Here is a 71,313-nt window from a genome sequence, read left to right as displayed (position 1 = left end):
ATGTGGTCGAAAAAAGTGTACAAGCAAGAGAGATAACCGCACCCTGGAGAGGATTGTGAAACAAAACCCATTCAAAAATGTGGGGGAGATTCACAAAGAGTGGACTGCAGCTGGAGTGAGTGCTTCAAGAACCACCACACACAGACGTATGAAAGACATGGGTTTCTGCTGTCGCATTCCTTGTGTCAAGCCACTCTTGAACCACAGACAGCGTCAGAAGCGTCTTGCCTGGGCTAAAGAGAAACAGGACTGGACTGCTGGTGAGTGGTTCAAAGTCATGTTCTCTGATGAAAGTAAATTTTGCATTTCCTTTGGAAATCAAGGTCCCAGAGTCTGGAGGAAAAGAAGAGAGGCACTTCATCCACGTTGCTTGAAGTCCAGTGTAAAGTTTCCACAGTCAGTGATGGTTTGGGGTGCCATGTCATCTGCTGGTGTTGGTCCATTGTGTTTTCTGAGGTCCAGGGTCAACGCAGCCACATACCAGGAAGTTTTAGAGCACTTCATGCTTCCTGCAGCTGACCAACTTTTTGGAGATGCAGATTTCATTTTCCAACAGGACTTGGCACCTGCACACAGTGCCAAAGCTACCAGTACCTGGTTGAAGGACCATGGTATCCCTGTTCTTAATTGGCCAGCAAACTCTCCTGACCTTAACCCCATAGAAAATCTATGGGGTATTGTGAAGAAGAAGATGCAATACACCAGACCCAACAATTCAGAAGAGCTAAAAGCCACTATTAGAGCAACCTGGGCTATCATAACACCTGAGCAGTGCCACAGACTGATCGACTCCATGCCACGCCGCATTGCTGCAGTAATACAGGCCAAAGGAGGCCCAACTAAATACTGAGTGCTGTACATGCTCATACTTTTCATGTTCATACTTTTCAGTTGGCCAACATTTCTATAAATCCTTTGTTTTTATTGGTCTTCAGTAATATTCTAATTTTCTGATATGATGAATTTTAGATTTTCATTTGTTGTCATTTGTAATCATCAAAATTAAACAAAATAAACATCTGAAATATATGAGTTTGTATGTAATGTATGAATATAATATACAAGTTTCACTTTTTAAATGGAATTACTGAAATCAATCTACTTTTTCATGATATTCTAATTTTATGACCAGCACCTGTATCTTGGATCTCAAAGAGAAAACCTGTATAAAATCAAGACGAAAATGAAAAACAAATTATTTTAAAGGTGGGAAAAAGCAGACATGCAGAGACAAAATCAGGTCTTAAGAGGTCTAATGCATACATTTTTTTGATAGATTTTCTTTTTTACTCTTAATATCTTCAACAGGGGAGGAGGTTAACTGATCTTACCACTGGCACACTAAACAAAAGCTCCAGCCGGCGGAAGTTCTGGCCACATTTCCATACATTGACTTGTGAGTTGTGAGAACCTGCACAGAAAAAAAAAAAGTTGTTACATGAAACGCATCCATCCATAAAACCAACCACATTATTTAAAAGTTATGGGGTCATATGAGACGTCCCAATAAACACTCTATTCCTCCTAATTAAACATCTGCATAAAGATTTGAATTTCTATTTACTCCTTGTTTTAGAAAAAAACATTTATTACAGCTTATGGCTTAAAAACACTCTAGCTAAGAATAAAATATCCTTAATACTTAAGCTTAACCTGTTAAATAAAGATATTCTCATTGAAATGGGTATTAGTCTTCAAACCTGATGCCTGACATTGTGAGGAAAGCTTCCCTTCCTACTGACTTCATTACTTTAACACATGCTCTAAGAATTTCTTGGCCTCTAAATTTTGTTCCGAGGCATCTTGTGATACGTGGAAAAGGAATTGCGTTTGTTTCGTTGATTGGGACCTGGCCAGGTCCAAACCATGACAGTTCTACACCCATGTTTCACAGTGGGTACGTTTTATAATGTTATTTAGGCCAAACATGGTCAAATAATTGTCAATATAAGAACATCATTCAATCATTTTAGACTAACACCTTGTTCTCTGCCATAAGGGTCACCTTATTTGCTTCTGCAACCTTCCTACTAAAAGTCAAAGACAGATGTTTTAAACTCATTATCTTCACTTTAATTTTAACACTTGGGAGTAACACAAAGTTAAATATTTCAGGTTTGAACAAGGTATCTCTCCTTTATGATGATGGATAAAGATTTACTTATTGTGTACTTTGTGCTTAATGTGCAATATACCCCTCTGTGGTTCTAGTCATTGTGAGAATACATGTGGGGATGTTCAAACTTACTACCAGAACATGTATTACATGTTTCTTAAGTTTTTATTAATTTAAAACATCTGATTATTTCTAGTTTGTAAATATTTAAATTAAATATTCACATGTTAGAAATACAAATACCTTTATTGGTGGCCCAATGTTTTTTTCATGACTATACATTTTAAATGGATCTGTTTGTAGAGCACCACTGTAGTGAGGTAAAAGCATATTGTTTGGCTATTAGGAAAGATTGTGGAGAGGACTCTCACAGCCAGAGGCACCTGAGGCTACAGTGTCCGAGTTCTGAAGAGCTGCTACTGAGGCCACCCAATGAGGCTGCTCCATCCCTGCATCACCATGGCAGCCGTGAGCCTGCTTCACCGTGCTGAGGGGCTTCTTCTTGTTGACACTCCAAAGAGAAACTGAGCTGAGGTTGTTTAGAAAAGGTAAAGAGATCATAAAAGAGGAACAAATTATTCTGGTACAAACCTAACAATGGCTGGGTGAGAGCATGAATGAGAGGATGAAATCTCTTACCCATCATCTGCTCCTGTTATCATGTGCTCCTCATTTATGAGCTGAACACAGTCAATTGAACCTCTAAAGGACAAACAGATGGAGACAATAACATCATTTCAATAAGTTACTTGAGATACGGAATAAAATAAAAACTACACAACATAAAATTAAAAGCAATGTTTTATGTACATCTAACAGACAGACAGCATTGTTTTTGTTTTGTTTTTTGGCATGTTGTCAACCACTTTACTCTGGTGATAGATTAAATGATGTTAGCATATTTTAATTTGCTGATGTTTTACGTTCTGGTACAAAATGACTGAACTGAAATTTTTAAAATAAGGCTTGTTATTTTATTTATTTTTTATAAATAAAAGTGTTGCTTTTTTTGATCAGATTATCTTTTCATTTTTGCTGTTGGAACCTGAGGGTTTATAAAATGTTTTCCAAACAGACCTGCCACAGTTTACCATAATCACAAAAGAATATGGCTTTACAAAAGGATTTACAGCATGCGTTTCGTGCAAACCTCCATTTCAAATGTAAACTAAGGTTCATGCCGTTTTTAGCTCCAAGCTGTTTCCAGTTCAGTCTGAACTCTGACCATAAAACAATGCAGCTGGTTTGGCAACATTGCTGCTAACTAAATATTTCTGCTTTTAGAAAGTACAAAATGTTCACCCTCCCTCTATTTTGAGGACTTCTGCTATCAGAGTAAGAATAGTAAGTCTCACACTAACAAAAATAAATTCTCTTACTTTTCCTGTCAAAGTACTAGTAGTAGTGGTTTTAATCTTTTTTTTAATTTTTTACCTGTTTGTAATGGAACAAGCTGGACTTTAAAAAGAACTATTGCAAGTATGAGCAAAAGTAAGAATCTTCACACTCTAGAGTAGGGGTCTTCAATGTTTTCCAGGCCAAGGACCCCCCAAACTGAAGGCAAGATGGAGCGAGGACCTCCTAATTATATATATTGTGTTATATCAAACTGGTCCTATAGTCACTCTATTACAGATGAAGTAATGTAATGCAAGTCATTTCTCCATGGGATTATTAAAGTATTTCTGATTCCTGGTTGATGGGACAGGTGTGAATGAAACAGTGTCCAGCTTGAAAGAGCTCCTGTGTGTCACTGAATGAGTGCATTGATGGGGCGACAGTGGCGTTGGATGTAGGAGTTTGCCCTGAAATCGAAGGGTTAACAGTTCAAGCCCCGGCTCTGACTTTCATTGTTGTTGTGTCCTTGGGCAAGACACTGTCTACTGATGGTGGTCAGAGTGGCGCCCACTTCTGTAGGTGAGCCCCAGGGCAGCTGTGGCTACAATGTAGCTTGACACCATCAGTGTGTGAGTGAATGTAGTGTAAAGAGCTTTGGTCAAGTCTCCTGACTTGAAAAAAGGCCCTATATAAGTACATGCCATTTACCATTATGTGTATTTAAAGACAAATAGTGGAAAAAATTGCCGGGGGGGAATATATATATATATATATAAAAAAAAAGTCAAATCAACCCAAATTTTCGCGACCCCTATGCTGTACCTCCGAGGACCCCCTGTTGAAGACCTCCACTCCGGAGCAGTGATTCCCACCTGGGGTTTACACTTACCCCTAGTGGTCTGAATGAAATATTTCATTTTTTAGGTAGTAAAATAAATAGGGTCAGGATCTGTGTTGCTTTGTGAGGACTCAGGTGGAAAAATTAAACAAAAGCAAGTTTTTCTTTGAGTTCACCTTCAGCTTTGACACACACCAAAACCAAGCAGAGGAACAGACTGGATGTACAGAACAGAGGAGCTCATCAAAGCAAGCTCAGGTGTCTTGATGAAAACAAAGTAAAACCAAGTTATTCTGACTACAATTTTTTTCTGTATTTTGTTCCCAATTCATCAAGTTTAACTGAGTATAAGGGATTTACTCAAAGGAACATCAGTTATACAAATAATGTATTTATTTTGATTCCTTACCAACTGCCAGACAACCTATTTATGTTTTTCTTATTTGACATGGAAAGCATAAAATGTCTAAGAATGAAATGCTAAAGTTGAAATATTAAGTAAAATAGTTTTTATTCTATAATCAGTTATTGTACATTAAACTTTTGGACAATCTTTAATACTTTTGACTGAGAGGGGTACTCATGGTAAGAAAAAATGCCCAAAGGGGTTCGGACGTCAAAAAAGGTTGGGAAACAATGCTCTAGAGCAGCGACTCCTGAAATTTTTGTTGGTTTGAGTAATAGAGAGAAACAAATGTTTAGACCAGAGAACTAAAGAAACCCACTCGTGTCCGTGGAAGACCAGTTGAGACTCTTCAGCTATCTTCCACACTCTCACTGTGCCGTCCCGCCCACCTGCTGTGACGCAGCGTTCACGGCTCAGACTGTCCAGTCCTGTGATTGCATCCTGATGGCCGAAGCTACAAACATTCACAAACACAATTAAATCTATCCCAAAGTACTAACAGGGAATCCAAGTCTATTGACGATCGACTTACAGAGTTTCCACGTATGCGTTCTCGTCTACATTCCACACCTTCACTGAGCGGTCATGAGAAGCGCTGTACAGATCATGAGTTCCCTTCCTGAATGAAAGACCCTGAGAACAAAGCAAAGATAAACATATTTCACATGAAACATATCTGGTAATCCTAAAAGTTTTTCCAAAGTTCTCAGGAAAACAAAGAACGTACCGAAACAGGCCCTTTGTGTCCTGTAAATTTATACAGATGTTTACATGTTTCTGCCTCCCAAATCATTATCAGCTTGTTCATGTCTCCTGTTGCCTAATGTGGACAATAAATTCAAATGTTACACCTCATATGACAAAATATACCATAAAAGATGCCCGACAGTCTATAAAAAGACAGTTTCTTACCAGATATTTCCCATCTGATGAAAGGCTCATACACAGGATGTGAGCCGTGTGTCCAACATGGCGGTCTTCTGTACCTTTTCTTCCACCATGTATTGTATGGAGCTTCTTCCCACTTTCAATGTCCCCTGAAGACATTGTTGAGTAGTATTTATTAACATATTTACGGCCCCGTTTACTTCATCATAGTCAAAACAACCAAACACTGACATTTAATAATGGAGCAGTCCTTAGCAGCTGAAAAGATGCATCTGTCATCAGGAGTGACAGCCAGACAAGTAATCGCTAATTTGTGACCTCTTAACACCCGGATCTCCGAGACATCTGGTGGCATGAGCTAAAAAAATAAGTAAAATAATTAAACATGTTTTTTTCAAAATGTATATTATCCTAGGTAAGTAGCAGGATTCAGGGAAAGAACATTTTCACACTTACATCTTTGGCTATAAGACGCTGGAGCTTTCCTTTCTGCTCAAGCTGAAATCAAGAGACAAGATCAGTCAGACAGGAGGACAATAATCACAAACAAATAGTCCAAAAGAGCTGAAAAATAAGTTAAGAGGACACCATGGAGTCCACTTATTTTAACATCAAAGAACATACTTCTACAGAACATTTAAATTCCAAGGAATTTTAATGTTGCAAAAAAATGACTTGTATCTGCTTCACATCTTCACAAAAAGATACTTCTTACCACTTCTTCTTGAAGTCGTCCAGCTATATGATCCGTCTCAAACGACTCACCTTCAGCTTTTCTTTCTTCTATTAAGAACAAATCAACTTACTTTAAACTCTGAAAGGCCACACGTTACTGACATAAAGTACACAAGCCTACCTTCTTCTTTCAATTGGTCAAGGTATAGTTTGGCTAATCTGAGCTTCTTCTCCTGAGGAGTTTCCTCAAACTCAATCTCCTCTTTGGCCTGCCTCTTCTTGGGTAATGCAGGGCTGCAAAAAATATACATATATGCACTTTTTCCATTCCTAGTTTTTAATCAGAATCTTTGAGTTATGAGTTTGTTTATGCAGTTGCTGTCCACATACTGTAAATGACTTGAAATGGTAGTCTGTTTGATTTCAGAACAAAGCTCTAAAGCTCAGATTAAAAAGAATGCCAACTGATTTCTGTTGTTGTATATAAAGCAAAACTCTTAAAAAATATGTTTTTTTTTCTTTCTGAAGATGTCTGTTATAAAGGCAATTTAGCAATTATTTCCCTATTCAAAAATAACCTATCAAAAAATATGCCTATCAAAATCCTGTGATTAATGTGCCAAGCAAATATCAGTGTAGTTGTTTTTACAAGTTTTTGAAATTTAGTGTTACGACCTTATGCAGTTTTCAGAGCATGTTTACGGACATATTTACCCAAGACTTTCTGCTTAGCAGAGTGACTTAATTTCTAATTTACACATATGATTTGGGTATTATTTAAACATATACTTATTTTCTTTTTTTTTGTGAAATCTTGTGAAACTTTTGTAAATTTTCGCAAAAAGTAACATCCTCACAAACCTCTCCACCTCCGAGTCACTGGAAATCTCCTCATTATATTTGCTGGACTTCTTTGCTCTTATTTTATTCTTCCCGCTCGCGTCTCCATCTGCCTACAGAAAAGGTACAAAATAAAAATAACACGAATATACAGTTGCTAACATGATTTAGCTGGACTGCTAACTCCAGCACACACTCCACTTACCTTCCGTTTAACCGCTGAAGTATCTTTTCCTTTTTTAGTTGCTTTAGGATTCCCTTTCGACTTTATAAAAAATGACGAAGACATTGTTACAAATTAAACAAATGTTTTCAAATAACCTTTATCGCTGTTCCACTGTCTTTAAGCAGCAACATTGAAGCCACATGTGTAGATCAAAACCAATGTGGAAGCCCACACCCGGCTCGAAGGAAGCCTTGGAAACTGATTGGCTCGCAGCCTTGTCAGTTTTCAAAAGTTCCGCCTTTTCTCATAATAGCGAATTTCCATTGGTCAAATCGTTGGAAGAAGGCGAAACAGGAAGTTGTACAGATTTGAAATTCTTCCCTCGGGAACTACGTATCTACTGCAATGTTCCACAGGTATGTTTGAAAAAATACGGATTTTAAAATATGTCAGTCCCAAAGACATAATTCCCAAGCAGTTTTAAACATAAATATAAACTTGATATTTCAAGCATATGGGCGTGGAAATCTTCTATGAAAGTATCCAAAATTTGAAGCGACTACACCAGGACCCTTATACTGTAATACTGGAGTAGTACTACTACTTCCTCTACTACACAGTATTTCCATGTACTCCGCTGCCTTTGTCCTCAGTGACTGTGTTCAGAATCGCTTTCTGAAGGCTGTCTGAACGATCAGGTGAGAGTCTGACAATAAATCATGATTTCACAACACGATGATGGATACTTTGTGTTGTGCATCCAGCTGCGTTAGTGGGAGGGGTTGAAGAGGAGACAGGGGCCAGCGGAACCGATCAAAAAAAAAAAAAAACTCTCCATCTTGTGTGGCATTCAGGAATGTATATATAAGCAAAGACAGATCGTGATATGATTGAAAACAAAGTTTGCCTGATCCCATGTCTGTGCAGGGAAGCCTAACTTGGAATGTGTGTCCGTGTGTCCAGATTTACTTCAGTAATGCCTCCAAAGAGAAGCTGTGGATCTAGTCCAACACAGCCGCAAGTGAAGATGATAAAGATCGGCAGTCCTTTACACCTTCAGGAGTTCGGTGCTGGCTCAGTGGAGGACAGATACAGGATGGCAGAGGAGTCTAGCCACTCACCTCTTCGCACCAATGATGTGAGCAAATCCCAGCTGAATTGAACCATTAAAACACAAATGGTTTTTGTTTATTTTTGCACATTCTTATCATCCTGTCCACGAGGTAGTACCCTGACCTGGTTCTCCAACAGTCTTGGAAGATGTTCCTAGAGGTAGACTGTTACTCTAATATCTCACATTGAATATATTTATTTTTATATTTACACTTTTACTTCTTATATGTAGAATATGCAAAAAAATCTACCCTAAAATAAACATATATGATAGTGTAAAAAAATACTTTGATTATTAGAAATGCAAATATGTATGTGTGTTGATGTATGTATTCATGCATCTGTGGAAAAAATAAAATAAAATGTATTTTTAGCAAATACACATAATTTATGTGAACAGAGAGTAGAAGTAAATAAGTTATTTGTCTCACTCCATTTTGAGCTTGTTTGTCTCGTTTCATTGTGAGACTCTAAATGTATATTGTTATTAATATGTATTGTGCACACTGGAAATAACGACCTTATTTAACAGTTTTTTTTCTTGTGATTATATATTGTGTGTTTTATAGTTCAGAAAAAACCTACTAAATTTAACTTATTTCAAAGAAGAAATGGATTAAAACGCAACAAATGGATCAAATCAGGGTTAAAACTGGCAAAATATTAATTTGATTTTAAACCATATGCTAATAATAGCCTGCAAACTGTAGTTTAAAAAAAGAATTTGTTAAATGAGGGTGATAGATAGCACTCCTTTCATGTCTATGCTTTGACCAGTTTTTTTTTTGTTTTTTCCCTAACAGCTAATTTTGTTTTTCTTTTCATCCAAATACACAGTAGGAGCATTATTTTGTTCATTTGAATGAAAATGTGGAGGAACTGGTAGAGGAGAGACAGCGTTATTATTGTCTCGGCAAATCTCCAGAGTTCCGTCTTTTGGCAAATAATACGGTATATAGTCAAGATGAAATGAGCAGTTAGAACCTTGCTTTGGTGTTGTAACTTCCCCTTCTGTTTTGGCATCTTGAAAAGATCAGATGAAAACAATAATGAAAAAAACACTTTCCATGATCTACTAAAAAGCAAAAGTTTTTTTCAGCACTCGATAAAAACTGTTGCTTTAAAAGATTAAAGGTTTTTACATTTTTTTTTAGCTTTACTGCGTGCAAATTTAAGTAAGCAGCTAAACTGTTCTGGCTTCAAAGTAAAGCTAAACTGCAGGAGTCTTGCAGTGAGCGGCATCAGATTAGAGAGCAGCAGCACTGCTTTACTCTAATCTCCATTAGGGATGTACGGATCCAGTGCTGGAAAATCACCCTAAAGACGAATATTGGAATATATTGGCCTGCAACAAATATCTTTAATATGAGCAAGCACAAAGAAAAACTTCCACTTTGTTTAAAGTTTAACAATAAAGGGAATAATATCAGTAGATCAAGTTTTTCCAAAAGTCCACACTACAAAATATGTAATAAAAGTATCTATGATTTGGGCTGATCTGGTATTGGTTCGATATTAGTATTGGTTCATAGTTAGAGCTGCAAAAATCAGTATTGTTTAGGAAATAAAAAGTGACACACTTAATCTATACAGCTTAAGAATACACCTCTTTCTTGAGGAATTTATGTTAAATCTAACAAATAAACTTTAAGCAGTAAGTTCAGTATGATGGGAACTCTATATTTTGTTGAATATTGGACACATGTACCCAGACGCAGAGTTATTTTTCTTAAGCTCTTTGAATTTATTTATTCTGTTTTTTCCTCATTGGCAGCCTGAAACGTTTGACTGTGATGAGGAACATCTTGCAAGCCAAGGCATCAGAACAGACACCATCAGCCTCCTTATGAAAATAGAACAGCTTCAGGCACAGCTAAAATATGAGCGCAGATGCAGGATTTTGGCTGAGAGAGAGCTGAGGGAACTGAAAGGTGGGTGGAATCTACTAACACTTCCTGCCATTAGCACGTCAGGCTCTTATTTGCCTTAAGGCAGATTACTGTTGAAGTCACCTTACATATCGTAGTTTAGCTGGTTTGGCTATCTCCTCCACTCTATTAGCAAAATATGTGGTACACCTTGGAAAGGTCACCATTCTATCACAGGGCAGAGACATACAAAAATGCAAACACACACTAGCGCCTAAGAGCAACTTAGAGAAACCACCAATCAACCTAGCTTTCATGTTTTTGGACTGTGGGAGGAAGCAGGAGTACCCTCAGAGAACCCACCCATTCACAGGGAGAACATACACATACAGAAAGACCTTAGGGTAAGAACTGAACCTCTTGTTACAAGACAATAGTGCTGCATTTGCACCACTGTGCAGCCTAAACGAAGAACATAACTTCAGAGATTTTCGGGTGCAATTGTATCTTCTTTGTATAAAAGCAATAAAGAAAAACATATTTGAGAAAAACAGTAGGCTATGTTCAGAACACTGGCAATAATTTATAGAATAAAGGAAAACACAAAATAACAGCTAGAGTTTGATAATAATCTCTTGATTTCCTTTCCAAAATAATCAGTAGATTAAAAGCATATTTAGAACATGGGCCTGTTGCATAATCAGCATGAAGCTATAAAGCACAGAGGAGAAAGCAGTATAAAAAGGAGGTTACCAAGCTTTCCCAGGGCATGAACATATACTTCAAATATAGGGAACAATAAACGAAGAGCATCACTGCTTTATTTGGTTTAACACGAAAATGCTCTGAAAACTCCAGCTGATCCACCAAACCTTTCTTGCAGCTGTATATTTTTGTATAGAGTGCATACTTCCCGTATAAAATGTGTTTTACAAGTGTAATTGTCTGTTTGCAGAGATGAACACACTCATGATGCAGATGAGGCACACAGCAAATGAACTTCGAGTAACTCTGGATCACGTTCTCCATGGAGGTGAGGCAGTAGTTGAGCCACAAAACCACAACGAACCTGTGACTTTCCTGGGGGAGTCCCAAGTTCATGTTGGAGGAGTTCATAATATCCCAGAGGTCAGTGTCTTTTTACCAACACAACTGTTAAAGGATAAATCAAACCAAACCTATATTAGGATATTTGTATGCTTCGTTTCACCAATGTGATAAAGCTTATGTACTCTTCAAAATCGATCTAGAAAGAAGTAAAAATGTATTAAATTAGGTGTATTTAACTGTAATTTGAGTAGATAGATAAGATGATTTGCAAATGGTATTAGTATTTTTACTCTTAGATTAAGACAATTAGATAATATGCACTTGAAATAAGACGATGCAGTTGGTTTTTCTTATTTTAAATGCAAATTGTCTTGTTCCATTTGCAAAGTGTCTCACTTACGTCCTCAATTCACGAACAAATCCACTTATTTTAAGAAAAAAAGGGCTTATTTAGATTTACATTATTTGCAGTGTATGAATTATTGATCAGTGTAATTAAATTCTCTTTTTTGTTTCAGGATGACCTTAACTTTGTGTATCTTGCTGAGAACATTCGAGTGCCCAAAGATCTCTATGAGCGTGTCGCGGACATGTCTGACTTTAAGAAGTATGTTGGAGCTCTGCTGATGATACTCTTCGACAGAGACACTTTGGCCACACATTGTCTGCAGGGCCGGAAGAACAACTTTACAGGAGAGGAAAGCCACAAGCCTCCTCTGCCACCTGAGATTTTAAAAAGCCTCATGGGTAGGATAAATATCAAAAATGAAAACTTCACTCTTGCAGCATTGCAGCATTACTTTGCAATGTGTTTTCTCCTGTCCCTTTTTTAGATCACGTTGCTGAGAAGTTTGGCGTCGACAGCACCCAGATTAAATACGCTATCCGCACAAAGCTGAACAACGAGGACAAGCTTCTGAAGAAGAGGCTTGGGCTAGCTAAAGCTGAAAACAGGGCAGCTGTTGATCAAACCTTCTGCCAAGATGCTTCACTTCTGTCTGGAAATGATGCAATGGCGAATGACTCTGAGTTTTAGCAGCGCCCATCTGGCATGGTATTACTCTCTGATCTCAAAGTGTTGCCTTTTTTAAACCAAGTGAAACTTTCAGTGTTTGTCATACGTTTTTAGGCTCCTGTATTTTTTTCTTCTTTTTACTCTGACAGCTCTTTGCTGCCTATTGAGTCTGAGGAGTTGATAACACTATAAAGTTTTATGTGTGTATAACCTAGCGTTACTAAGCATAATGGTCTATGATGAGGTGATTTTATATGTGTGGTAGCGTAGAAACAATAATATTCAATCTCTCAACCCAGTGTACCTTGTATGTGCATACACCAGTGCTATGTGTGATCTTTTTAAAAGCTGATGTTGCAGTTTTGACTTTTTCATTCAATTTCAGACTTTGATTTCTGTTATAAACACCCTTTTCTTAAAATAATCAGCTCTCATGTTTTATTTCGTCTATGTACTGTAACTTTCTATAAGTATATCAGTATAATAAAGTTTAGAACGTCCTCTTTGTCGTGCATTTTTCCTGCTGTCAGTCAACAGATGTCAGCACTGAGCCTTGTTAAAACTTCCCTGGAAGTAAATTTGAAACATGAGATTTATGTCCACTGTGTCAAAGGACACGTGTAACAGTTTTCTTTTTTTTTACTGTATGATATAAAATTAACCTTTCCTGTTTTTTGTCATTTAGGATTCTGAAATAAAATATATCTACCAAATGCCAAAATCGTAGATGTTTGAATACATAATCCAGACAGATTTGGAATATGTTCACTTCAAACCATTTAATTTGTTGTCCTGAAGCCACTTGGAGTTATTGGCTATTTGTTAGATCCATTTGGGCTTAAGCCATAACTTAATGACCAAGCTCTTGACTTATTAACTCAATATTCCAATAATGAATTTGATCAGGAAAATGTCCACAAAGCATGAACTTCCCAACCTTAGATTTCACTGATTAGATTGATTGTTCTAAGCTTGGATAGTTTCACTTTTGTTATTCAAAAGCAAAACTAGATATTACAGCCAAATATCCTTGTTTTAGTTTAATGAAATTACAGAAAATATCTGTTTCTAAAGGTTTCTGTCACTAATTCCACATGCAAGCTGACTTCTTTTTTTGTAATGCATCTTTAGAAACAATGTCTTCCTCCCCTCCTAGTGGCCCACTGGCCCTTAAAGCCATGTTAATGGTAATTGACTCCACAAGATAAGAGAATTCAACCTGCAAGGTATTTTTTTTTCCAGAAAGGTACAATTAAGATTTTATTGCTGTTTATACTTGGACATCATTGTTTTAATAGATGAATGCTGAACCTTAAGCATTTGGAAATTACACCTAAACATGAGCAAGGCTTGAGGAGACTTGACAAGACTTTTATATCGTGGCTTATTTGTTAAGGTTTTTTTTTCAATATGTTTCAAATGAGAAAGCAGTGTGTTTGTTTGGAGTGCTGTCTTTGATTTTGTCCACAGGTGTGCCTCAACTTGATTGAAATGTCTTGGATTAACCTGTAAAGCCAACACAGTCTAACATCATCATCTGGGCTTTCAAAAGTTCAGTTAAACATTTTGCATGTTATCAAATTGAAATAATTCTGTCAATCCTAACTGATCTGAAACAAGAAATGTTTAGTCTGATTTAATCTGAGAGCAAGAGAATTAAATTGTCTTTTCACATTGCAGTTTCAACTGAATCATTACCTCAGTAAGGTGCAGAAAATAAAACAACTGCTCACTTATTCTTTAGTTATTTAGTTATTCTATGGTTTATGTCAGCAGAATGTGAGGGTTGCTATTAACATCTTTTGATTTGAGGTGATCACCGGTTTATGGCTCCTCCCTCTTCTGTCCCTGTAGCTATCTGAGTTGCCTGAGTCAGATCTCACAGATCATTCCTCTCACTCTCGTGCAATCAACCCTTCTTCAGGTCATATGTTCCTTTGAAAAAAAAAAAAGGAGTATTCTTTTTATGAAATATTTCATCCCAGCGGACGATTTTTGGACTACTGAAGGGAGTTCAGGAGAGAACCAAGATTGTTGGAAGTGTTCAGCTTTTTAAGAAAATCTCCAAGGACCAAGGGCTACTCTTAAACGTAAGCTTTGTTACAATTTTATATGAATAAGCAAACATTTTTTTTTATAAACATTTTTTAAAAATCAATATACAGGCTTTGAAAAAAGGACTTCAGTTTATCATCAGACCTGCATGGTTGTCAGGTGTCAAAATAAAAATTGTCCTAACTCCTTAGAAATAATGAACAAATGAAAATATGTAAACGATAAAGAAAAAATAGAGCATTTCTTATCAAGCATATTTTATGTTGAATAAGATCAAATAAAATATAATATTTCAACGTTTTATTGTAATCATCTTCTGAATTCAAATCAACCATGTAGTTCTGCAAAACGTTTTAGAAACAGTGGATACATCTAAAAATATCTACATAACCTTTAATGACAGAACATTAATTAATTATTTCATTCAGTTTCCATTATTTTTCCCCCTCCTTGGATTAATCTGGAGTTCCTTACTTCATATCTATAGCTAAAAAATTTGCTCAAAGTAATGATGTGCCCTACGTTTTTAACAGCAAGTTATATTGCAAGCTACTATTTTTAATGGTTGCAACTTATTTAAAAAGTTATAATTCTCAGAAACCTTCTATATTAATAGCTTTTTTTCTTGGTTGTGGTTTTATTTTCCTTTTCTTGAACTTATGCGTTGATAGAGTTTTATTATGCTGAATGTATTTAACTAAAAATAGTCCTGTTGGACACTATTCAAGCATACTGGGATGCATTAACCTTTTCTGAACAAGCAAACTCAAAATTTTATGAACTGTATATTTCTTTTTTTTTATTTTATGCAAATAGAATTTCAATAGATAAATCGCTTTCTATTTAAAAAGGTCAAACAGACCTAAAGCCATCAGCGTATCCAATCTGCAACTAGAACATGACTGAAATGAGAACAACCTTACATAATATGAGGATGTACATTTGTAAGTCCCTTTCCTGTGGATAAACCTCTCTATAAAACTGGCACACCAGTCACTCCCTATCAGAGAAGATTATAGCAGCAGAAAGCATCCGCATTTAGGAAACATTCTCTCAAATATGAATTCTAAATATGATTTTCGAACAATTAGTTCATACATGTTCAGAGAGCCACATACTGTATACTTAAAAATGAAATTCATCTGAATGAGTTAATAGTAGATCGAGCCTCTGCTTCATAACTAGTCCCAGGCATAAGTGTTTTGTAAGTTATGTTGTGATTTGTGTGAAGAGAGGACACTCTTTGATGTTATGATGAAGGGTGACACTGATCAGACACTAATCGCTGCTATGCAAGTGAACATTTCCAGAGATCCTGCTTTCCATCAGCTTTAGTAACACATAACACCTCCTATTTTTTTCTGTTAATATTCATATATCTTTTGCCTATTATAAACATAGTGTTTTTTGTTTCTATACTTTTCATGTGCTTTTTTTATATGAATCTTGTTTGGAATCTGGTATACTGACAGCTTTAAAAAAATGCTTTTGTTCTAGCTTGTATATTTGTTTGATATAGTGTTTTACTGTTAATTGTTACAAGATCATATCCATCAATATGATCAGTGTCCATCATCTAGTCTATGGAAGTTAAGGAAAGGCAATTTAAACTTGAAACTGGGGAAGTAGAAATTATTTCTGCAATTAACTGTTTGGTATAGGTAAAAAAAATCTGTTTCTCCTTTGAAATTTTAATTTCACATGCCCACAATGTTAATTTTCATGGCAAAAACATTGTATTGTCTTAACAATTACAAATTAATAGAAAAAGGAGGCTCTGCTGCAAGGAACGGAGTCGATATATTTGAAATGTTTGTTGTGAACATGTAGATTTATTATTTTTGGAGTAAAAAACATCCCATTTAAATGTTGTAAAATAATCAAAGTACTTTAAAATCAAAGTAAAATAGACTTAGTTAATACAAATAGTGGTTAATAGTTTAGGGTTTTAATAATAAGCTTTAAAAAGCTGTTATTAACTGTTATTAACCACATTATTTGGTTGGTTTCAGTAGAAACACTCTGGCCTTATTACAGCCTGATGTATAGAATCAAGAAATCTCTTAAAAAGAACCTGGATGACGACATGAAAACCAGTGACAGATGAGACACAAATCTTCTCACATCTTTCAGTCTGGAAAGGTTAATGAAGCCATTCTCAGGTCTTTAAAACCCTAGTTAACAAAGGTAATCACCATTATTCACAAATGAGGAAAACATCAGTGATTAACTTTCCCAACAGTGTATTGAAGATTCATCCAGATGGTCACTATATAATAAAGGATCATTTCTAGATCACAGCAATTCTATTGCATCACTTAAGATCCGTGTTCTTGATTTAACAGGAATAACATAAAAAAGAAAAGAATGTGATGACCATTCTTCCATTTACTTTATAACATTTTGATGATCATCTTTGGGATAAAAATTTGCAGTGGCAAATCAAAAGTAGAGTTCTCAACAGAAAAATCTAAAGCATTCCCGAAAAGTTAAATTTGGATGGCCAAAATCTGATTGAAAAGCTGTGGCATGACCTGATAGAGTAATATTTACGCAAATCAAATGGAAAAGTTGGAATATGGGTTCTGTGGGATAAAAAAATCAGAGTAAATTTTACATAAATGAGCAAGCAAAGGATCATATTTTAAACATGAAGAACGTAAGTATGCAAATGTTATATTTACTGTTCGTTCTTATTGTCTGAAAAATTAGTTTTTTACTTTAATCTTTATGTGGAGTATGATGAAAATGTTCAAAATGGGTCTTTTTTCTTTTTACAGAGGTGACAAGATTTTCATTTGGATTCGGAGAGATCCTTTGACTGACAAAGTGATGGAAAACATCGTACAGCAGGCTTCTTCTTTGAAACCTTTATTATGAATTATGGAGGAGTTAGGCACCGTTTCAGCCTCTGAGTATAATGACAGCACCCCAGCATGGGCATCTATGCCCTCTGCTCCCAGCAGACAGCAGGAAACACTTCCCAACCTGCAGACACGATTCAAAGACATGACAGGGATGCTCTTCATGGTGACCCTGAATGTTCTTGCACTCCTGGCCAACACAGCTGTGATGGTGGTTGTCATCAAAGCCCCTCATCTCAGGAAGTTTGCCTTTGTGTGTCACCTCTGTGCAGTGGACCTGCTGTGTGCCATCCTGCTAATGCCTCTTGGCATCGTGTCCAGCTCGCCATACTTTGCTGGTATTGTGTTCACTGTACTGGAGTGCCAGATCTATGTCTTCCTCAATGTAATCCTTATAGCTGCCTCTATCTTCACAATTACAGCCATCAGTGTGGAACGGTATTACTATATTGTTCATCCCATGCACTATGAGGTCAAAATGACTCTGAAGCTGACCTCAACTGTTGTGATATTGGTGTGGGTGGCCTCTGCCATTCTTGGCTTTTCCACAATTTTTGGATGGCCATCTTATGGCCTGAGGTCCATAAGTGCTGCACACTGTTCACTCCACTGGAGCCACAGGGATCACAGGCGTATTTTCTCTGCCCTCTTCAGCGTCATTTGTTTTTGTCTGCCAGCTGTGGTCATTTTTGCTGTCTACTGTAACGTATACAAGGTTGCCCGTGTGGCAGCGCAGCAGAATGGACCCCTGCCCTCATGGACGAACACTCAGGTCAAGCATCGCTCGGACTCCATAAACAGCCAGACAACCATCATTACAACTCACCACGTCCCTCGCAGGATTACACGTGGGCGACCTTTTATTGGAAGCAAAGCTGCTCTCACCCTTGTGATTATTGTTGGTCAGTTTCTAATCTGCTGGCTTCCTTACTTTGCCTTCCACCTCCATCTGATTCAAGATTCAAATCCTCACACCCCTAATGACTTGGAGGAAGTGGTCACCTGGCTTGCATATTCCTCTTTTGCTATGAACCCTTTCTTTTACGGACTCCTAAACAGGCAGATCCGCGAGGAGCTGTATAAGCTCAGGCGCTGCTACTCAGTATACCCAACAGACTTGGCTTGTTCCAGCCATGAGGGCTCAGGCCAGGAAAACTTCTTGCAGTTCCTTCATAGGACTAGTTGCACCATAGAGACACGTGCAAGTTTTGCAATACCTAGTCCCAGAACCACCCTAGACCACGCTCAGCAGACTGGTTTCAGGATACCAGGTCAGATTCCAGAAGAGTTGAATTAGATATAGTGTACTACTTTGACATAATCTTAATAACATTTTGTATTATAAAAAATATTTATTGTCTAACAGGTATGCATAACAGGTTTGCACTGAAAAATAAGAAACAAGATTAGTTGTGTCTTGCTTCAGTACCCAGATTTTAAAAAGTTCTGAAAACTACAATGAAGCCATTAGAGATGTTTCACAAAATTAACTTTACTTTTTTAAAGAATATTTTAGACATAAGTGTCCTTTATTTTGTTATTTTTTCAAGTATGTAGATATGAAACTGGGTTACAAGAGGGGGGAGAGGCGTCTGGCAAAGGTAAGGAGGACCAGTACTCGAAACCTGCAACAGCAGGTGTTTGGGTCATGCACTCTACCTCCACACCATAGCAGCACCCCAAGCTTTACATTTTTAAGCTATTCAAATAATGATACCGTTCGAAGCAATCACTAGTTCTATTTTAATGAAAATGAGGAATATGTATATTATATTATTTATTGAGTAGTCGGAATCAGTCAACAGGTTTTCATACAAATAGTGCAGAATGGTGCAGACGGCCTCATTTAAATATGGATTTTGTGTGCTACTGGCTGCCATCAAGGATAATTGGGAAGAGCAGAGATGGAAAAGACAATGATAACAATAATACTTTCAATTCATACATTCCACTTTACAAATGAGTATCCCAAAGTTCTACAAAACAAGAGTAAAACATTTAAACAAGTTTTTAAAATTATAAATTACAAAATCTCCCAAAGAAAAGTTTCTATTCTTTTTCTTAAATACATAACAACTTTTGTGCACTAAAATGATCAACTGAGGACAACGCCCTTGTCTCTGCCTATACAGACCCTATTATATTCCCATGATCTCTAGTGGCTGTCTGTGTTTAGTTTTGTAGAAGATTACATTTTCATAACCTTCTCTCTGTATTGTGCATGTTTTGATGATCAGCACATGGTCTGCATATTCACAAAGGAAAACTGGACAAAATGTAAGACCTACTGTTCTACTCATTGTAGAGCGGAAAGTCAGCGTGGACCTGGTTGATAGTTCAGTTTTGTGTGGTATTATGTTTGTATAGGTTTTTAGTGGATCCGGCACCGGGCTATCTTAGAGAAGCAATTGTAAAATGAGGAAATAAGAAAAAGAATAGTTTACATTTTTTTTTTTTTATTAAAAACAAAATGTGGCATGTATTTTTTTTAATTGTCTGTAATAATGTTTTCTTTTTTTTTACTCAGAAGTTCAAATTTCCAAGTTCATGCTTTTTTCACCTTCTTTAAAACCCAACATGGCTGCCTCAGTGTTAAAGGTTGAGATACCTCAGTTGCAATTAAAAAAACAAAAATATTATATCTGTACTTGTGACAATGCATATCAATTTAACTCTCTAACAAAAGCAATGTTAATCTCCTTCTGTTAATATGTAGTGTGTGATATAAAAAATGTAAAACATTGTCTTTAGATTTGACTATAAATAACAGATACCTTGAAAACCAAGTATTTCAACCAACATATCAAACATTTGTTTAAATTGTAATATGTTTTGTTTTTGGATGTCATTACCTGAGAAATTAATGATAGTAATATTTCATCTAAGTACCACTAAAGGTGTGCAAGGGACCACCAGTAATAGTTGTACCAAAGTTTAAGGTTATGGATCAAAGCAAATTTCCTGTGTGAGACCAGTCCAGTCAAAGTACAGACTGACATCAAATCAACGATATGAGGAACAACTTGAAAATAGTTTTACACATTACACATTAGTTATTTTGTTGAAAGAGTAAGATACAATTTTAGTCTTGAGAAGTGTAAAGCTGGTAGAAACATAGCCCAATATGAAGATGGACTTTCAGTGAAATGTGTCTTGCAGCATTTGCTTTTCACATTTAAGCTTCAGACTTACAGCATGTATCATTTTCTATCCTCTTCACAATAATGATCTATTTTCTGCTTGTCTATCATCTATAGTAACAATAAAGTGATACTTTTTCTAAATTATTTGTGTGCTTTAATTCCTATTTTTCTGTATTGGCCTCATCTGCTTTAAAAACAACAACTTTGTGAATGGACAAAATGTCCTTTTATCCATTCACTGAAATGTTCTGACTGGTGGAAAAAAATGCTAATGCAAAAACCATTTCAGCTCTGTTTCCACCTGAGTGATTCTCCATAAATTAATCTCTGATCAAATCTGAGTCCACTTTACACATAGTTATATAAATAGAAAAATAATGTCATTTCATAACAGATGATCTGAGTGTTTTCACCCATTTTTCTGCAGTGACATAAGCTCATATCAGAGTCCCTATTTAACTGTTGCATCATATTAATACCTCCCCCATTGTGATTTACCACCGCATTAGGGAGGATTCTTCATGACAACAGATTGCAATCACAGCTGCTGATCCATGTTAAGTAGAAATGTTGACAAAATTTGCCAATGTGTGATGCAGATTGAAGAGATAACATCAGACAGACACACTGCTGAAGGCAGACAAATACAATTTATATGTCTAGTTAACTTTTTTTTAAAGCTGTTACAGGGATGTTCTCAAAACCGCTTAACAAAAATAGTTTAACATATTGTGTTATGTAAAAATAACCTTATGTTTCATGGGACTTTAGAGACAGAAATATAATGTTGTCAATGGTGAAACAAACATGACTGGCACACTGGAAAAGCCCTGCACAAACACACTTTTACAAACAGTAACTGATATGCCTTTTATTGACTTCTGGATATGTTGAAAGTAAATAACATCATGCAATTTTATGGTCACAGGCTGCAGACAAATCCATGTAAGTGCTGGAGAGGAGCTACCAGAACAGCTCTGTTGATAACAATGTAGTAGAGTGCTCTTATCAAAGGCAGTACAATAAAAGGTACACTTATGGTCTATAAATATAACACAATATTCCAATGCAGGTTTGTTCTAGCTTACATTTTCCAAAAGTTTACATATTTTCATCATTGCCATGACAATAATACCCATGTTGGACCTTTAAAACAAAACAAGATTTGAATGAAAACCTTTGAACTCATGGTTATCATGTTTTATATCGGAACAGTGCCAAACGAAGGCAGACTTAATAATGAAAAAGAATTGTGAAAAAAGCAAAACACAGCCACCTACAACTATAGAACAAACGGGTAAAGACATTGAAGAGGATTTAATGTAAAAAAGAAAACTGAGCAACCATGAGCACCAATTAAAATTGAATTCAATTGGTTAATTTCTATAGCACCAATTCACAACATGTCATCTCAAGGAATTTTGCAGAGACAATTTTACTAGATCATAAGTTCAGATTGGTTCAAAGTTTTCTATCTAAAGAAAACCAGCTGATTGCAACGACTCATTGACTCTCTGCATTCCCTCATACCAAGAAAGCATGTAGCGACAGTGGAGAGGAAAACTCCTGTTTAACAGGAAGAAACCTCCTGCAGTTCCAGGCTTAGTGTGACAGGCCATCTGTTGAAGCCGGCTTCAAATGTATAGAAGCAGACCTACAAAGAAAAGCAGAGATACAAAAGCCTGGGAGCTTAATATGGAAGAGGATTAAACAGTAACATTTAAAGCACAAGAGCTTAAATAGATGGATTTTGAACAGCTGTGAAAGACCGAGAGCAGAGAGACATTAATTACTAATTACAACTTTTTTCAGTTTACTCAAAGCGCATTAATCTAGAGCAGTGGTTCTCAAACTTTTTCTGTCATTCCCCACTTTGGACAAGGGGGAATTTTCAAGCCCCGCCTGTCCCCATCGCCCCAACACAATGCTAATGAAATATGCAACAATCTTAAAATGTTCCAATTTTACTGAAGTAACAAGTAGTATCTAAATACAAACTATCTACATCAAATAACAGCAAGCTAAAAAATAAAGAAAATAAAAATGCAGCTGTGTCAAAATTTGTATCAAGCTCAAAGATAGAAAAAATTAAAGTGGCACTCTGCAATCTGTTAATAAAAGAAAAGAAGTGAAATCCATCTGGCAAGACAGTTCTATTTATCCCTGCATTAGTGGCTGCAATGAGCCTGTTTTGCATTGCACAGTTTCTCAAAACGGGGTTGCAGGCTTGATACTGCCACTCTCAAGTCATGCTCAATGTTCAGCTGAGATCTGTATTTTGTTTTCATTGAAGCAACAGCTGAAAAGCCCATCTCACAGAGATATGATGTGGCAAAGGGAAGAAGAATGCACACAGCTCTCTGCCCGATGAGTGGATACTCCCTCTCCACTCCTAACCAGAATTCACTATTAGTCTGAGCATTAAACCTGAGCTTCAGGGTGGAGTCAGACGTCATTTCAATAAACTGGTCCTCCTCAGCAGACCTAAAATCAGCAGGTGCTGCAGACAGAATAGGAAAAAATAGACTTACTTTATTTTTCATTGCATAATAAACTAATAAAATATTTCAAATTCAGTTATTTATGATCAACCTGCGCCGTCAATCCCGGCGCATGTGCGCTTTATTTGCAGTCTGGACGCTAAAGTTAAACATGCTGTGTCTCTGCTCTGACTGCAGCGCTGAGAGGGACTCCTGCGATAGCGGGGGAGAACGGGGTTGGGACGGAGGAGGCGCCCCACGGCAGCACCTGCCGCTGGAGGACAAGAAAAGGAACGATACGTGCTTTCACGTAAGAGTCTCCAAAAGTCGCTAGATTTGTCGCTAGTCGCTTTTTTGAAAAAGAGTCGCTGGAGGGGTCTGAAATATAGCGACAAAGTCGCTGAGTTGGCAACACTGGGGCGCGAAAGTTTATTCCGTTACAAATAATATGCCGACGTCACGTCAATAATTATTTTGGCACTTCAGTTCCAGGTGAAATGTTTCTCATATCTAATGTTCTTTTAATTAGACTGCATGTAGGCTAGTAATGATTACTTTGTGGGTTTGATTGGTCTAAAAAGCGGCAACATACAGCTATAAGGACAGTTTGCTCTCACACGTTCTACATTTATAGTCACACACACACACACACACACACCGGAACTTGGCGCGCCCCACCTGTCACGTCTCAATTCCCCACCAGTGGGTCGCGCCACACACTTTGAGAACCGCGGATCTAGAGCCACATTTATCCAGTCACACCCACAAATGCACACAGAGCGACTGATGGAAACAGCTCTGCGGTGGACCAGGATAGTGGCATTCCTCAAGCAGGCCTTAAAGGTGCTTGCACTGAAACGTGCTGGTGCTAGTTGTGCCGAGAAAACTGCACTGATGTCACTGTGATGTACTGCAGGGGCATTGTGTTGGTTAGGGTTTTCAACATTTGTAGATACTGTCTGCCTGCATGAGAACTGTTGCTGCATCTGCATATGAAACGTAGAGTGCAACAGCAGGTAACAAGGGTGCATAATGTACACTGCATGAAAAGTGAGATTTTCGTCCCCGTAAACCCCCGTAAACTCCCGCAGATCTGCCTGATTTTAGTCAGTTTCCGACAATTTGCAACCCGTGCTTGTCCGCGTTTGTCGTGCCACAAATTGTCGGAAACGTACCGTGACGTATGTGGAGAGCGATCAGCTGTACTAATGGCCCTAATTAGCATATGAATACAGCAAACCCGCGCGGCTGGCCAAGTCTGGCTTGAATAACCTTCTCAGTATTGGCTGAAACCACTATTCTCAAACAAGTAAAATCGCTCGTGATTGGCAGCAAAACCACACGTGGCCACGCCAGGCTTTAATTTTCTTACTGAGTATTGGACGGAACCACTTCTTTTTAAACAAGTAAAGTCGCTCATGATTGGTTGGCATATATATATATTTACATATAAATTTACATATATATATATTTATTCATATATATATATATATATTTATTCATTCATATATTTATTCATTCATATATTTATTCATTCATATGGTGTGTATTTATGTTATCCTACACTACTACACAATTATTATGCTACCATCAAGGACATGAATGAATTTATACAGGAAATGAAGATTTGCCAGGAAGCTGTTTATGCAAAGAAAGAGCTTTATTGAAACACAACTATATACAACGCGTATCCAAACACATGCGTTTCTAAAAATTAAAAATCCGTGAACGGTCCGTTTGCTTCCTCGGGGTTGGAGGTAACTGGCAGCATTCCCTCCGAGGCAGGTCCGATGTGCAGACGCCTAGTGTGCGTGGCCCTGTACTTCGGCATCGCTTCTAACCGGGACTGCAGCTTAACACAGAGTTCAGTGAGATCCGGCCTACGAAATGGTGGCGACCGTACAATCCATCCAGAGACACCGCCGAGGAAGGCGGACTTCCAGAGTTCCACTTCCTCATCTGCTAGCACACTCTGCCTCGCTTTCAGCAGCTGAAAAAAAAAAAAATGAATCAGCGCACTGCGTATGGACACAACACATCTATTAATGCACCTGAAAAATAGTCACCAAATAAAGTCTTACCCTCTTTCTTCTGGCCCGACTCCGAGCAGATTGCCTCCGCACGCAGCGTGTGGCTGGCTGCGTATATCTGAAGCTCCTGCGTACCGTCTGAAAATACGTCTTACAGGCAGCTGGAAAACAATTAAATGAGAGTGGTATAAATAAAAAATCAAACGCAAGTCACAGTAACAAGGAAGGAGAAAACATTAAAACAAGTCACTTACACACAATGTCGTCTTTATCAACATCGTGCAAATCTGGACTTGCCGAGATGGGAGGTCTGTGAAAACAAAATGTAAAAGCTATGATCGGTATCCATCCGTATCCATTGCCTTTTACCGCAGAATGAAAGCATATTCTTTAAATCTTACCCTTGCTCCGGTTCATAGCGCCTGCAATTAGTCTCTGAGTTGTGAAGACGGCGTACTGCTTCCTGTAAATCACAAAAAATACACTTTAATAAAGCTTGTTCTAGCAAGGCTACTATTAGCCGCTATTAGCCGGTAGCTTAGGCTAGGCTGCTTTTAGCTTAGCAGGTAGTAATCGAACATATATTTACCGCTAGCATCTCTTCTTTGAGTTCGTCTTGTTCGATGCAGAGTCGCCATCGCGTCCAAGAGGAGTTTTACCCCGAAATCCAGAAGCTCTAGACCGCTGCACAAAGCAAAGCATACATCCTCCACTGTGGCTGCACACCGCCGTTCTGAGTTTCTTGGAGATCGTAGGGAGCATGCCCGAGATTAACCAGGGTGTCCGCGGATCAATAAAAATAATTAAAAAATCATTCTTTTTTTTTTTTTTATCAAGGCCTTAATTGGCACTAAAATTATTTAAATATGTTTATCGAAGTATTTATAATTCTTAAATAAAAAATGCTTATAAAAACAATTTCGTCAGATATATTATATCGCTCCAGGCGGAGAAAAAGCTAGAGGATATATATATACGTATATATGTGTGTGTGTGTGTGTTTACATACATACAGGAGTCATGGAACTCTGCTTGCAGCTCCTTCATATTTCATGTACACTAATAACTTGTGTACATGGTTCTTGATGATGGCATTAAAATCATTTCAAATAGCATTAAAATAGCATTAAATTAGAGTCACTCATTCCTGTATGAACCCTGTGAGTGCTTAATTTAATATGACATATTAAAAAAATCCCACCATCATCCAGCATATGTTCAGTTTCTGCCCAAATATATATGTAGATTTTTGTAACGGGGATAAGGATAATTCAAAACTGCTTTTTTTTTAATGAACTTGTTCACTACTTCCAAACTCAGCATCTCTTTTCATTCCTGTAATAAGAAGTTTCTTTTGAATGGATTTGATTAAAGTTTAAGTCCCTCGGTATAAAATAAATATTTTGATGGAGATGAGAAATCTGCTTCCTCGTTGGTGAATAACCAATAGTTTGGATCCAATCATTTAAATAAACGGTGTTAGTTTTTTTATATATATATATATATATATAAGAATTGTGCTATAATTTCTAGTTACCGATCTGTTGCTGCTATATTTTAATTTGACGAACCGGAATTTGTCGATGTTCTTTTTCCTGTTTGGTGCAATTGCAATTGCGGATCTTGACCTGGCCGGACCTTATGACCACAGTGTACCAATCTTCTCATGGCTACTTCCAACAGGATAATGCGCCATGTTATAAAGTGAATCATCTCAGACTCATTTCTTGAAACTTTTCCACTTAAGTAATTGTGAATTGAGCATATTGACAGACAACATTTTATTTTTTATCTTAAATGCAATTTTTTTTTTTATAATTACTGCTCTAAATGTATTGCTCTGTCAGCTAAAGATCTGTTTTGTTCTCTATACTTTAATTAAATAAATCAATTCAAGCTAAAATGTAAGAGGCTATACTAAGCCTGATCTCTTTGTATCAGAGAATTTCTTACCCAGAAAGATGTCACTTGGGGTAAAACCCCCCCTGCAACCCTGGTTTGCATTTGTATAGCTCACAGCATGTTAATTTACATGTTAAAGCCTCCCCTAGAATTCCATGGGGGGGAGGCATGGGGGGAACACTGCCTAAGAGAGTCCACGTCAATTTCTGACAATTTACGGGAGTTTTCGGCGAAGCCTGCAAATTGTCGTAAACTGCCGCTAACCTGAAGTTCCACGACAATCTACAGTGCCGCATATTGACGAAAATCCCACTTTTCATGCAGTGGTACTTTTTGCACAAATATTGCCTCAAACAGTTAAAAGTTGGAAGGGATACATCAGGTAGCACTGCAGCGGGTGAGGGGAAAGCCGGTGATGCTACCAATGCAGAGCTGAGGAGAGGCAAGAGATGAAGAGCAGTTTTTATCCTTGGATGACACCAGAAGAGAGACTAAATATCTTTAATCCATATACAGCCAAGATTATAAAAGCAAAATATTTGGTTCCTGTCCAGCAAGTTGCACCCTTCAATATGCTTTTTATAATCATCTTATGTCATGACTGTAGGTTGATAGCTGATCCATCTTCGTGGAAGAATCTTTAATCTGTGAAGTTTATTTAAATTTGGTGTTTTCCTGCTTGAGTCCAACTTTTAAGCATTCTTTTCAACATTTCTGGTATAGATGTTGTTATAGCTTTGATTTGCATTTATAGTAATTTGTAATATATTCTTTTTTTAGTTGTTTTTTAATGGTTCCAAATCTCCACAATCAACCTGCTTTGCTGATTTAAATTTAACAAAGATTGTCCTTCTTTTTTGTTTGTTCATCATGTCATGATCTTGCCTGTTTGCTCTCTCTTAATTAGTCATTCCTTTCACCTGTTGTTTTCCCTCCCTGCCTCAATTGTAATTTATTCCTCTCACCTGTTTCCTCTTGGTTATATTCAGTTCACCCTGAGCATTCAGGGCCAGATCATTATTTGTCTTTCTGTTAGCCTATCTGTTTTATTGCTTGGTTCGTGTCCTGGATCCTGTCTCGGCTACCCTCTTCCACTGAGCCTGCTCATCTGCACTTGATCCTATCTGCTCCTGTGCTTGACCACCTGGTCATGCTTCAGGTCCCAGTCAGACTCAGAACCAGCCTGGGAGCTTGTGGATGCCTGGATCCTGCCACCTGTCTGTTCAAGCCTGATCTGGATCCTGTTCCTGTCTGTTCTGGATCCCTGACCAGGATCGGCTTCCAGCATGTCCTCTGGGACTGCAGCATTTGGGGACATTATTGGACTGGACTGTTAAACCAGGTAAGTGGCCAACTCTAATAATCATCTTCTGTCAGATGATCATGGTCACTTACCTGTGTTGCTCCTGCAGAGCGTCTGTGATTGGGCGGTGCACCGCTCCCCATCCTGCTGTGTCCGCGAGCCACAGCTCCACTTTAGTTTTTGTTTTATTTAATAAACTTTTTGAACTTTCCTACTGACTGTCTCTCCTTGAATACTGGGTCCATCTGTCCTCGGTTCATGACACATCCACTTCTTTGCCAATCACCACTTTGGCAGCAAAATATTTCAACAGCAAGATGTTTCCCCCTCGACACTGGAAGTCCATTAAATAGTGCAAACTTTTTAAATTGCCCTTCAGCGCTTTCTATTCCCTGGCCAGCTTTAGCTTTGACAGCTTTTTTACCTGATGTCAACAATAGAAAGGAACTGCTGTCATTGCAATTATCATTTAGATTATATTATAATAAAAAAATCTTAATGAGTTCCACAAATGCCTGACTACTAACTAAAGAAAATCACTCTGACAAGGTGTAAAGACTGTAAAAGATTACTTGGAAAAAAAACGATATACCTTTACAGCCACAAAACATAAAAATATAAATAACACTTTATAGTTTAGTTTTAAAAATATTTCATCTGCACCAGTAATTAGATGTAGGTAAAAACCCAGTTGGTATTGATTATTTATTCCATACACCCCTATTACAAGCATAATTAAAAAGAACACTCACACACCCACACACAGTTTTTAAGGTGATTGAATGTCACTGCATGTTTTTTTTTTATATATATATATTAGTGTCCACATGTTTCATATAATCACATCATGGCTCATAGCAAACTTCCAGTTGTGACCAACTGGATTTTTATCCATTGCCTGCTAATTAAATCGTGAATCCTTCCCTTTTCAGTGGCAGCTCTCATTAAATCAGAACAATTACAACTGCCTTTTCCTCCTCTGCAGAGCTCATTCATAGCAGATCAAACACAGGCCCACTCCATCAAAGAACAATATTTCATTTTTGTTCCTAATTGACTGTGGCTGTACTTAAAGATAAAGCTAAGGGGGTAAAAAAAAACCCACTCTTCCTGTGCTTGTTTTATCTAAAGTTAATGAACTGCTCTACTGCACAGAATGATGAACAGTGCACAGCAGAGGGGATGAGACTATGGCTCTTGAAGATTCAAAGAGAGTGATTGATGTTGCTGTCTGAAGAAGTATATCATTTGGTCAGACCGTTAAATGGTTTGCACACATAAAACATAACAGTGTGTAAAGCAGCAGCATCCTACAAAGAGATTACAAACCAACATCAGGATAAATTTGTTCAGTCTGGTATTTTAAGAAATAGGATTTAAAACTTTTTAAATAATACCTAAAAAATGATAATAATAAACAACATTCATGTTAGTGCTATAAACAGAATTCTTACTGATGTAAAAGTGTTAAAAATCTCAATGTAAAGAGACTATTAACACTATTAAGATATTTACACTCTAAATACACAAATATGTTACCACAAGTCTAACGTTTTTAAGAATTCAATGATTTCAAAACTGATTAATTAAAAATCCCAAGTTAGCATAAATTACTATTTTAGCAAGTTTTTCTTCTCCATATAGATTTATGTTTAATCAATAATAGTTCATAATGCCAATTCAAAAAATTAAACTTAGTGGCATTTATATTTATTTTATATTTAATTTAATCAGCTCAGACATCTTCATCTGATTTTGCAATAATAATGTTTCTTTATCCCTAACTGTTCATACAAAGACATTTCAGCTATGTTCACACTCCAGGTCTTGCGGCTCAATTCTGATTTTTTTTAATCAATCAGATTTTTTTTCTACATAGTCATTCAGATGATGATACCACCATCCAACTCCAGTCTGAATGTTTCACAGCCCCAATACCAGCCACATGCACAGTGGGACAGGGACAGTGTAGACCTCAAATGGAGGTGTACTGTTTACAGAAGTGATAACAGATGTCGACATCTCCTCGTTATCAAAAATTGTCAAAAGTATTATGATCACATCATAACAAGATAAGGTAAAAAAAAAGGGCTAAATAATTTTGAATGTGTTTTTGTAAAGCAGTGAATGCAGTAGTCGAGAGGAATATGTATGATAAAGCCATTGGAGCCATTATGACCTGAAAGTCGGATGAAATACGACATAAGCACATTAGGTGCAAAGGCTATTACAAATCCCCTTTAAACAGTTAATAATAATCAATTATCTCGAAAACCTTTTTTAAAGATATTCTATATTGGATCGAATATTCTTTATAAGCATTATTCAAAACCATTTTCTCCACCTTCTCCCCATATGCGACAAATCTAGATTGTAAGTTGTTTTGATTAGAATGAATATGTTTTAAGTAGCTGTGGAAGTGGGTCTGACCTATTGTTCTGCAAACAGCTGGAGTGGCAGGTGCTGAGCAGGAACACAGTGGCACATCCGTCATGTCTCACATAAGCTGCTGATGTTAGCAGAAGGCATCAGCTTTAATTAGTGTTGAACTACTGCTCCTATTGCAGCAAACTCATATTTCCTCCAGTAAATTGAATTAATTTGATTAAAATTTGACCACCTGGATTTAGCTTGATTTGGAGTTTGGAGGCAGCACAGATAAGGGACTCATCTTTGTGGATGTCTGATCAAAGGGTCATCAATACAACATTATGATAGCAGTGGGGTAAATTAGTAGTAATGGCACATATATGCAGTGCTACCTATATCTTTAGCTGCTGTTTCTTGCGATGTATGCTAGTGTAATGAAACATTTGTTAAATTGAATAAGGAAATGAAATGTATATCCTGTTCTGAACAACTCAAGATTACACACAGGACAAGAGAGGGCAGCCCTGCCAGAATCCAGAATGCTGTTCCACTTTAATGCTGACAATGCAGACAAAGCTCCTCTCTGCTTGAAGTTTGATTCCTCACCAGTTGGAACACACCCTCCAGTCCCCATCCTCATGAAAGAGAACCACTCCCCCAGTCTGGCGATCCAGGGGCACCATCCCCACCGCCGTCCCATGTTGAACAGGCGTGTCAGCCATGGCAGCTCAACAACATCCAGAGACGTTAGGTACTCAGTTGGGGCAGATCTCAATTACCCCAAAGCCTTGATACGTTGTTTCTTTTTTTTTTACCACTCAGTGACAGGTGAGTTTCAGCCTGGAAGAAGTCACAAGCATGCAATCTCTTCTTCCGCAAGGAAGGTGTGTCAGACAGATTCAGGAAATCCTTCAAGTACAACTTCCATCATCTGAAAATGTCCTTACGGAAGGTCTCCAGTGTTCAATGTTAGCAAACCACTGCTTCTCCCTCTGGAGGCCCAAGACAGGTTTTCTCGTGACGTTAGATTGATTGATTTTTTTATGTGCCACTTTAAAACACTGGGGGGCTGAATATCCTTATGAGAGTTATTCAAAATCTGTTTACTTGAGAGGGAGACTTACACCATTCTGATTTCTATGAAAGTAGCAATTTGCAGAAACAAGGCTACTATACACAAGCTATAGTAGCCTTGTTTGAGCTATCTCTATAGTTATGCTGCTATAGGCCTAGACTTCTGGAGGACATAGGGACCCTTTTTTCTTCACTCTGCTTCATTCTATCTCTATTCTTCCACTCTGCAGATTCTGTTAATTCAGCCTCTAATGTTATGCTCCTTCTCCTTTTTCTAATAGTAGCTTTGCCTTGTCTATTTCTGTTTGGCAGTGACACCACCCTGGGGAGAAATATCAGCTGTGCTGGTGCTATCAAAACCATTTTTTTTAATAGATGCTAGAGATTGGCTTGTTTTTCAGTGTAGTCCTATTTCTCTTACTTTGACTGGCTGGATGTGCTCTCTTCATCCTCTGACGTGTGAGCTGGCTCTGAGCTCGTCTGCCTGGCTGTGTTTTTCCTGGACGGGGCCGCCTTTTAGAGTTGCCTTTTGTATCTCTCCTTCTTTCTGTATGTCTCCTTCTGTCTCCTTGAACCCCAGTCGGGCTTGGCAGATGGCCACTCACACTGTGCCTGATTCTGCTGGAGATTTCTTACTGTAAATAGGGAGTTTTTCCTGTCCACTGTTGCATGCGCAGTGTGAGGGATTACCTTCAAGTCAATGAGTTGATGCAATCAACTGGTTTTCCTTAATTAGTAAAATCTGAATCAATTTGACTGTATGATCTGGTGAACTGTAAAGTGCCTTTAGATGACGTGTTGTGAATCGGCGCTATATAAATAAACTGAATTAAACTGAAAATGTATGAAATGAGTACTTAATCATCAGTACATCCAAAGTCAATCATCAGTGCCAAGATCATGACATTTTTCTTATGAGGACCAGTTGAGGGGTCTCCACAAGTACATGTATGTCCTCACAATGTAATATATTTAACAGAAAATATGTGTGTGTGTTTGTGTGTGTGTGTATGTGTGGACTTTTTTTTAACCTACAATGTGGATAAAGCATTTTGTAAAATATCCTACATGTGGGGACTTACAGGTACATATGGGGACATTGAACCAGTCCCCATATGGTAAACTTCTGTCCTTTTACTTGGGGTTAGGGTTAGGTTAAGATTAGGGTTAAGTATATGTTGGTAATAGTTAGGGTTAGGGTAAGGGTCTGGGTTGAGCTATATAAAATGTATGTAACTTAGTGAAATGTCCCCATATGTCATGAAAACATAACTGGGTGTTTGGGGTTAGGTTTAGGTGTGAATTCAGTTTATGTTAGGGTTAGGGTTTGTAATGGTGAGGATTAGGGTATGGGTCAAGGTTAGGCCCTACAAATGACAAGTCCCCATACAATATGGAAATGAGAGTGTATGGCCTTACATTGTCCCCTTAAAGTATAGTAACTATAATAAGTTCACACTTTGCTGACCCCACCTGTGCAGGTAAAAACAAACAAACTCCATCTGCTATGGTGGGTAATCCATTAGCATGCCTTCATCTCCTGCACTGAGGCAGGAAATTCCCTGCCATCAATACAATGTTTCCTCTCTTTGTCTTCATCCAGCAACCATAAATGATCATAACCATGGAAACACTTGTGTAGTCAATGCAGAGTAAAACACACAAAAATATGTTTATGTACAGCTTGTTTCATACCTGCAGTGATGACATTGTACTAGCTTTTCAGATGGAAATATTTTACCATCGTCTCCTCCTGTTTGTGTGGGCATACAACATTAATGAGAGAAACAAAGGAAGTTGCCTGAATTCATGGCTGCTTCGTTTGATATGTGGCAAGAGGAATATCATGAGGAAATGTTTTTTTTTTTTTTCAATTACAAACAGGCTTAAATTGGAAGGTTTGTGGTTGCCATGACTGGGCTGACTGAGAATTTACAAAGGATTTTTTTCCAATTGAATCCAAAGAGTACTACCTTATTGAAATGCAGCCCTAATGCTTGCCAAGCTTGTTTTATAATCTTTTCTTTAAATGGGTTGTTGTGATTTTATAAAAATGAAAAAAGATGCTCTTTGCAGTTGATAAAGAAAATGTACCTTTAGAAGTGAAGCTGAATTTTATTTAAAGATTTTTGTAATGACAACCTGGTGGGTAATTATTACCCCAGAGAGCTGGGGTTGTGGATTGCCTCTTATATGAATATGCAAATAGTCATATGTAGGCCTACATGTTTTATGCATGGATGTTGAGCAAAGTAGAAAAAAAAGTGTGCTGATGAGTGGCTATGTTCACAGATTTAGGTGAAAACATTGTAAAAGAGCTATAGTATTATCAAATCATAGACCCAAAATGAAGTGGAAACTAAACAAAGATGTTCCAACATTTACAAAAGGAGGTTATTGAGGTTTCTCTAATGAAGGAGATGTTTTAATCCCGGCTAAATTAAAAGTCCAGACTTAAATCTAATGAAGACTCCTATTCCAGAGTTAGTAATCGTAATGAGACAAAGACAAGATTCTATATGTTTAAAAAGGCTCACCTTTTTCACCCCCAGGGTATGATTGCTGCAAAAAATTATTGTACAAACTTTAAAATCAGGAGCTGAATGCATGCATGCTATACTTTTCTTTGATTTGTTAAACTTTCTGAAGACCATGTGTCACCTAGCTTCATTTCAAAAGTGGCCATTAAAGCACAACAGTATATCAATCCCTTTATATTTCATTTCTCACTGCTAAAGCAGTGGAGCTCCTTTAGCCACCACAAGGGGGCAGTATTATCTTGCAGTTAAGGTCCCTGTCCTTACTTCTTGAACCAATGAATAGATAAAAAGCAATCTGAGAAATGAATAATTTACAAGTTTTGTCAAATACCTCACCATTGCTTCATTACTTGTGTTGTGTATTTTTTTTTTCTTTTCATGTTTATTTACATTTATTCTACAGTATTGCAAACAGAGCCATGATCATGTTTGAAGTATTTATATCCTCCTCAACCACTTCTTTCCTCCCCACAGCAGAGGAAAATGATCTTCCCTTGAAATACCAACTGCAAATACCATCCGCGTCACTGTAACGTTCCCAATATAACCTCAGCACTCAGCCAGCTGGAAGGGTCTGGTCAGTGGCCTTCTGTTGGGGCTGCTGGGGTGGTGACAGGCGACCCTTTTACTCTCTTTTTCTCAAATTCCTCAGGTGTTTAAATGGAAACTATGAAGAAAGGTGAAGATTCAGAGGAAGTGGAGATTGATCTTGGTGATTCGAGTAACCCTGAAGAGTCAGAAGATGGGGAGGAACCTCAGACGTTATGGAGAGCCCAGCCCTCTCTGGATGAGGAGGAGAACATTCATACCTCCACAATGGTGGAAATCAGTGATACCAAACCTCTGATTAATTCAAGGGACCCACGAGGAATTAATGATTGCCTGAAGGTAAAACGTCTTATGCAATAACTAAATCAACCTTACTTAAATGGGTGCTTTTATGCATTTGTGATGTATATAAATGACTTTATTAGATTAACTATGTCATTTCTTGACTGATTGCATTCTATTGTATTTTCTGTAATTTATAAAGCCCTCTATGAGCATTAAATGTATAAATGATTGAATTATTCTTTGTGTCTTCAAGGTGGGTTTTGAGGACGTGATAGCTGAGCCGCCATCTGTACGTAGTGGAGACAGGGTGTGGATCTGGAGCAATGCCTTCTTTGAAGTGTCCAGGATATGGATTTACAGGATAGTCACTGTGATTCTGGCCATTCCCATGTCAGTTGTCTCTGGGCTTCTGTTTGCCATCCTCAACTGTTTCCACATTTGGTAGGTTTAAATTTCTCTTCATGCTTAAGATATATTTTTCATGTTATAACATCACTTATTGCTAGTTAAAGTGAAAAATATTCATAAAATAAGGAAGAGACAAATCAAACCTACAGGACTGTGACAAAGCACTTACACACTAGTTGATTTTTAACACAAGCACTTATTATGAAAATAATTATATAATTTAATAAGGCAATTCTGATGATTTTGTCTTTTAATTAATAGATATATAAAAATATGTAATTGTTATTTGAAAACTTGAGCTAAAGACTGAATAAAAACAGCAGAAATATGTAAGGCGGTCAGTGCTTTAACAAAGCACTGTAATTAGGGGTTTCATTTGTGTGTTATTAGATAATTATTTTAAATTATTCTATAACAAGAGACAAACAGTTTTCTTTTAAAGTTTAGATAACTAACTATGGAGTGTTTGTGTTTTCTTTTTCTGTGACAGGATGGTCCGCCCCTGCATTCATTGTGTCCTCATTGGTACTCGCTGGCTACAGAGCTTCTGGAACATCGTGCTGCATGTTACTATGGTCCCATTCCTAACAAGCGCAGGAAAATGTTGTGGAGGTTTAGGTATACACCTGGCCAAAGAATGACCTGAGAAGCATTTTTAGACTGAATTTGTTGATGATGTGGAAAGCAAGGCTCTCTTCATGTGGACTAAAACATGGAAAGCACTGACTTTTAATTTTTTAATAAAAAGCATATATAGGATGTTTGGCAAGGGCAATCATTCCCCATGCTATATTGGAACATGTTTTATTGGATTTAACTATAACTTTGTGTTAATTAGTAAATGCGGGAAAAATGGGTTTTAATGTTTTCTAATAAATGTACATATAAAGATGTGGTGTGAGTGAGTTAATTTAGCCTCAGGAGCAAATACTTTATAACACCATCTTCCACCTCATAGCTTTAATTCTATGTCAACATTAATTTGTTTCTAAGACATGCAAAGGTGTGTTTTTTGGCTTTTTTCAGAGCTTCCCTTCCATTGCATGTTTGTCGTTCTTTTAATTTGAGCAGGTAAATAGGATGATCTGTCAGAAAATTCAAGTTTATACACTTGAAAAAAATAATGAAGCTGTTTTTTTCAATTTTAAACATCCTAATAAACTGGCAAATGGAACAATCTGCTAAATTAGGGGAAATACACTAATTTCTAGCAAAAAATTATTAATATTTTAATTTTTTGCAGTGCAGATATCCTTCTTCCTTTCAAGTCTTACTCTACTTTATAGCGAAGCCCAAACAGAGCAATCTTGCTGTAGGATCCTGACAACATGACTTTGTTTTCAACTTGAGGACGGTATGTTTAGACTAATGTAAAGTGTTAGTCTTCTACATTATGTGAAAGAAGAGGTTAGACATATCCATGATTTGGTCTCATTTGACCATCTCACTTTCTTCTGCATATTTTTTATGCTTTTATGCTGTTTTTTTTTTACATTACATTATGCAATGTATTAAGCATATTTCTTTTGATTTTCTTCCAACAATGTTTTTCAATATTTGAAAAACACTGATATTTGCAGAGTACAAAACAGAGTATTTACCTGTTAACATATTCTCCTATTTATAATCTGGCTATCCGCAGGTTCTGCAAAATCATTTATTGCATCACTTTCTTTTATTAGATCTGCATTTTACATTTGTTTTTGTATAAAACCTGAAGTGCTGTGCACTATGTTTAAATTTGGGGTAGCGCTATATGACCAAACTTGTTTAAAAATTGACAGAAACTTTGTCCCTGAGCTGTCTTCGGCGTTCCCCGGTCTTCATGAGGATGTTTGTATAACCTAAAGAACCCTTTGAGGTTTTCACTGCGCAAAACTAAAATAACGTCATACAGATGGATGTTATTGACTAGTTTTACAGACAGCTAATTTCACTTAATGTTATTTAGGGATGTCAGAGTAAGTGGGTAGAATACATATGAGCACAGCCCTTTATTAGATTATATTTGTAAAATTAGTTTGAAACTATTGTATAATTTAACTTTACATCAATTTAAATATAAATCACATCAACACATAAAATTTAATTCAGATACAATGACATTTTTGCGTTAATTAGACAAAGTATAAAACGGTTAAAAGGGGATAAATAGCTTGGTAAAGTATGATACATTTTTAGTGAGGGTTGAGAATGTGAAAAATGCTCATCTTAGATACTCATGTAGTTTATGCACAGAGACAAACTCTAAAATTTATGCTCAGAAAGAGAAATCATTTTAACGAGTCTACTTATAAATCTAACTATACTATCTTTTTGCCTTTTTTTCAGCCCATTAAAGCCTTTAATCCATCTTCATTTAGCTTTGATTAGATTCAGTAAGTGTCTAATTAGCCTTCACTCAATCTGGAATTTTATTTACTGACAATACATAAACTTCAAGCTAGGAATCAAGATGTTTGCTATTATAGGATGTTTTTTTTTTTTTCATTAGACAGCTTTCTGGGCCCTATCAGTTCTACCAAGTTCTACTGTACTTTATCTCAAAGTATAAGACAATTAATTATATACGATATATATATTGCGACTATGTATTGTTGATTTTAATAGTGTCATTATACATATTTATTTTATATCCTTTTCCCAAAGAAAGAAACAGGAAACTTTCTTTTGTATGATGGATTGTGTGGCAGTAGAGACATTCTTTGATGTAAACCTTCCACTGATGCAAAAATATAAGGTCTTCCTGCAGAACTCCAAGATTAAAACACTCAAATATGCAGTTGGAACGTTTTCAAGCTAAAAACAGATTAAATTGCTTTATGCAGTCATTCTTACTTTAAGCTCCACTTCAGGGACTTCGCATCTATTAAGTGTAGACAACGGGGCATCCAAATCCTTATGATGATGGGAATTCCCCGATTTAGCAGACTGGTAAGACTGAGCCGAGGGTCATCCTCTTAAGGTTGAGGTTTAATCATTGATCCTTTGACAGGGCACGCATTTTTGCAACATTAATTTTGTTTCACCATCCCGTTACACTGCAGCAGTGCCTGTTTTTGTATTTAATCAACCATTTACAGACACATGATGTTAGAAAATGCATTATTTTGTTGCTATAAGCTTCAGAGCTATGCTTGTTATACATAGTAAGGAATAAATCATTTGCTGACCCCCTCATGAACCCAGTCCACCATGGCCATGTAACAAAAGTCAGTTTTCTGTCCAAAATAAGACATGGACTATGTATATCCCCCATAAATAAAATACATTTCTCAGTTACTTTTTATTGAATCAGATAATAAAAATGCAAATAATGCACAGTTGCAGTTCATTTTTACTGTTTTTATTGATGATTAAAATAGAAACTGAAATAAGCTATTTTGCTTTGCTTAATAAAACCCTTTAAAGTTATTTGATGTGTATGTAAGTACTAGGCAAAGGTTAGAAAATCCTAATTTTTCTCTCAACATTTTAAAAATTTTCTTAAAGTGCATTTAATGTTAGATTAGAACTAGAAAGATGCCAAGAATGTGAAATAAATACCTGAAGCAAAATGTGTTTAATACAAACAAAAATAATTTAACACAATTTAATGGATATTACATTGGTATAAACTGTAAATGCCTTCCTCAATGAAGAAAAAAACAGAAAATAAACAAAAACCAGAGAATTTGATGCTGTATTTAGTTGTTGGCAGAAACTATTTAACTGTTCCCAACTTTGTGTGACTACATGTACCTTTTCAACTGTGTCTTGCTCTCATTTTAGATTGTTGTATTAAACTTTTTGCTGGATTTTACCTCATTTTGTAGCTGCCAGAATATCGGTAGGTTCTGGATTCAAACAAGGGTGCTAGATATCAGTATGACCTAATAATGTGTTAATTGCATACATCTTTACCTAAGTGTGATGCTCAGAAGAAATATGAATTTCTCTGAATATTTATCAGAGTTTCTGGACTATGCTTGTTTTTTGTTGTTGTTTGTTTGTTTTGGATTTCTAAATAGGTAAAATGGTGTTAAAGCAGTCCAGGACCGGTTGGCTTTAAATACTTACAGTATTTCTGTAATATGAACTTCCCCTTTATTTAATAGAGCAACTGCATGTAACAGGTCCAGCCAGGGGATTGCTTCTTGGTACAAAAATATATGGTCTAGATTCTTGGTCTTTTCTATTTTGGCAAATCTGGTTAATGAAAGTAATAGAATCCATTTTCAACACATACAGTTTAATTGAAATTAGGCAACTCTTTTTTTTAATTTTAAGATGGCTTCAGAGTGGTTAAATAGTATCACCTCATGACTCTATCCTTTGAATCTGCAGGTTCTTGAGGTAGTTGAGATTAAAAACTAAGTCAAGGCCAAATCATTGAAAATATTCATGGCTGTATGTATTTTTCTTTGCATTGAATTATATGCTTTCTCATGTTCATCTAATTTGAGATAAAATTTGAGAGATCTTCAAACAGGAATCACAGCTGTTGTGCCAATATTTTGACAAATGTTGGAGCCAGATAAACAGAATTCATTCCCTCCTTGGTCCTGATATTTTCTCCTGGCACAACCCTGGTCTCGACTACTGGATTGAGATGTACCTTTTGAGAAGGTTTTGGTCTGCTTCCAAAAGGCTGTGGTGCTCTATGCTTTTGGATAATACTAGCATTGAATGCAGCACTGAAATCACATACCTATCCGCCTTCTGTTGCTCAGTAACGCTGCTGTCAACATGTTGTGGGCTCCTTCGGCTCACAGGACACATTAAATTATGCACTTGAGAGATTAGAAATAAAACATCTCAAAATCTGTGGAGAATGAACTGCTCTTCACATTCAACATGAACTTGCAGCTGTAATAGCAGCACAAAGGTGCAATGCCAAATTGCCATATACTTTCCTTCATTATCAGTCTGTGCTATGTCTCAGTGTGCAATGATCCTCTCACAGACGTCGCTTTTTTTTTTTTTTTTTTTTACAAGTTATGTTAGTTGCAAAAAGTAAGACATGAAAGCAACAGCACCATTGCACATGTTACAAAGAATGAAATAGAAGGTCATTATTTTCATTTAAATTCATATTTGGATATCAAGTTCTATACAAACATACAAACAAAGAAAGAGACCATCCTAAAAAAAATTCAAAATATTATGTTACTTTAAAAGACAAATAAAATCCAATATTGAATGTATTTTGAATGTGAAAACATATTAACTTTTCAGTACTCTATTGAAATTAACCTGATGTACTAATGTGCATTGTACAAATAACTATATGAATTTGGTGTGATAAATTTATGAGAAAATGCTACCAGATCAAAAAAAAAAAAAAAAAGAAGGAAAATACAGAAATATATACAAATCAACAGTATACACACTTACTGTCATACTATATATCTGAATGTCTAAAGTAGTCAAGTTACATCCACTATCAAAAGTTGAAAGAACTTTCTTATATATTGAGCCACACAATCAAAAAAGAATAACACTTAGTATAATTGTTTTTTTGCCATAAATATGGTTCCCAAATCCTCTATGTTACTAAATTTTCCTGAGTTTAATCAGTCTTTTAAAGAGCTAAAGACAACTTATTGGATTTCTTTAAATATTTGTTTGAAATTAAGGAACAGTACTGAATTACTTATTATAATCAAGTCCATAATTTATTCTACTTGCATACTTACGCTTGAATAATGTCTTAATGAAATAACATTCTGCTTCTGACTGGAAGCAAAGTTATTGTTTTTGTTTTTTTTGGCGGTGACCAGACCATGATCAAGCCTCGACTCTGATGGAGCATCTTTGGGAACTACAGAGTAGGACAGTGGCAGCAGGCCACCGCTCAGCACATCATGTCTTAAGTGCTATTTTCTGTTAAGATGTACAGAAAAGCAACACTTATATTTTCAAAATTCCCATCGTTTTAACATTTCAACATCTTTTCATAGTCTGCCTTTTCTGAAAGAATATGAATAACCGTAAGCCTTACTGTATGGATTCATAAAACAGAAAACCTACATTTTCTAACATTATACTTGGAAAAATTGCAGGATGCCAATTAGAGGTTTTCATCTATGTTTAGAGCCTTCAAGTTGTTTCACGTGGTGAGGTTACTGTTTAACTATGAAAAAAAATTCTGTAAAAGGACAAAAAAACAAAAGGGGAGCATTTTTCATTAGTTTTGAAGTAAGATAATATTCTGATTTAAAGTTAAGATGGGATAAATATGGTTAGACAAAATAGAATAGAAGAATCCTCTAGGTTTAGCCTTTGATGTGTCAATCCATTTAAATCAGAATGATCTCTGAATTATTTATTTTCACACAGAGGAGCTGCAACACCCTGCCAGGGTGGTTTTATACAAGGTCTTTTAATGTTCTGACACATATACCCATTATTATGATTTTCATATGACATCTCCTGTAAAGATAAAGGCAGACCTCAGGAGACAATCGTGTTTTATACAAGGTCTTTTAATGTTCTGACACATATACCCATTATTATGATTTTCATATGACATCTCCTGTAAAGATAAAGGCAGACCTCAGGAGACAATCGTGCTGTTACTTGTCTTCACAGCTTTTTTTTGTTACAGATCTCAAATTACCCTAAGGTCTGCAAAACAGTCAATTTTTCAGAAAATTCAGAACAACCAGGAAACCATCATGATTTGTAAAAAATTAGGATCTTGATCAGAATCTTAATCTGTATCTCAAAGATAACGACTTACGTTGTTAAGTATCAGGGAAAATCAATATAAAATATTGGAATGTATTGATGTTTTATCAGCATGATTTTCTGAATTAGAATCTGCTATCCATCAAAGTGACTTATGTATTTGTACATTCATACACAAGTATTTACAGCTTCTTACATACACTATAAGAAGAAACAAACTTCCCATTTTTTTTTTACCATTGCTTCAGGCATTTTTTTTCAGGTATCAATGATTTATTCATAACTTATTAGTAAAGATTAATGACATTTCCTGAAGGATTTTTTATTTTTCAAAAGTTTTGGTGTACCTTATTCTGTTGTGGAAAACTTGGCAGCTCTGATGACTAATTACCAAAGCACAACCTTTGCAAGCAACTATAGTTAATATATCTAAAATATAAATCTGAAGAGCAAAAACAAACATATCTAAAGAATGTTTATATGTGAATTAACTTAAGAGATAGCAGACAAGTCTAGCAATCTAAAGATTCAGTAAATAGTCTCTTGTCTTTTTCTAGGTACTTTTACAGATACATAAACATGTCCCTTCTCAAAACCTTATACATTTAACTGTCCTCTGTCTTCTCAGCTAACATTTTCAACTTCATCAATCAAAATCTGGTCTATTGTGTCCAGTCCAGTTGGGATGACAGAAGCTGTTGGGGAATATTTGAACACTGCCATGTTGAAATGTGCACCAGATCAGGCTCTGTTTGGAACCTTTCTTTGCAGCCCATTTAGTTAACATTTTGGATAAAATGTTGTTTTGTTCTACTTTCTGTTATCATAGGGTGCAAAGTCTTTTCCAGACAGGAGGTTTATGTTTTCTGTTTGACTGAGTTTAATATACTGTATTTGACAAGGCAAGCTCAGTTCTGCTGAAGATGATTAAAAGCCTAAATCAAAATTTTGCAGGATTGCTGCACCAAGTCAACCACAGGAAGCTTTAGACTTTTGGCCAGTTCAGTGTGTGGGTCCCCCCAGGCTGGATGTGTGAGTCAAGCTCCTCATACTGCTGCCGTTTTTGATGTCGAACGTGGAGGAGCCTCTCTTGTGCCTGCACTCCTGATTGCATTGGCAGGATGAGTCTGCAACATAGTTTCTGCAGCAGCAGCAGAAGCTCTTTATCAGGTCATGGAACAGGTGACCGGCAAAGAGCATATAGATCCAGGGATTACAGCAGCTGTTAAGGCTAGCAAGCAACATGGAGATGATGAAGGCCATGTCTATAAAGAGAGAAAAATAATGTCAAAGTTAATTAAAAGGAAAAGCATCTTAAAGAATAAACCTAAAAATTTAAGTAAAATAACAAAACAGGAACACTGAAACTTGTATATTACGTAGTGTTATCAATGTCTGGATGGTAAAACATTATACAGCCAAGTATAGGATAAGTGCATCTCTAACATTAGTTCAGTTGCTTTATGTTTTGTGGTAGAAAATGCAGTGAGTTATGCCTGGACAGCAAGGGTAATATTTAGCAAATTATACCCCTTGTTTATATTCTGTTGGCACCTTATGACTTGCTTGCCAGGTCGGGTTTTATGTGTTTCATTATCCTATGTGGTCTGGTAGCTTAGGTTAAAGCCACAAAAATATGGTGATGAGGTATCCTGGTTTCCAGGGGCAGTCCCCATTTTGGACGATCCATCCACGAATGAAGCTGTCTCCGATTTTAACATTTTATGATTAAGAAAATCATACAGATTACCGCTGGTAACAAGAGTAGAAAAGCAGAACATTTTTTGGTGTCTCCTCGATGGGTAGCTGCTGTCCTGTGATATGTTGCCTGGATCTATATTGTACATTTTTTTGTACTGGTTGTACTGGTTGATCCTTGCCTCAATCAAGCAGAAATGGTTTGATTGAAACATTGACATTTAGTTTATATTTCAGAACTAATTTTCAATGGTTTTGATCAATTATCATTGGGATTTACAAACACTGAATGTTTTTCTACCTGGTATGGATATATGTCAGTTCCTCATTAAAAATAAACACAAGGGTAGGCTTAAAACTTTCCATTTTGATAGCGCTTATAGGGGATTAGGTTATCCTGAGCTATCTCTATAGCTATGCTGCTAAAAGCTTAGAGTGGTGGTTGACAAAGGGACCCCTTTTCATCATTCTGCGTCAGTCTATCTCTATTCTCTAATTCAGCAGAATTTCTCAATCCTCTAACTTTATGCTCTTTTTGCTTTTTCTGATCATGGCAGCTTCATCTGGTCTGTTCCTGTTTGGCTGTGACACCATCTTGGAGAGAAATATCAGCTCTGCTGCTGCCATCAACACCTTTGTTTATAGAAGTTGGCCTGTTTTTCAGTCTAGTCCTGTTTCTCTTACTATGACTTACTGTAAGAGCCCTCTTTCATACTCTGATGTTGGAAGTGGTTCTGAGCACGTCTGCCTGGCTGTGTCTTTCGTGGAAGGGTTTGCCTATGGGGCCGGTTGACAGTTGCCTTTTGTATCTTTGTTTTTTTTTTTGCATATCTGCTTTTGTCTCCTTGCACCCCAATCAGCCTCGGCAGATGGCTGCTTACACTGAGCCTGGTTGTGCTGGAGATTTTTTCCTGTTAAAAGTGAGTTTTCCTCTCCACAGTCAATACAAGCGTACTTGGTGTGAGGGATTGCCTTTGAGTAAATGAGTCGATGTAGTCGTCTGATTTTCTTTAGATATAAACTTTGAATCTATCTATCTATCTATCTATCTATCTATCTATCTATCTATCTATCTATCTATCTATCTATCTATCTATCTATCTATCTATCTATCTATCTATCTATCTATCTATCTATCTATCTATCTATCTATCTATCTATCTATCTATCTATCTATCTACTGTATTGTATTGCACACACACACACACACACACATCCACAAACATATATATATATATATATATATATATATATATATATATATATATATATATATATATATATATATATATATATATATATATATATATATATATATTAGTGCTGTCAAAATTATCGCGTTATTTTTCGCCATTTTAACGGCGATAATTTTTTTAACGTGAGATTAACGCTATGTGGTTTTATGGTACAATTTTCCAAGTACATCCCGCTGCAGCCTGCGGGAAGGCGGGGCTATTTTCCCCCAGTCTATGCATTTCTCATAGGCTTCGAGAGCGGACCTCCTCAAGGGAAAAAGACGCTCATACACTGGGTGACGCTAGTGCCTTTTCTTTAAGCCCCACCACCAACAAACAAGTTGAGTGTCTGGTAACTAGTAGCAACCTGAAATACGCTGAGAAAACAGATTACTGAGGTGAAATGGAATCTGCTACGGCACTCTTGCCGTCTGTGTACGCAACAGGTCGGTATCGCGCGTGTGTGTGTGTGTGTGTGTGTGTGTGTGTGTGGGTGAGTGTGTCTGTGTGTGGGTGGGTGGGTGTGTGTGTGTTCTCATTTTTGTTAAGAGGCTGAAAAGTAACTTTCTAGAGTATAGACTACCTTCATCTAGTGATGTCGGTCTATTGATTTTGATGTATTGATTGAAAATTGTTCATTATTATCTTGGTTAATTAACATCTAATGTTAACTCTACTAAATTTTATAGCAGTAGGGTAAAATGCTTGTCTTTGTTCAAAAGACTGTATTAACTGTAAAGACTGTCTTTTACATCAGCCTGTTTTCAGGGCCTTTTTTTTGCCTACGTATTTGTTATTTTTGGCATAAATCAGTATCTGTGACCTGTTTTCATTTTAAAAAAAGAACATTGGCACAAACCTAGCCTGTATGTATTTTTTTGTATGTCATCGAGAGTATTTAAATGATTTTCAATCAGGAAAAAAATGTGCGATTAAAATGCAATTAATCGCGAGTTAACTCAGGCATTGATGCGATTAATCGCGATTAAAAAAATTTAATCGATTGACAGCACTAATATATATATATATATATATATATATATATATATATATATATATATATATATATATATATATATATATATATATATATATATATATATATATATATTGTTGAGTTTTTATTAAACTAAATATTTTACAAATATAATAAAAAAACAAAAATATTTTTAGGGAAAACTATTTAAATGTATTAAACTTAAACTCATTGATAACCTTGATGCAGATGATTTAAGGCCACTATTCCACATGCACAAAGAGACTCTCGAGCCCATCTGGAACTTTAATGCTGCACTTATATAATCTCTTCATCAGTTAAGTATTTCTCAAATAGTTTCACCAGTTTTTCATTTAATGTCTTATCAAAAGAATGTGAGCAGCAAATGAAGCAGCCAAGTGTGCAACATTATTCTATTCTAAGAGACCCATGAAACTGTCTCAAAAAGAGGGTGGAGGGGGAGGAAATGTACTTGCTTGGTCTGCTCCACATTACAAGATGAGCTTACATACCATCCTAAATGAGGCAGAGAAAGGCAGCTCTGATTAGTTTAAAACAAACTAAACAGTTAAACAACAGGGAGCTCCCTCAGAGTTGATGGGAAGATGGATGCAGGTAAGCAGAGGACAGGTCATGAAGAAAAATGTGCTAAAAGCATGAATGGCTTGGGACAGGGATGCAGTTTCACCTTCCAGCATCGCAAACACTAACCATATAGCCAGAGGTTCAATTTACTTTATAAATGATCCCTCACACCCCAGCCACAAACTATTGCAGTCACTTCCCTCTAGCAGGAGGCTACAATCCATCAGGACCAAAACCTTATGCCACAAGAACAGTTTCTTCCCATCCGCTATCAGCCTGATCAACAAGGCCCAGAGACCCCCATGACACTGACACTGCCTCTCTCGCTCCCCCATTCAGGATCTAAAAGCTACTCCTATGTAGCATCTGCAGGCGTCCTGCATTACATTAACGCACAGCCTACTGTGTATATAGCATATAGCTATAAACTATATTGTATGTTTTTATATTGTATATAGCTATAAATTCTGTATTCTGTAGATGTATATAATTTGTCTGCATCATCAACACCAAGTCAAATTCCTTGTAAATGTCAACCTACTTGGCAATAAACTTGATACTGATTCTGAAATAAAGAGCTGATTTCAAATCTCAGTCCAATTTTATGTTTCTTCAAAAAAAAAGAAAAAAAAACACAATATAATACACTGAGGTTTGTCGTTGTAAGCTGACAAAAGTCCCAAAAGCTGTGAATGCTTTTAAAAAGAACTGAAAGGCTGAAATTAATTATTGGTTTTAAATTTCATTCTCCAACACTTTTTCTAATTCTTTTGCTTGTGATGCAATGTTTTTTTTTTTTTTTATATATATATATAAGTAAATATGTTATATTTCAGTGTATTTGATTTAACAATAACTTTTAAGATTAGATTTCATGGGGCAAACATGTATTGGGAGGAGGCTTACAATGAAACCAGGCCATTTTTATCTACTCATTTCACATATAGTTTTTTTTTTTTTGGGGGGGGGGACTGAAATCACTTTTAATTTACAAATCCTGGAGCTCCTGTGTCAGAAACCCTTATAAACATTTAGTGGTAATAAAAACATAAGAGGTTACCGGTAATGTTGAGGCCGAATAGAAGATAATTGAGCTGACAAAGAGATATGAAATGGGTTTTTAAAGGAGGAAGCCTTGTAAAGGAATAAAACGCACCTTATTTTGCCATCCACTCAGCCGATTAAATTTCTAGCTGCAAAACACATTGAGGAAAAAGGTAGCCTGAACAGTGGAAAGTGGAGGACTTCCAAGTATTTTTTTTCCTTTTCTAAATCGATAATGAGGGGGGGGAAGATTTAGTACTTATTGTCTTCTTCACTCCTTAAGTGCTGAGCCGCTTTTTTTTGCCTGACTCCCTACAGGACTGGGTTTTTTTGCTCTGTGCAGCATAAAAAAAATTATTTTTTTTTTTTAAGAGCTGAAGGACTTGTTTGGTGAGAATGTCACAAAAATATGAAACACAGTTGTTTTAAAATCAGCTTTCTGGAAAATACAATCTTATTTATTTTTTAATGTTCTTAATTATAGTAAATTAACAAAAACTTTATAAACTTTTTTTATTATCCTGATCCATTTAACAACAACTTGGTGAAGTAAAACGGAGTACCGGTATATGTTTATTTAAAAAGAATTAAAACTAAATTTCATTTTTTCCTTTACAACAAACTAAGTTGAACATTGTAATGATTTTGGTTTTTCTCAGGGAAACTAAAAAAAAATACTTGGTTTTGTCTTTCACACATACACACACACAACATTTAATGTGCAATTATAGGATGCAGCAGAGAAAAAGCTAGTGATTCATGTCAAGTAGATGAAGTATCGAAGTGTCAGGACAGAAATTTAAATAAAGAAATTATAATTATATTTGATGCTTATCCGGTAGAAAAAATATTTTAAAAGAACAAGAGTCACTAAATCTTGATAATGGCAAAAATACCTTCACTGACAGATTAATGTAAGCATATATTTAGGTTACTCTTTTTGAAAAACAAGTGGTAATTCAGCACTTCTTGTTACAATAAAAGTTCCTTTAATGTTCAAATAGCTCTTCCATCATGGTCACAGACCAATCTAACAAAATATCTATAAAGCACTTAAAAATAAACACAGAGGCCAAAGTGCTGTAGAGAAGGACGCTAACCACTGCTCTCACTGCTTTTCAAAATGCAGTTAAAGATAAATAGGACACATTCCCGATAAAAAAAATCCACTGTATTATAAGTTTATTAAAGGAAGTCCCCTTGATAAAAAAAAAAAAAAAAAAAAAACACCACCTCTCAGTTATTAGCTGCCATGAATGTGTTTAACCCCTTATATCAATAAACTCACTGTGGAGACTTTCTTTAAATATTTTCTTTAGACTGGTCCTACTAGCCTTTTTTCACATAAAGCATGGTACTTCACAAGAGTTAATGGAATATGTTGTCCCTCTACTAGTTTGTATGTCTCTTTGTTATCTATGGGTGTTAAATTGTCTTTGTTTTATTTCTCCCATTATCCTTAGGGTCAGTTTGACCCAATTTAATGTTAATCGCTCAAACAATAATTACTGAATCTTTTTGGATTCATGTTAATGACTATTTCCAACAAATAATTAAGCATAAAATTATCTTGAAGATATTTTTTACTTGCAGAACACATCTTGCATGCACAAGTATTCCCTTTAGGGTTAATTTCACTCCAAGCTGTTTTGGCTAGATTGTCTGTGTAAACCATGTGAGACCTATTATCTCCACACCTGTGGGTCTAGAGTTGACACCTCTGATTTGGCATAAAGTGTCATGATCTGGCCTGTTTGCTCTCCCTTAATTGGTCATTTCTTTCAACTGTCACTTTCCCTCCCTTCCTCAATTGTAATTTATTCCTCTCATCTGTTTCCTTTGGTTTATATGTTGTTCAGCCTGAGCATTCAGGGCCAGATGATTATTTGTTTTTCTGCTAGTCTTTCCGTTTTGTTTATTTCATGGTTCATGTTTTGGATCCTGGCGGCCAGTGGAAAGAGGTTTTTGTGTCTGTCTTGTTTCCTAATCGTCCACTATTCCTCCCCTGCTGAGTCCTCAGGGTTTTTGGCTCTTTACGCGGTTTTTATTCCAGTAAACCTGGCTCCAAGGAGGAGACCAGTTTAAAGGTCCTGCATCAAGTTCTGGTTCCACATCCTGTCTCTGCTGCACTGGGGACATTCTTGGACTTCACTGTTAAAACAGGTAAGTGACTAACTCAGATAATCTTCTGTCAGATGATCGTGGTCACTTACCTGTGTTTCTCCCACTAACAGAGTGTCTGTGATTGGAAGTTTTGAAGGTTTTGAGTTTTGAACTTGCCTACTGACTGTCTCTCCTTGAATACTAGGTCCATCTTTCCTCGTTTCATGACATAAAGGAGGAGAAACAATATGAAAACTTTTGAGCTCCATTGATATGAATGTTTGTCTGTATTAGTATAAAGTATTTGGTCATTTTCCACTTCATCAGCCAGACAGACTTAGCACACGACTTAGCATGCAGTCAGCCACGTTGAAGACATTAAGTCATCATTTGAGCTCCTTATCACATCATCAATATATATATACTGTATAAGCATCAATAAATTGATAATTTTGTCAGTTTATTATTGTCCCTCTCAAATTAATTCTAATTTAAAAATTTGTCAAGGTTTTAAGTATTTAATGTGTCTAATTAAAAAATGTGACACTTTCTGGAAGCAAATATGTTATTTGAAATGTGTGAAAGTTGAAAATAATTATAGTTGTGAAGAATATAATTGGCTGAATGGCTGGAGGTCTGTTCCAGACCCAATCAGCCAGTGGTTGCAATCTTTTTTTCCCTACCCCATAAACTGAAGCTCAGTATATCGCATAGAAGCCCTGGAAGATGCCAATGGCGGCGGCCTCATAACATAAGTTGAGTAATTGATGAAGAGGACTTTGGATAAAATCCATCCAACCATTCATATCTACAGCTGCATTTAAATTTGAATATATCAATGAAAATGAATATTATAAAAATTCTGAACTCACCGCTTTTTACCAATGGAATACTGGGCACATTCACTTTTCACCATGGTTTCTCAATGTACTAAATGATCAACTAAATTGTCTACTTATGTGAGCTGTAAAGCTGATTAGTTGCACCTGTCTAATTATTGGCATTAAGCAAGTGAGGCATTTGGTGAAACCCAGTAAACACAGCTTGACATGTTGTGCCTAACTTGAGTTTAAATTGGATGTAAAGTATGGCTATTTGAAGTGCATTTTAAATACCACTCTGATCCTTTATTAGTAAAACACCGCAATGTTTCACATTAAAGTTACACTGACAATGGAAAGTGCTATCAAGCTGCCATTGGTATGCAACTTTATTTGGACAGGTACTGCAAATAACCAAAATTATTCATAGGACTAGTAGTTTTAAATGTATATATTTTTTATTAAATTAACAAGTTTATGTCTAATTGTAAATGAGACATACACTATATTGCCAAAAGTATTTGCTCACCCATCCAAATTATTGGAATCAGGTGTTCCAATCACTTCCATGGCCACAGGTGTATAAATTCAAGCACCTAGGCATGCAGACTGTTTTTACAAACATTTGTGAAAGAATGGGTCGCTCTCAGGAGCTCAGTGAATTCCAGCGTGGAACTGTGATAGGATGCCACCTGTGCAACAAATCCAGTCGTGAAATTTCCTCGCTCCTAAATATTCCACGGTCAACTGTCAGCTGTATTATAAGAAAATGGAAGTGTTTGGGAACGACAGCAACTCAGCCACGAAGTGGTAGGCCACGTAAACTGACGGAGCGGGGTCAGCGGATGCTGACGCGCATAGTGCGAAGAGGTCGCCAACTTTCTGCAGAGTCAATCACTACAGACCTCCAAACTTCATGTGGCCTTCAGATTAGCTCAAGAACAGTGCGCAGAGAGCTTCATGGAATGGGTTTCCATGGTCGAGCAGCTGCATCCAAGCCATACATCACCAAGTGCAATGCAAAGCGTCGGATGCGGTGGTGTAAAGCACGCCGCCACTGGACTCTAGAGCAGTGGAGACGCGTTCTCTGGAGTGACGAATCGCGCTTCTCCATCTGGCAATCTGATGGACGGGTCTGGGTTTGGCGGTTGCCAGGAGAACGGTACTTGTCTGACTGCATTGTGCCAAGTGTAAAGTTTGGTGGAGGGGGGATTATGGTGTGAGGTTGTTTTTCAGGAGCTGGGCTTGGCCCCTTAGTTCCAGTGAAAGGAACTCTGAATGCTTCAGCATACCAAGACATTTTGGACAATTCCATGCTCCCAACTTTGTGGGAACAGTTTGGAGCTGGCCCCTTCCTCTTCCAACATGACTGTGCACCAGTGCACAAAGCAAGGTCCATAAAGACATGGATGACAGAGTCTGGTGTGGATGAACTTGACTGGCCTGCACATAGTCCTGACCTCAACCCGATAGAACACCTTTGGGATGAATTAGAGCGGAGACTGAGAGCCAGGCCTTCTCGTCCAACATCAGTGTGCGACCTCACAAATGCGCTTCTGGAAGAATGGTCAAAAATTCCCATAAACACACTCCTAAACCTTGTGGACAGCCTTCCCAGAAGAGTTGAAGCTGTTCTAGCTGCAAAGGGTGGACCGACGTCATATTGAACCCTATGGATTAGGAACGGGATGTCACTTAAGCTCATATGTGAGTCAAGGCAGGTGAGCAAATACTTTTGGCAATATAGTGTATATCCATCCATCCATTTTCTGTCACGTTTATCCTAAATGGGGTCATGAAGGGTGATGGTGCCTATCTCCAGCAGTCGAGAGGCGTGGCACACCCTGGAAAGGTTGCCAGTCTATTGCAGGGCAACACAGAGATGTACAACCATTCACACACACTCACACCTAACGAGAATTTAGAGAAACCAATGAACCAAACAGTCATTTTTTTGGACTGTGGGAGGAAGCTGGAGTACCCAGAGAGAACCGCCGCATGTTCAGGGAGAACAAGCAAACTCCATGCAAAAAATCTTCGAGCCGGGAATCGAACCTGCAACCTTCTTTCTGCAAGGCAGCAGTACTACTCAATGCAGCTTTTGGTATATTCCACTTTTTTGGTTATGAGTTCCCAGGCTATGAGTTTGGAAAGCCTCCTTGCCTTAATACTAATCTTTAGCTCCCTCCACCTCCTCTTGATCAGATTCCACTTTAGACTCTGGCTTGGCCTTTCAAAAATAGTAATACTAGGATTCCATCCATCCATTTTCTGACACACTTGATCCCAAGTGGGGTCGCAAGAGGTGCTGGTGCCCATCTCCAGCTATCTCCATCCAATCATTCCAGGCAGAGTACAACCTAGACAGGTCGTCAGTCCATCACATGGCAACACAGAGACAAACAACCATTCACACACACACTCACGCCTAAGGAGAACTTAGAGAAACCAATGAACCGAACAATCATGTTTTTGGACTGTGGGAGGAAGCCAGAGTACCCGGAGAGAACCCATGCATGCTCAGGGAGAACATGCAAACTCCATGCAAAGAGACCCAATGCCAGGAATCGAACCTCAAACCTTATCTGCTTCAAGGCGGTAGTGCTATCCACTGCGCAGCCCTGTAATACTAGGATTTAGAAGAAAAAATACAAACTTAAATACTAATTGAAAACTTTATCAGGCAGAGGAATTAATAATTTTAAGAAGGGGCAAGTTTCTTTTGAATTATGAAAAATTAATAAATACTGGCCTGTTATCTTCACACTAGCTCTACACATATGCAGGCACGTTACAGACATATAACAAACAGCCCAACAGAATCATTTAGTTAGATTACATAAATCATCCATCAGATAAATAAGTAATTTTTATTTAGCATTAGCTCTTAGCTCTTAGAGAGCGCAGACCTCCGCTCTGCCAGATCTCCCAATGTAGGAGAATCTCTAAAAACTGGTATCCATATTATGATCTGGATCATCACCAAATTTTAATGGATTGTTCCTTGGCTTTTGAAAGAGAAAACTGATTTAAAAAAAAAAAGGAGCAGTTTGATGCCTTTTGGAATTAGGAACATCCCAGAATCTATTAACAAATAGCTAATACCTGGGCTGGATTATAGAGAATAATTTTAATAGACCTTTTCCATTTGCCTTATTGCAGACAACAATGGAAAAGAGAAAAGTTGTATTACATTAATCAGAAACATCAGTTTGAAGGATTTTTAGGTTGAAACACTCTAGTGTCATAAGCAAAACAAACCAGTTTAAAGACAAAAGAGAAATACAGTTGTCTTAAACAAAGCTTTGAAGGGAAGCTTTCCGATACCAAAATTGCAACTGTTTAAAATAGTTCAAATTAAAGAAAAATGGAGAACTTTTGCATTGCTGCTCACATCCTCTGTAGCAAACTTACAAAAAGAGAGAATGTTTAAAAAAAAAAAAAGAATATTATATAAGCAACTACTTAAAGCCGAACTGTTTGATGTACTGGTTCCCAGTGGCTTCAAGGACTGATAAGAGCTGAAAGTGACATTCTCACTTAGTTTCACTCAAGGGAAGGATGGATTTTGCATCTTTGTGATGTTCTCAAGAAAAAAGGAGAGTTTCTGTACATTCTAAAACATATTTTTGCCAATTATCTCTGCCCTAGTTTATGGACACAACATTTTTTGTGTAATAAATCAAACATGAAGACAGTATTCCTCCCCATGTGTCAAAAAGCACTATTTCACACAGAGGCAGGGAAATAAAACTGTAAGTCTGCAGATTTTGTCATTAACATACCAAACAATTGGTGCATTTATTCTCCACCTCTTTTGGAGAAACAGAAGAATGAAATCTTACCTTCTCTTGGTGCAGCTGGATCCCATGCAGACCACATCTGAACAAAGAAAAAAGGAGTCCAGCATACGATGTAAGCAATAACCACCACAAATGTCATTTTCACCGTGCGGATCTTGGCTTTGGAAATGAGCCTGACGCTGCTGACGCGTGAGAGTGGATGTGCGCTCTTGGACGGCCTCGGCGTCAGAGCCAAAAAGTGCTCCCTCTTGGTTTTCATATTAATATTCTGCCATATTTTAAAACATATCAGACCGTAGCAGATGCCTAATATCGCTACTGGAATTATGTAGATGCTCAGACTCATCCATGTGATGTAGGCTTTTGCACCCCAGGGTTGCACGAAATCCCCCCAGCAGTCGTAGACGCCATTCCCGACCTCCCTGAGAGAAAAGATGTAAGCTTGTGGGGTGCTGAACACCAGACTGAGGATCCAGGATCCGATGACACAGAAGCGATCTTTCCCCTTGTGCACAGAGCGAAGCGGCTGGCAGACTGCTAAACATCTATCGATGGACATCAGGACCAGCATGTAGGTGGACGCAAACATGCCCACAACTTGGAGATATTTGACGAGCCTGCAGATAATATCTGGTCCGTAAAAGCGAAATGTTATGTCCCAAATGAGTTGCGGCAGGACCTGAAAAACGGCCACAACAAGATCTGCGATGCTCAGGTGCTTCATGAAGTAATACATCCGAGACTTGCTGTGCTTGGTGGTGTGGATAGCCCACAGGACGCACAGGTTACCCGTCAGAGCCAGCAAAAGCACCAGCACCAGGACAGTAACTTCCACTTTGGCCACTTCTTCGTTTCGCTTTAAAGGGTTTACCACGTTGTTCCCTGGATGAGTCTTGTTTAAATGGCTGTAGTTACAATAGGAAAAGTTCTGAAGCCAAGCATCTTGTGCGGATAAAAGTTCATCCATCGTGCGCACTGGCGCCAAATTTTGCGCAGTCAACGTTTACATCACACACACGGGAATGTGGCTGCTGTGAAGCGAAGTAGTTTCTAGATGATCAGTTTGCACCATGAATAGTTGTTTTTCTGTCGTCTGTTGTTCCAATGGAAAATTCTTTCAGAGGATGGGCTGTCCTGCAAGAAAACAAAAAGATGGAAAGCTGAGGATTTTTCCGAAATCATCTAGAGAAATGCATATATATTGAATTAAAAAGAATAAGTAAAAAAAAAACTTACGGGAAAATGATTTGCTGCGTTTTTGTCTGAGGGAGCTTCAGTCTGTCTCATTCTGCGACCAAGTGGATCTCTGATCTGTTCTGGTCTGTACATCCCTCAAGTCTGTGCAGCACCTCTCCTCTTTTTACCTTCACCGGAAGGAAACTGCATGGTCAGAAAAGACTACACAACACTCAGCTTTCTAGCACTTTGACATTTTATATGAAATGTAAGGTGCATTATAAATAAAATGTATTATTATTATTATTATTAGAAAACTCTCCATCTACTTCTAACCTGTCCATGTTACAACACACAAAATAGAAACGACTTAAAAAACAAAAACAAAAAAACAAAAAATAACTTAAGTGCTGATTTAATTAGGGTTTTGTTTGTGCAGATTTAGGTAATTGTTAATAGTGTGTTGTAGGCTGAATGGTGTAGCAGTGGGTTGCGCTGTAGCAGGCTGGTTGCAGGTTTGATTCCATTTTTTTTTTCCTGCGTGGAGTTTGCATGTTCTCCCTGTGCAAGTGTAGGTCCTCTCCGGGTCCTGCTTCCCCCCACAGTCCAAAAACATGACTGTTAGGTTAAGTGGCTTCTCTAAATTGTCCTTATACATGTGCATGGTTGTGTGTCTCTGTGATGCCCTGTGACCTTCTGGTGACCTGTCCAAGGTGTTCCTTTTTTTTTTTTTTTGCAATCAGAGTGAAAACATTTTATCTTAAAAAGATTTCTGTTGCCAGTAGGAACACGTGTCCATTACACATTTTTCACATAGAGAGAAAAATCTTGAATCGAGAACCTATTTTGAGAGAGACAGAAAAAAAAGTTCGTTTTGAAAGAGAAATGTATTTTTTGAGAGAAACTGTTTTCACTCTGATTGCAAAAAAGACAACAAAACAAAACAAACAAAAAAGCCCAACAATATTTGAGATTAAAAATATTTTCAGATAGTTTTTTTTTTTTTTTACCTTGAAATCAGTTTCCAAATTTCAACCTATATTTTTTTCTATGACTAAGTATTTTCTTTCAAAACGTTTTCTTTATTCTCACATAACAGCAGTTTTTGCTATCAGTATGAAAATGTGTTCTCTCCAATATATTTAACTTTCAAAATTTTCCCCTTTCAGATCACTTTTTTTTCTTGAATTTAATAAAAATACAAAAATAACTCCATGTCTACCTACGGAAGAGGATTTGGGCCACTGGGAAAAAAAAAAAAAAGTAAACTGATTTTTAAATTTTATTTCAGTTTAACATGGGAAAAAAAGTCAGAATTCTGACTTTAATCTCAGAATTCTGACTTTTTTTCCCATGTTAAACTGAAATAAAATTTAAAAATCAGTTTACTTTTTTTTTCTCTCAGAATTCTGAGATTAAAGTCAGAATTCTGACTTTTTTCTCAGAATTCTGAGATTAAAGTCAGAATTCTGACTTTTTTCTCAGAATTCTGACTTTAATCTCAGAATTCTGTTTTTTTTTTCTCAGAATTCTGAGATTAAAGTCAGAATTCTGAGATTAAAGTCAGAATTCTGACTTTTTTCCCATACTATACTGAAATAAAATTAAAAAAATCAGTTAACTTTTTTTTTTTTTTTCCAGTGGCCCTAATCCTCTTCCGTATCTACCAGCTTGCTTTGCTCTGCTAATTATTAGGCTAATTTAGAAAAATTCTAATTTAGATATCTACCAGTCTTGACATTATTCTGAGTAAGGTTCAAAAAAGTAATGCAACCACTTTTGGCATTTAATCATATTTAGTTACTTTATTACAATTGTTTCAAGTCCTACCCTACTAGCATAAAACAATTGTGTTAAAGTAACTAAATACGATTAAGTAAATGCCAAAAACGGCTGCGTTATTTTTTTCAGTGCTGTTCACACTGTCATGTGAGATGTTTAAAGGGTTTTTTGGATAAATATTCAAGTGTTTTTTCCAAATCAGTTTGGATTTTTTGTTTTTCCCTTGTGACTTAAATGTGTCATGATGGGTATCAAGTTACTAGCCCACATGCAGAACACACTCTGAGACAGGGGAAAAAGTTCAAAGGTTTATTGTGAAACACACAGGTTTGAACACTGAACAGGTTCTGGGGAAAATCTGGTCCAGGACTGGTCACGACAGATTTTCACTGCAGAGGGGGACAGAATGGTTAACAGAAGTCCTGGTAATCTTGCTGGTTGAGTGAGCGCAGGTTTGTACCTGTTCTGAGGTTTGAGCAGAGGGAGAAACCTGGAGGGTCCAGAGGCTGGCGGCAGGCTGAGGGCTGACAGGTTTTGATTCTCCAGGGTTCTTCCTTGATAAAACAGACTGGTTTCAGACAGAGAAACCCTTCCTGGGTTTCTGATCTCCAGGACTCTTCAGTAGTCAGACAGACAGGTCTCTGACAGAGAAACTCTTCCAGAGTTTCTGATTTCAGACAGGTTCTTCCTAGAAGCAGAGAGGACAAGAACAGGTTAGGTTCGGGTAATCAGGGAGTCTTGATTCAGGCAGGCAGGTAGGCTCAGACTTGCTAACCATAACTGGCAAAACACTCTGGCACCGGAGTGTTGTCCACAGCCCACTTAAAGGTACACTATGCAACCGGTGTTGATTTTCCAGCGAGGCTCCCCCCAAAGGGCGAAAGTAAAAGTGCACTGTCGTAAATATGCACAGCTGTTCTCCTGGTTTCTCCGTCAAGCCAGGCGCGGTTGTTTTGAGCTTAGCAGACAGGCGAACGCAACGAATGCACACACTGGACGCAGCTGGCGCGACAGAAGCAGCGAGTTTACATGCAAAGTCAATGGTTGACGCGCGTCAAGGCGCAGCAAAAGGTCCCGCGGCGCGTTTTGAGCAGCAGGCGCAGCGCGTCTGAGCAGCTGAAGCAGCGCGTCAAGGCGCAGCAAAAGGTCCCGCAGCGCGTCTGAGCAGCTGAAGCAGCGCGTCGGGCGCGTTTAATGCTACGTTCGCTTTTATTATCCTGCTGCCTTCAGTTTGGATTATTTAGATGAAAAACACCTACCAGCTGCCGCGGTGAACGGCGAGGAGGCGACCCGGCCAGAGGCTGCTGATGAAGGGATTCCTACTGTCGGCGCACCACTGGTATGTGGGGGTCTGAGCGGCTCCGACAGAAAAAATATTGGAAGGCAGGATTATAATCTGAATGAACTGACTGCACTGATTACGTTTTCAGGTGTATTTTCTCACTTAAAAACATAGTAAAACTACTTTATTCCCACTGATCACAGCAAATATAGCTGCAAGGCAGAGAAAGGATAGTGAAGCTCCGCCCAACGCGCGTCAGACACACTTTTGCACCGCGCAGCCAGAGCAGCAAAGCTGCTTCAGCCGCGCGTCAGAACTAACTGATACAAGCAGCAAAAATGAAGCAGCAGACGGGATTTTGCTGCTTTTGCTGCGTCCGGTGTGAAAGCAGCGCTGCACAAAGATCGCCACTGTGCTAGCAACGAGCATGCTTTTAACTGGGGACGTGTAGCAGTTCTCGCCGTAAAGCAAGACCGACTCTCGTGAGACTTCTGAGCCTGTGGGTGCGGGTCGGTGCTCCTGCAATTGCGGTATTTCCCCCACAGACCACCAGGGCGGCCGAGAATACCTTTGTTCAACCTGAAATGACTCATTTAATCATCCAAAACGTTATGGAACACATTAATTAACTGAAAAATGTTGCATAGTGTGCCTTTAAGTACTGGTCCCCTGATGAGCAGATGAGAAGCAGCTGGTGAAGTCAGCTCCAGCTTCAGGAGATCCAGTACGCCCTCTGGTGGAGGAAGGTAGACAGCACCCCAGATCCCAACAGCAGCACAAACCATAAGGAAGGGATCCTCGGCGCCCTCTGGTGGGCAAGCCTCTGGATCCCAACAAAATTTATATTTATCATTACTGCTATTTCATTGTTAAAGCTGAAGTCTGTAAGTTTTTAAAAATCACTTTTTTGTCATATTGGCTAAAACTGTCCCTATGCCCAGACAGCAGTACATGTGATATGTAACCTGTGAAAAAAACTGCTTCAATTGGTCCCGCCTACTGCCTGTATTACAATCTGGAAAGAATATTTCGGGACGAGACAAAACAACCAATCACAGCCAGAGGAGCGTCTGATGGAGTGTCAATCACAGCTCACACACGCTGAATCCCGCCCCCTCCCTCTCACCGCTGAAACTGCCGCTGCAGGGAGTGGAGAGAGGGTGGAGCTTGGAGGTGGGGCATGAGTGAAGCAGAGAGGGTGGGGGAGTGGTGTGAAACTTGTTTTTCTTCAAATTTTCAGTCGAAGTCTGCTCTCTTCTCAATGTTACAGACTGCAGCTTTAAATAGTTTAAGCCCCTCACCTCAGGCTCTCTTATTTCTGATTTCTTCTCATAAATCAGTTTTGTCCATATATTACCTCCACAAACAATTGATATACAAAAACAAATAATTTTTACAACTTAATTCCTTTACACAGATTCTTTGACTTATTCAATTACACCAAACTGGGTTTGAACCCAGCAAAGATGCCGCCAGACTGAAGATGACAAGTCCCCGTAGCATAAACACGTACACACACCCACACACACACACACACACACACACACACATACACACACACCCCGCTAACCCCACTGAAATATTAAGTGTGCACCCTCAATACGCCAGCAGGTAGCCAGGAACAGCTTGTGTGTTTTAAGTTAATGGACCGCTACTGGGCTCAGCGCGAGTGTATTGGTCCTCTCAAGCACAGTATAACAGGAATATGTGTGTGGCACGCAAAGTTAAAGAGGTTATTTTAAGTGACGAGGTGGATTTGTCACAGTCACAATAACCATGACAGGAAATTTTCATATCCTACAACAGGGATGTTCTTCTGGCAAACGGGTAGTTAAATAAGGATCTCACCGAATTTGGTGGAAGCTGCATCTCGTTCGTTACATTCGCCATCGTCCCTCTAATTGTCTGCACCTGCGCTTGGGTGCAGAAGCCTGTTAAATGGCTGTATTTTCAGAGCCCCAAGACCATAAAGTTCTGAGACGCTGATTGGCCATTAAATTATTAAAGGAGAATTCCGGTTTTTAACACTTTTAGCCCATTTTCTGTAGTGTCCAGGATGAAATCGAATGATCGACACCAAAATTTTGACAATTGGTCCTGTCTCTGCTTTTTGGCTCATTTAGAATCCACCCCTGGCTGCTTCAGAATGGCTTCCATAGTGCATGTCCGATAATGTCCTTAAAACAACCTTAAACGTTCTTTTTTTTTTAAATATGCTACTCACCGGGTCGTCAGCGCTGTTCAATGACGTTCCAAAAAAAGTTTCGTAAAGAAAAAACGTTCCTGTAGTGTTTTATTTAGCATTTTGTAAATCCCATTGAGTTCTGTTGGAATAGTCAATATTCCCCTGCCACCGGAAACGTAAATGGGGCCTGTTTACACAGTTGTAGTCTTTTCGCTTCACTCTGTGTACTCCGACGTCGAGGTGCTAACGTCTCTGTTAAACACTTTAAAAAACTCTGAAAATGGAATACGAAAGGTGGATTCTCGATTCTCGACATCGACATGGATTCTTGATTCTCGACATCGACATTGTTTTAAGGACATTATCGGACATGCACTATGGAAGCCATTCTGAAGCAGCCAGGGGTGGATTCTAAATGAGCCAAAAAGCAGAGACAGGACCAATTGTCAAAATTTTGGTGTCGATCATTCGATTTCATCCTGGACACTACAGAAAATGGGCTAAAAGTGTTAAAAACCGGAATTCTCCTTTAAATTTACCTAGCAATAGTACATGATTGGCAGATTCTATGCAGTTGTGGGGCAGTCTGATCAGCGCCCCAAGACAGAGACGGTAGGAGTCTGTCTGTGGAAATCCACAAATGAATGACAGTAGATAGGGAAATGTAGTTTATATAATTTGTTTTGCTTATAGGTACACACTCTAGAGAGTAAAACTGACATTTATGAGTTAATTTCTAAAAATATATTTTTCGTTTCTCTCTTCTTACCAGGGAGGGCGGTGCCCCAGCGCCCCCTATGGGCCGGCCGCCACTGTATATCATATAATTTGGTGTAAAAAAATGTGCATTTCAGACTTATCTGGTCAAAGAATATCTTTCCAAAATTCCAGGCCTTCTTCTATTTTCCCTGTGACAAACATTCATCTAGCCATATTTCTTGGAGAGCAAAGGTTTCTATCCATTAAAATTAAATGTGTGCAGACTTTGTTTGTGATCGTACTGGTGTACACTTCAATATCAATGTAACAAGTGTCCACTCTCTGTCTCCTGACAGCATTTCAACACTTTTTTATCATCTTGCAGTCTAGTCTCAATTTAGATGGCCAGACCAGCAATGCTGGCAGTTGTTTTGAATGTATCCACTTGGAAACTATTCTCCTTACTGGGACATGGCTGCTTTTAAATTGCTCAGAGACCTCTTTATGTCCCTCATCCATCTGATAAACAGCAACAATCTTCTTTCTAAATGTCTCAGACAGCCCTTTTAATCTCACCATGGTTTTCTCTCTTCATATACTGTAACATTCAGTAGTTCTTAAAAAATAATGTTTGAGGCTTGAACAGGGCAATCATTATCATCTTTAAAGATTTAAATAAACGTGGGGTCATTTTAAACTATCCTTCTTGAGAAATTAAATTTTTATTCACATTACCGAAGGTAAAAACATATCTTTTTCCTGTTTTATTCTCTATGTTAAAGTTGTTTAAACTGGTGTTAAATATGTACTCAAATCTGTTAGAAGAACAGAGAAGCATGGTAGGGGTCCTAATGTTTTTTACATGACCACAGGTTATCTTTAGCTGAAAAATACAAACATCTCATCAACAGACCTAAAAAATTTGCTTTTTCGATTTATTTGACATGCCAGTTGCTCTATTGTAAAAAATCAGATGAATCTGCCCAGATGTTTAGGTGATATGACCCAAATTATGTGTGCAATATTGTGGGTGGGTTATTAAAAATGGAGGTTATATTGTTTTTATTTGATGTGATACTAATTTTAATAGTTAGTTCCTTTGTTAGGAGGCCACTGGGTTTTAAACCAAGCTGTGTGTTTGGGGATTTAAGTGCTTTTAACACAAACAGGGCTTTAAAATAGGTTATGATTCAAGGAAAAAACTGTTGGTGTCATTTGTAATCTTGCATTTCCAGTTTGCTACAATGATGGTCTTTGTTGCTTTTAGTTCATTTCTTTTTGTCCATCCCAGTTTAGTGTCCTCAGGGCCCATAGCACACTTGTAGGGGTGGAATAACTGTTTCCTTTTCTTAATAATACTTAATAAACTGGTAAAACATTTGTATTAATCCTGATTGGGCTGCTTTTCTAAAGGATTGGAATGAAGTATGTCCAAGTGTGTAAGTTTTTGTTTTACAGGTTTGTCTGCCAACCAACTAAGTATCAGAATTCAAACATCATTTGATCCACATTATGTTACCAGTGTTTGGAAAGATGGAAAAAAACAGCTGTCTTAATATAAATATGAACTTTAACGTTATCACTGACTCTGTTATCAATATATAGGCTACAACAGCATGATGCAAAGGAACTGTTCATGGCAGTCAGATTAGCCACAACGCCACCCTCTATCCTGCTCACAGAAGCATAATCAAAAACAAAAACAACAATACAGCTAAATTAGTTGATTTATTAAAAAAAAAAGTGCCATTGATAGAAACAGAGACAATCAGATACAATAGATTCATGTAAAAAAAAAAAATTGCAAGCATGATAATGCCATTGTAAGTTTAGGATAACAACAGTAGTGTGCTCTTGATATTGTCATCCACTGGACTGTTTTTTTTTTTGGCTAAATAAAATCAGTGTCTCAGAGCTTTTCAGAGTAATGGGAACAGCAGGGAAACAAATTCCCGGGATTCATATTATCTGTGTAACACAAATCCTGGGGCTTTGGATTCTGGGGGTTTCAGTAGAACGGGGCAATTGAGTAGATTGTTTGCAGGACTAGAGTGCACATAGCCAGTTGAAAGCAGGACGTTGAGTTGAAATACTTCATAATAAAAGAAATAAACTTAAAATGAAAACTGATATGAAATATGACATGGAGCTTGGGTAAAGTATCAGGTGATCTAACAGAGAAATCAGACAATGAATGAAGGCAACCAGAGGGCTTTCATACAGACGCAATAGTTAAAAAGGCAACAGGTGGGAGTAATAAGGTAGAGAAATGAGGAACAGCTGGGACCCATGAAGGCAATGTGCAGGGGAAGACAATGAGAAGTAATCTAAACAGTAAATAACACTAAAATTAAGAGAAGAATGAACAAGGATCCAAATTCTTAAAGTAATCAAACTTGTGGCAACTTCAAAGACAGCGAAAGCAGAGCAAAAGAAGCACATTTTCATTTTACTACAGGTAGTCAGGACTGTAGAAATCTATATAGTTACTAGATTCCTTATGGTAGCTTGGTAGACGGATCACTGCAAGCCATCTTATCAAAGACAGGCACTCTCGCAAAAACTATGTTTTTTAGGTGAAGGTGAGTGATCCACGCAGTCACAAATCATATTAGTTCACTAAAATCTTGACGTTTAGTTTTTTACAAACATTATTAACTTGGCTGTAATTATGGATGCCCTTACATATTGATTATTTTGTTTTGAAAATGGCTTAATAGCGTAGCACAGTTGTACTTCCACATGTTATCAAGGCTGAGACCACAATCAGATCTCTGATTTAATAGCAAGGTTTTAAACACAATGATGATTTTTTAATCAACTCTGTTTAAATCATAGCCTTTGGCTGAGGTGATTGTGGTGTGGCTGTAGTTATTAGCTACGGTGCTTTCCCAAAGCCATAGTTGCTTAAGTTATATAGTGTAACTTCCCAAACTATATTGCAGTTTATCAGCTATGGTTTCAGTAAGCGCCCTGTTTGGGGTGTGCTTTGGTGGTGCAGCCGATGGCGCATACAACCGATGTTTGGAGACCTTAGTCCTCGTCGCAGTGGGTTGCTCTTATTTTAGGGCCGGTTTTCAGCCATCACTTGTGCTGCCACCACCATCCTGGGTTGCCTCCCTCTACACTAGTGGCTTTTTCTTTCTCTGTGAACCCTGAAGTAAAACATCAGTACACTCAGTTGTTCAATGGTGTCTTAAAGTTGGAGAGTAAAAGGAGCAGGGGCGGAACAGGGTAAACTGAAATGAAAGAGGAAATGACTCAGTAAAGCTTTGATGCTAAACACCAATTTATAAAATTTTTTGCAATGAATAAAAGAGGTTATTATGAATACAGAATGGCACATGGACGTTAAAGCCATTCCATTAAGAAACATTCTCAGGTGTGAATTTCTAATAAAAGTGGACCTTTAATTAAATATGAATTGGTATATTACATTACATTCTGTAGGTCTATGTCAACCATTTAGTTGTTTATATAATTCATTGAAATCTTTGGTTGTACAGTACAATCATGCTACCAGAAAAATTGATTGAGACTGAATTACTTACTTAATGTATAAAACATAATATTATTGTTGGTCATGAGTTTTGTTTAACACTGTGCTTGACTCTCTATATAGTGGGAGGGAAACGGCAAATTAGACAACAGGTTATATTGGTGATAAAATATCAATGTAGATACTCAGTGAATATTAGTGTGTTAAAGCTATTTTAAAGAATGGCCAAGATAACATTTATTGCAATGCTTCAAAAAAGTCACATAACAAAAAAATTATATATATTTTTTTATTAAATGCTTACATACAATTTGTATCTGATATGTTATTTATCTCAAAATACAGCAAACCCAATTAGACATGAATTGATGCAGTTTGTCCACAATCAAATATTGTTTATGTATACATCAGAGGGGGGGGGGAAGCAGTCCATATGCATGCAAATTACTGCTGCAGCGAATAGCTTCTCTCATCAATCATGGTTGCTTGCCACTCCTGAAAAGTAAGAGAAAAATTTTTCATGTCTTTAATGTCTTGGAGATAACTGCAACTCAGGAGAAGAAACAGAAAAGAAAGGAAACCCTGCAGCAATGTTTTTTAAGTAGGTCAACTAAGGTGTGATTTAAAGTCATGTCTGTGACATTGTTGGAAAAAATACTTTGCAATCTCTGTGCAGCCCAACTGATTTTCCTTTCTACTTCCAGAATGTTGCTTTATATTGCATTTCTATTCAGACATACTGATATTTATAACCAAAGGGGAATGGACATTTCTCAAAGTATTATTTACTAAGTATTTAACATGATCTGCTCCTATTTTTTTCCCTTAAATTGACAGAGGATTATCTATGTTTCATATAATTTGATCAGTTATGACAACAGAATGCTATGACAGCCTCATAAATGAAATTATGGGGGGGAAAAAAAACATACAAATTGTACAAGTTTTTCAAAATTTTCTTTCAGAAATCTGGTTAAAAGCAATTACAATGTAGTGGTCCCAGTGTGCAGCTGAGCTTTTAAAACACCTGCAGCACTTACTGATTTAGTAATAACATCCAAGATGTGATTCCTCTGATAGAGTGTGATTTCGTTCTTTTAGAGCACTTCTGTTCCTCATCTATTAGCATCTAAACTCGCTTTCTGTGAACTTACATTTTTCCTCTCTGCCATTTCTGAGTCTCCTTTGTTCGCAGCAGAGGGCTATAATTAGATTGTTTCATGAGGACAGCTGCAGTCTGATGCAAAATGGGTGCAAACTGCTCACACCTGCTTATCTTTTTTTTTTTTTTTTGTTACTGCTGTTTATTTGCATCATGCTCCCATCCCAGTAGCATGAGCTGCAGAAATGTGAAGCAAACTGAGTACATGTGGAGAAAGCTTTAGGTGGAAATTAAAGGGAAAAAAAAAAAAAAAGTGTTCAATCACATCATGCAGATTGTTTAAGAGTTTTCTAAGGAACCTAACTGATTGCATCAAGCTGTACAGGATCAGCTCCTCCTTGCATTGTGTTTTTAACTTTTCACCAAACACTCACAACAAGCAGCAGCGGAGAGAGGAAACCACCCCCTTTCAACAGTGGTGTCATGATGGGTTCACTAGTGAGACCCAGTTATGCAGAACACCACAGAGAGGAAACAGAAGTAAAAAGGTTAAACAATGTTTATTGTCACAAGCACAGGGTTAACCACTGGTTCTGGTTCAGGCCTGGGGAACTGGTTCACTGGAGTCTGCGTGGGAGACAGTTCAGTTAGCGTTTGCTCAGAGGAGTTTGATTCAGACAGTTTCAGATTTGTACCTTGAGGGTTCTTGGTTAAAGTCTTGAGAGGGAAACTGTTGGGTCCGGAGATAGTTTGATCAGCAGAGTCCGTTAGCTGCTTCAGCATCTTACTTCTTGAGTGTGAGCTGACCTTGGCTTTTGAGTTTCCAGCTCTTGGTCCAGAGCTGCATGGGAATCCAGAGAGAGACTTCAGGTTTGGCTCAGAGGGCAGGCTCGGCAGGTTAAGCTCTTCCAGAGCTTCACAGGGAAAAAAATGGTTTCCTGGAAAACAGAGACAAGGTTAGAATCCAGTCAGGATTCAAAAGTCAAAGCTTCTCATAGATACTAGGCTTAGGTGCTAACCAACTGGATCAACACTGCGGCGTTGAGGCAAGGTCTGAAGACAGCTTAAATACTGTGGATCCTCTGATGATGGAATGAGTCTCAGCTGTGCAGGAGGCTCGGCTCAGGAGGATCCACGGCGGACTCTGCTGGAGGAAGGTGGTACTTCTCCAGCTCCCAACAAGTGGTTGGGTTGAGCGACCCAGTATGAGCGACTTCTGCCAATGCTGACTGGGGATTCGAGAAGACAGAACCAGCCACATAAAAGGAACATAGAGGCACTGATCCATAAATGTTTTCTATGCAAAAAAGGTAAATATAAATACGTTACATGTGTGTCTCTGTCTAGAAATAGTTAAGCAGATGAACACTGAGCCAGTTTCCATATCAAAAACTTTGGAAGAGAAATTATACAAATTGTCACCCATATCTAGGGAATAAACAGGACTAAACAGGACTAAACAATATTAAAGTTATGGACAGCACATGCATAACACCTTGCAAAAGTACTCAGAGTAGTACAGACATTGTGCTGTAGACTTAGCAAGCAGGCGATGAAGAAGTGAGACCTTTTCCATGAAGATCAGAGAAAGATATTCCTGGTTCTAGTCTTTGGTTGAAATACCATCAGGGATAATCATCCAGCAAAGAAGACGATCCTTCCCCTCCTTTATATACATGCTAGTCATCTTGATTAAGAAATGTTCTCAGGTGTGCAGCAACACAGGTCAGCCTTACCACCAGCAAAGATCCTCTATGTGAAAGGAAGCTCACACACCAGGAAAAGAGCAAAATCTCAGAGGCCCTAACACATTGAGGTTGACTTTGTAGTGAGGATTTGTGTAAAGCTAGAATAGATTAAAACAACAGCAAAAAATATTTTTGTGCATTATTAAGTTTTTTGAAGTTTATTTGGAAATAAATATAAACTTTTCACTTTAATTGGATGCAAATGCTTGCTTTATTTTTTAAAAAAAATTCTCCATCTAACTCTATTCATCCTACTTCTTTGGTAAGCTGCAACATAATCAATAAATAACAGCCTTCCTCTCTGTAAGTTGAGAAGATCTTCAGGTGAGTGAGGCCATCTTTTAATTATGCACATGAATGAATCAATTTATTCATTTTCTTGCTTATTTATTTAACATTTTACCTAGTGGCTGTTTTAGTTACACTCCCTTTTTAGCCTCTCCATATTTTCCTCTCTCGCTTAGAAGTTTACTTCAGCAGCAGCACACAACTAATCAGTCCTCTTGACACACAGAAAATATATTTCTTCAACACAATACATATTGAAAACCCTGAGACAATGTCTTATATGTCTTCATATTTTAGAAAAGAATTAGAAGTTTTACAATGAACACTGCAGCTATATATATATATATATATATGTATATACAGTATCGTTGTGTTGATTGATTTTCACACCGACCCTTTATTAGTGGTCAGTGAAGATATAAATGGAGCCGTAGCTCATTGGTAGACCTATATTTTATTTTAGTGGAAATAGTTTGACGAGAAAGTAAGTGCAGAGATCTCCTGCTGTGCGAGTAGCTGAGAAAATGCATGCCAGGGTCTCACAGCACAACAAAACATTGTGTTGGCACAGCTGTCTTGTGGTTTTTCTGCTTTGAGGCGGTTTCAAACCAGCAGTCAATCCTTATTTCTAACCTGAAGCAGGTCTGTGCTGGTAGAAAGCATTCAGAACCCAAAGGCAAAACTAAACTATGTTACCATCAGTAAAATTAGGTTCAGGTGAATTAAGTTATTTAAAACAAAAACTTTCTCCAAAAAATAAGCTCCTTTCATGGCAACATATGGCTGCTGTGTTTATTACATATTTAGGGATTATTGCAAACCTTATATATGTGTTATAAATTCAGCAACATAAATAGAACAACAACCTTTTCAGCTTTTAACCCTTTTTCTAACCTTTTTCATTTTAAAACTGGTTTATTTTATCTTATTGGAATCAGTTTAGCAATTTGTTCTTTAGAAATATGCTTTATAATTTGATAATGGACTTAGAAACGCACACATAAGCTCACAAAGCTCATGTGTGAACCCCCAGATGTAATCCTTGATTTATGTGAAGTTTCTTAATGATTTATTCTTGGACGGCCTTTACTCAAAAATGATGTCACCCAATCTCACTTTATGGGGCTTTGTAACACTTATTGTCATATGAAATGGGATGACACACCTTAATATTTTTCTGTTCCCACATGATACCACTTTTGTTTTTTAGTCAGCATTCAACTTGATTTAAAAATGCCACAGAATAAAAAAGCATGGTGATATTTTTTTCAGAAAAAAAGCATCACAAAGCTACTTATGAAATATGTTACTGCAATCGTTAAACTACTGGAAATGTGTTTAATCACAGAAAAGGGTTTGCTTTTGTTTGTTTTTCTTTCAGTTCTGTTCCAGAACATTTTGTAGGTGACAACTGACAACATAGATAAATGGTTATCTTTTCCTGTATGAATAGCTAGGCTGGACAAGATTCATTGTAATCTGTGTAAAGGGCATATATTTCGTCAAAACATGAAAAAATTCACAAGGGTTGGGAGATTTCAACTTCCTGAGTACAGCTGCAGGAAAATGAATAACATGAACAGAAGAACAAGTTTCCTTTTTAAAGCTTTAACAATAATCTATTTCATGCACTTTCCCCTTGTGCATATTGCAGATACAATATTTTCTTTATAGCTATCCCAAAGTTTTTAGGTTGCAAAACAATGCATTTATTTTACAACTATTGCAAAAATGTCATAGTAAAAACAGATAAAAATAGCAATATTTTAATTTTAGAGTGCTAGGTCTATAAGCTATGAAAAAACACAACCAACAAAGTACAAATCTTAAGGAACTTAATATTACCTAATTTAAGGAAATCTTAAGTTTTCTTTCCTCAGTATTAACTATTGATATGCTAAATCCATAGTTTAAGTTAGAAACATTCTGTACAGAAAACAAAAACAACATCAAAGAAACCAATATAGGCATTCAAATTACATTAGGCCTTCACAGAGCTTTGCTGCTCAGGCCTAAAAAGAATGATCCGCTTTTCTTTAAACTGGTATATTTGACAGAGAAATGAGAAGAAACAAAAGTCAATGAAGGTTTTATTTAGTAGGTAAGTAGTAAGCAAGTAGTATCATTTTGTAAAGGTTTGACGGTGAGTTGCAAAACCATATCCTACCCTTTAATTTTTCATGTGTTTTAAATGCATTTTATATGTCTGACACATATTAGTACATGCTTAGGAAGCAAAAGGAAAATTAATATTCTAAAGTGCAGTGAACATTAGGTTTCAGTTAAAATTGCTGTGCTTCCAGTCCATTCAGTTCAGAATAGTCCATCTGTATGTAATCTAACTTCCGTCTGGAAACAGCTGTTCTGTAAAGGCCTCAGAGGTTTGTTCAGTATCATTAGTGATCATCTTAAAGACAAAGGAAATACCAGACAGATCAGGAAATACGTGTATAGATAATTCCAGAGTTATATTACAGTGTAAATCAATATCATGTCTCATAAGCCCTTTTTTGGTCATTATTTGAAAATGGAAAGTTTATCTGACAACTTCCAAGTTCAAGCCTTCCAAGATAATGGATTCCATCTAGAGGCCAGACAAGGAGAACATCAACAAACTGTAACTGTAAAGGAGATGCAGAGATCCAGTGTGTGCCCAGAGATTTTTTCGGGGAAGGTGCTAAAGATGGGGGAAAAAATGTACCTTTTGCAGCCAGCTGCCTTAGGAGTGTGTGAGATCTACTACAGGGAAACTTGGACATTATTTATATATACCTATTTAAAAACAATAGCCCTATGTTCCCATATATAGATGTTTAAAAATGTTCAACACTCCACAAATTGGCTTCTCTAACAATCAATCTGGCAACAACAGAACAAAATGTAATCCACAAATGTATATACAATCTGGAAAAAACTGGAGTCATTAAAAGAGCAGAGTGTTAACCAATTATATTTTTTGCTTTTTTGTTTTTTTGTCTTTGAAAATTTTGATAATGTTAAGATGGGATTATTAAATGTTTAGTTCTTAAAATTAGATTGTATAAACTACCCTCAGAGCAGGGGTTGTTTTAGATTAGCCAGGTGTGGAAAAAAGCAGCTTTTCATTTATACTGTTTAATGTCCATCCACAGGAAATGGTATGATAGAAGGTAATTTTTCAGCATGATAAAAGAATAAATGACAGCTGATGTAGAAGGGGGCATAATATATTTTTGTTAAATAGGACTAGTATGTTTTTCTTTTCTACTTATTAATTTGAGACATGAGGCTCTTACAGA

At 37.3% G+C, this 71,313-nt stretch overlaps 5 protein-coding genes across 8 annotated transcripts in view; 3 read left to right on the top strand and 2 right to left on the bottom strand.

Moving 5' to 3' along the window:
- Window positions 1-7,519, bottom strand: part of rrp9 (ribosomal RNA processing 9, U3 small nucleolar RNA binding protein) — a 9,219-nt gene extending 1,700 nt beyond the window's left edge. The window contains exons 1-13 of one of the 2 annotated variants that reach the window (XM_038272986.1): window positions 7,307-7,519; window positions 7,123-7,214; window positions 6,443-6,555; window positions 6,302-6,369; window positions 6,043-6,084; window positions 5,818-5,944; window positions 5,611-5,735; window positions 5,426-5,518; window positions 5,231-5,331; window positions 5,018-5,152; window positions 2,756-2,818; window positions 2,488-2,645; window positions 1,332-1,411 (exon numbers count right to left, since the gene is read on the bottom strand). In XM_038272986.1, the coding sequence (XP_038128914.1) occupies window positions 1,332-1,411; window positions 2,488-2,645; window positions 2,756-2,818; window positions 5,018-5,152; window positions 5,231-5,331; window positions 5,426-5,518; window positions 5,611-5,735; window positions 5,818-5,944; window positions 6,043-6,084; window positions 6,302-6,369; window positions 6,443-6,555; window positions 7,123-7,214; window positions 7,307-7,390 (1,281 nt within the window). In that variant the 5' untranslated portion in view covers window positions 7,391-7,519. The remainder of the gene's footprint in view (window positions 1-1,331; window positions 1,412-2,487; window positions 2,646-2,755; window positions 2,819-5,017; window positions 5,153-5,230; window positions 5,332-5,425; window positions 5,519-5,610; window positions 5,736-5,817; window positions 5,945-6,042; window positions 6,085-6,301; window positions 6,370-6,442; window positions 6,556-7,122; window positions 7,215-7,306) is intronic. The other variant, XM_038272987.1, reaches the window with a different exon arrangement.
- Window positions 7,520-7,805: 286 nt separating this feature from the next.
- Window positions 7,806-12,814, top strand: LOC119775099. 2 transcript variants are annotated; one of them, XM_038272988.1, is made up of 7 exons: window positions 7,806-7,965; window positions 8,231-8,405; window positions 8,495-8,539; window positions 10,155-10,311; window positions 11,204-11,376; window positions 11,817-12,045; window positions 12,132-12,814. In XM_038272988.1, exons 2-7 carry the CDS (start codon window positions 8,244-8,246, stop codon window positions 12,332-12,334), a joined length of 969 nt encoding a protein of 322 aa, XP_038128916.1. In that variant the 5' UTR covers window positions 7,806-7,965; window positions 8,231-8,243; the 3' UTR covers window positions 12,335-12,814. The 2 variants fall into 2 exon arrangements, with proteins under 2 accessions (XP_038128916.1, XP_038128917.1); XM_038272989.1 differs by lacking the exon at window positions 8,495-8,539.
- Window positions 12,815-14,226: 1,412 nt separating this feature from the next.
- On the top strand, window positions 14,227-20,494 carry si:ch211-213o11.11 (probable G-protein coupled receptor). The gene is made up of 2 exons (XM_038272962.1): window positions 14,227-14,403; window positions 17,149-20,494. The coding sequence occupies exon 2, from the start codon at window positions 17,252-17,254 to the stop codon at window positions 18,527-18,529; it is 1,278 nt and encodes a 425-aa protein (XP_038128890.1). The 5' UTR covers window positions 14,227-14,403; window positions 17,149-17,251; the 3' UTR covers window positions 18,530-20,494.
- Window positions 20,495-34,540: 14,046 nt separating this feature from the next.
- Window positions 34,541-36,207, top strand: zgc:172270 (uncharacterized protein LOC100136849 homolog). Its single transcript, XM_038272990.1, has 4 exons — window positions 34,541-34,651; window positions 34,727-34,962; window positions 35,162-35,349; window positions 35,807-36,207. Exons 2-4 carry the CDS (start codon window positions 34,735-34,737, stop codon window positions 35,955-35,957), a joined length of 567 nt encoding a protein of 188 aa, XP_038128918.1. The 5' UTR covers window positions 34,541-34,651; window positions 34,727-34,734; the 3' UTR covers window positions 35,958-36,207.
- A 5,039-nt stretch (window positions 36,208-41,246) lies between these two features.
- On the bottom strand, window positions 41,247-55,625 carry LOC119775077 (isotocin receptor-like). 2 transcript variants are annotated; one of them, XR_005279607.1, is made up of 4 exons: window positions 55,511-55,625; window positions 54,317-55,408; window positions 41,854-43,253; window positions 41,247-41,750 (listed from the first exon to the last, which is right to left on the bottom strand). XR_005279607.1 is itself a non-coding variant. In XM_038272954.1 (3 exons), the coding sequence occupies exons 2-3, from the start codon at window positions 55,239-55,241 to the stop codon at window positions 42,991-42,993; spliced, it is 1,188 nt and encodes a 395-aa protein (XP_038128882.1). In that variant the 5' UTR covers window positions 55,242-55,408; window positions 55,511-55,625; the 3' UTR covers window positions 41,777-42,990. The 2 variants fall into 2 exon arrangements, 1 of the variants encoding a protein (XP_038128882.1); XM_038272954.1 differs by lacking the exon at window positions 41,247-41,750 and having other exon boundaries at window positions 41,777-43,253.
- Window positions 55,626-71,313: the final 15,688 nt, after the last annotated feature.

The sequence above is a fragment of the Cyprinodon tularosa genome, unplaced genomic scaffold, assembly GCF_016077235.1.
Source record: "Cyprinodon tularosa strain WSP-4 unplaced genomic scaffold, ASM1607723v1 ctg85, whole genome shotgun sequence".
NCBI classification, from domain to species: Eukaryota; Metazoa; Chordata; class Actinopteri; order Cyprinodontiformes; family Cyprinodontidae; genus Cyprinodon; species Cyprinodon tularosa.
Note: the sequence above shows the minus strand (reverse complement) of the source record. Positions and strands in the feature narration are given on the sequence as shown.

What these genes read in the sequence shown, in the direction of transcription:
- zgc:172270 (XM_038272990.1), top strand. Translation starts at nt 34,735, where the DNA reads ATGGAAACTATGAAGAAAGGTGAAGATTCAGAGGAAGTGGAGATTGAT. An exon ending in GAATTAATGATTGCCTGAAG is followed by an intron (nt 34,963 to 35,161) that starts GTAAAACGTCTT and finishes TGTGTCTTCAAG; the next exon opens with GTGGGTTTTGAGGACGTGAT. An exon ending in CTCAACTGTTTCCACATTTG is followed by an intron (nt 35,350 to 35,806) that starts GTAGGTTTAAAT and finishes TTTCTGTGACAG; the next exon opens with GATGGTCCGCCCCTGCATTC.
- LOC119775077 (XM_038272954.1), bottom strand. Translation starts at nt 55,241, where the DNA reads ATGGATGAACTTTTATCCGCACAAGATGCTTGGCTTCAGAACTTTTCC. An exon ending in TCCAGCTGCACCAAGAGAAG is followed by an intron (nt 43,254 to 54,316) that starts GTAAGATTTCAT and finishes CTCTCTTTATAG; the next exon opens with ACATGGCCTTCATCATCTCC.
- si:ch211-213o11.11 (XM_038272962.1), top strand. Translation starts at nt 17,252, where the DNA reads ATGGAGGAGTTAGGCACCGTTTCAGCCTCTGAGTATAATGACAGCACC.
- LOC119775099 (XM_038272988.1), top strand. Translation starts at nt 8,244, where the DNA reads ATGCCTCCAAAGAGAAGCTGTGGATCTAGTCCAACACAGCCGCAAGTG. An exon ending in GAGTTCATAATATCCCAGAG is followed by an intron (nt 11,377 to 11,816) that starts GTCAGTGTCTTT and finishes TTTTTGTTTCAG; the next exon opens with GATGACCTTAACTTTGTGTA. An exon ending in GATTTTAAAAAGCCTCATGG is followed by an intron (nt 12,046 to 12,131) that starts GTAGGATAAATA and finishes TCCCTTTTTTAG; the next exon opens with ATCACGTTGCTGAGAAGTTT.